Source organism: Bubalus bubalis, chromosome 13 (genome assembly GCF_019923935.1).
Source record: "Bubalus bubalis isolate 160015118507 breed Murrah chromosome 13, NDDB_SH_1, whole genome shotgun sequence".
NCBI classification, from domain to species: domain Eukaryota; kingdom Metazoa; phylum Chordata; class Mammalia; order Artiodactyla; family Bovidae; genus Bubalus; species Bubalus bubalis.
In genome coordinates, this window is record NC_059169.1 from 34,389,271 (window position 1) to 34,461,359 (window position 72,089).

The 72,089-nt window shown below is 41.2% G+C and overlaps 1 protein-coding gene and 1 long non-coding RNA gene across 2 annotated transcripts; one reads left to right on the forward strand and one right to left on the reverse strand.

Moving 5' to 3' along the window:
* Positions 1-18,196: 18,196 nt before the first annotated feature.
* On the reverse strand, positions 18,197-46,246 carry LOC102409495. Its single transcript, XR_006544033.2, has 3 exons — positions 44,970-46,246; positions 28,844-28,927; positions 18,197-18,462 (listed from the first exon to the last, which is right to left on the reverse strand). It is a non-coding gene; the product is annotated as an uncharacterized LOC102409495 (long non-coding RNA).
* Positions 46,247-47,375: 1,129 nt separating this feature from the next.
* On the forward strand, positions 47,376-52,208 carry SPRY2 (sprouty RTK signaling antagonist 2). Its single transcript, XM_006079228.3, has 2 exons — positions 47,376-47,514; positions 50,397-52,208. Exon 2 carries the CDS (start codon positions 50,448-50,450, stop codon positions 51,393-51,395), a length of 948 nt encoding a protein of 315 aa, XP_006079290.3. The 5' UTR covers positions 47,376-47,514; positions 50,397-50,447; the 3' UTR covers positions 51,396-52,208.
* The last annotated feature ends 19,881 nt before the right edge of the window (positions 52,209-72,089 follow it).

Sequence of the window (72,089 nt, forward strand, 5' to 3'; positions counted from 1 at the left end):
TGAAAATAATACTGAAAAGTTGCGTTATGTTGTGTGAACAACCACAGAGATCTGGGGATTGTTACTGCAGCATAGTGCATTAGTGCACAATGAGTGCATTCTCATGTGTATATTGCTTTCTTGCAGAGATTAGGAATTTGCATTACCTGGTCTTATTCAGGACACCTTTTTATCCTTTCAAGTAATACTCAAAATCTCTTGATTTTTATTCATGCCTGTGTTGAACTTAGTATCAATTTTATCTGGTGAGAGAGCACCCACAAATTCGTGTGAACAGGCATTTTCAGCCTTGTATCTCAGTGGGTATTGTTTTTTGTTATGAAATGGCTTGGGCATTTTTTAAAGCCTCCTAATTAAGTTTTCATCTTGTCTCCACATTTAGCTGGAAGAATCATCCTTACCAGATTCCTAATCTGAAGCAACTATTTATATTTCTTAAGACTGAGCCCTCAGGGTCCTAATAAAGAACAGTGCCATGAAATGTTCCAGACCTCGAGAATGTGTTTCTTTCTCCAATGTCTTTTTGTCAATTATGTTTTTATCCCCCTCTATTCCTCTCAGGAAGATTAAGCTGAATTTGTAAAGGTCTATCTAGCACTGACTACTTGGGTCTGAAACTTATAAACCCCAAATCTCAGCTGTCTTGCAATTCAAGAGAAGCAATTCCGAGGGCAAAGGTATGGCCAAAAGTATATTTCAGTTCAGTTCAGTTCAGTCACTCAGTCATGTCCGACTCTGCGACCCCATGAATCATAGCACGCCAGGCCTCCCTGTCCAGCACCAACTCCCGGAGTTCACTCAGACTCACGTCCATCGAGTCAGCGATGCCATCCAGCCATCTCATCCTCTGTCGTCCCCTTCTCCTCCTGCCCTCAATCCCTCCCAGCATCAGAGTCTTTTCCAATGAGTCAACTCTTCACATGAGGTGGCCAAAGTACTGGAGTTTCAGCTTTAGCATCATTCCTTCCAAAGAAATCCCAGGGATGATCTCCTTCAGAAGGGACTGGTTGGATCTCCTTGAAGTCCAAGGGACTCTCAAGAGTCTTCTCCAACACCACAGTTCAAAAGCATCAATTCTTCAGCGCTCAGCCTTCTTCACAGTCCAACTCTCACATCCATACATGACCACAGGAAAAACCATGGCCTTGACTAGACGGACCTTTGTTGGCAAAGTAATGTCTCTGCTTTTGAATATGCTATCTAGGTTGGTCATAACTTTCCTTCCAAGAAGTAAGTGTCTTTTAATTTCATGGCTGCAGTCACCATCTGCAGTGATTTTGGAGCCCCCAAAAATAAAGTCTGACACTGTTTCCACTGTTTCTCCATCTATTTCCCATGAAGTGATGGGACCAGATGCCATGATCTTCATTTTCTGAATGTTGAGCTTTAAGATGGGCTCAATAAAGGACAGAAATGGTATGGACCTAACAGAAGCAGAAGATATTAAGAAGAGGTGGCAAGAATACACAGAAGAACTGTACAAAAAAGATCTTCACAACCCAGATAATCACGATGGTGTGATCACTCATCTAGAGCCAGACATCCTGGAATGTGAAGTCAAGTGTGCCTTAGAAAGCATCTCTACTAAAAAAGCTAGTGGAGGTGATGGAATTTCAGTTGAGCTATTTCAAATCCTGAAAGATGATGCTGTGAAAGTGCTGCACTCAATATGCCAGCAAATGTGGAAAACTCAGCAGTGGCCACAGGACTGGAAAAGGTCAGTGTTCATTCCAATCCCAAAGAAAGGCAATGCCAAAGAATGCTCAAACTACTGCACAATTGCACTCATCTCACATGCTAGTAAAGTAATGCTCAAAATTCTCCAAGCCAGGCTTCAGCAATACCTGAACGTTGAACTTCCTGATGTTCAAGCTGGTTTTAGAAAAGGCAGAGGAACCAGAGATCAAATTGCCAACATCAGGCCTCTAAAGAACCTGTTTTCTTAATCTTTGAAACTTTGTTTCTTCTATCAGTCACTTATCACTGTGTAACAAATCATCCTAAAATATAGAGGCTTAAGGAACTATTATTTATTATGAAACTATGTATCACCTTAACTGTTTTGTTGCCCGCGGTATAGATGTTCTCATTTGGATTCTCCATATGTTTGTGGTTAGCTGAGAGACCAGGGGCTAGGTGGTCTAAGCTAGCATTTCTGGGCTGTCTCATTTCTGCCTCATGTGGTGTCTTATCCTTTAGCAAACCTGTTCACAGACTTGTTTTCACAACAATGGCAGAATTTCAAGAGAAGAAGTAGGATAGCTCCAATACGTTTCCAAACCTCTGCCTCTATTATATTTGCTACTATCCCATTGGCGGAAGAAAGTCATGTGAACAAGAGCAGAATCAGATAGGGAAAGCACTATCAAAGGACATAGATAGAGACAGCATGAAAAATAGGGACCATTAGCACACCTCGGTTAATATGCTTAGGAAAGGCTGCTGCTGCTGCTAAGCTGCTTCAGTTGTGTCCGACTCTGTGCAACCCCATAGACAGAAGCCCACCAGGCTCCCCCACCCCTGGGATTCTCCAGGCAAGAACACTGGAGTGGGTTGCCATTTCCTTCTCCAATGCATGAACGTGAAAAGTGAAAAGAAAGTCGCTCAGTCGTGTCCAACTCTTAACGACCCCACGGACTACAGCCTACCAGGCTCCTCCGTCCATGGGATTTTCCAGGCAAGAGTACTGGAGTGGGGTGCCATTGCCTTCTCCGTAGGAAAGGCTAAGTTTACATAAAAATCTGTACCAGTCAGCACTCTAAGACCATTCCTGAAACCAGCTCACAGATGTGGTTCTGTGATTGTTCTGTGTGGTTCTAAGTGGCTAACGACAACTCACTTACTAGGATCTATTCCCCTTTGTCCAGGCCCACTTGGCTTCTGTGTGCTCTTGCCAAGAAACTGTCTCCCATAAGTCAATGGTCTCATAACCCTGCACACACCTGACACCTAAGGTGTCTCTGTACACTCTTGATAAGAAAGCAAAATGGCCCATGGGCAGTTTTTATCTTTGTTTCTAATCTTGAAATCTTCCATGACTCTTAGAAACTGTTACTTATATATGCATCAAATCTCCATGAGTTAACAGCTGAAGACTGTCAGAGATTGAATGCTTACATCCCTCCAATATTCATCTGTTGAATCCCTACCACTCAGTGTGATCATATTAGAAGGAGGGGTCTTTGGGTATAATTAGGTTTAGATGTGGTCATGAGGGTAGAGGATGGCATCATCGACTCAATGGACATGAGTTTGAGCAAACTCAGGGAGATAGTGAAGGACAGGGAAGCCTGGCATGGGGTCACAAAGAGTTGGACATGACTTAGGACCTGAACAACAATGAAGGGGGAGCGCTCGTGATGGGATTACTGTCCTTATAAGGAAGAGACACCAGACACCTCTCTGCATGTGAAGATACAGCGAGAAGGCAGACATCTACAGGCCAAGAATAAGGTCTTCATCAAACACTGAATCTGCTAGCACCTTGATCTTGGCCTTCCCACCCTCCAGAACCATGAGAAATAAATGTCTGTTGTTTAAGTCCATCAGTCTATGGTATTCTGTTATAGCAACCTGAGCTGACTGATACACAGACCAAAGTCAAATACCACAAGCCTAAAAACAGTAGAAATAGAAAGTTTGTACAATATAAACTTCTACCAAGTGCCAAGATCAAAACAATCTACATACACATTAAAATCAAATGTCCAAAGCTATACCAAAAGCTTCTTTGGGTGCAATTTTTATTGGCAAGTTTTATTCTCTGTTATATCTAGCAATATTTTTGACCTCTATACCAAATGCTAAGAATTTCAGAAGGTCTTAAGAAATAGCACCCCTCTCTCCTGCTGAAGTTATTACACAATTTAAAAAGAAGACATATCAGCGCTTCAGCAACCAAAATATTGCCTTTATGATTGATAGAGGCAAAGCTAGAGGACAAAAGTTAGTGTGACAGCCAAATGTGCCTGCTAACTGAACCCTAGAATTAGGCAGACTCCTTTATTTAGACATACACAGTACTGATGAGAACTCCATTCCTTCTGATGGAGGCTGGGTGGTCTGATCCAGGGAGAATTACTGCATGTAAAGCAGAAGTTATCCTGCTTCCTGATTCTTGCTTCCCTCAGGCTTTTATTCCCCACAAGAAAAAGAGTGGAAACCAAGCCAAGCAGGTTTAATTTATTTCATCCAAACTGTAGAGCTCAGATGCATCACCGATTGCTCTCTGGGACAGATTAAGTTAGGGGCTGAAATTACACTAATCAAGTTACCTCTACACTGAAAGATATATCAGAAATGGGAAGTACATATTTCTCCCTCAGGTCAACAAATTGAATTTAAAAAATACAAAGATGTAATAGGAAAAATTTCCTACATTAAAGGAAAAGGAAAATATGTATATTAAATTAAGCACTATGAATCCCACTTCCACCATGAAGAAATTGAATGAAGGACATACATAGATATGTCTGTGAGTGTACATATATATTCTTAACACTGGAGCAATTGGATATCAATGGATTAAAAAAATAAAACCTGACCTTAACTTCACTCTTTACACAAAAATTTACTCAAAATGGATAGTGTACTTAAATTATAAAAGCTAAAGTGTTATTATCACAAGACAGGACAATGATTGTTGAGGAACCTTAAAGAAAATGTCCTTAGCTAGTACTGATTTGGAAGTATTATTCCCAGTCACAAGTATCAATACTGTCTGGCATTTATTGTTATTTATTCATTCAACTATGTCACTTTTCTTGGGGGAGTTCAAAACACCAGAAAATAAAGTATTTGTTCTTCTTCAGCCATCACATCTGCTGATCTGTCCTGAAGTTAATCCTGTAGAAGAGGTAACACAGAACCTCAGATGTGGTACCCTCGGGGTGCCCTGAGACATATTGCATTGGCTGAATTGTGGCAAGAAAGTGGGGATATTGCTATGACTGGCTCCCCAGACACCTCATCTGCATTTAACTCTTCTGCCCAGATAGAATTCCTCTGAATTAAAATTTTTTTCATCAAGATATAGTGGATGTACAAGGTGGTTCAATCTGTGAAGAATCCACCTGCAATGCAGGAGACCCGGTTTTGATACCTGGGTTGGGAAGTTCCCCTGGAGAAGGAAATGGCAACCCACTCCAGTGTTCTTGCCTGCAAAATCCCATGAACAGAGAAGCCTGGCAAGCTATAGCTCATGGGGTCGCAAGGAGGCAAGGAGTCAGACAGGACTGAGCAACTGAACCACCACAATATTATATAAGTTTCAAGTGTACAACGTAGTGATTCACAATTTTTGAAGGTTATATTCCATTTATAGTTATTACAAAATATCAGATCTCTTCCCTGTGCTGTACCATATATCACTGTAGCTTATTTCTTTTATACATAGTAGTTTGTGCCCCTTAAGCCCCTACCCTTATCTTGCCCCTTCCTTTTCTCCACTGGTAATCACTAGTTTGTTCTCTACAGAACTCTGAATCCTTTAGGTTCTTGGTAATTCTGCTCTTACTTTAGTTATTCTTATCAGAAACAGCACAGAAAATGGGAAAAAAAGGCAATAGCAGTGTTATTTTCACAACCATAAAAGGCTATCTAATTGAGGATCTTCTGACTTTTTGCCTGCTTTCTGTTGCCAAACAGCACAACGTTTATTAAAACATACTAAAAGCCAAGTAGGCTGGTTGCTGGCCACAAAATTCATTTAAAGAATTGAAGTAGGAAGATAACAGAACTTGAGAGCTATGAGAATTACTTTCTGAGGAAAGCTAAACAGTCAGGAAAGCACTGAAGCTTTTGTAACCCTGTCTGAAATCAGTGCAAGTGTGGGGAGCTGCTCCAGCATGTCTGGCCTGTATTCCCTTCACATGTTACCATATCAAAAGCAATATTAGCAATGATTTACCAATATCAAACATCGATAAGAGATGTGTGCAATGATACACTAATAATTAGATTTAGAAACCACTGTGTGGACTTTTATCATCAACAACTGCATATTCTATTTCCTATAAGTCACTTTCATTCATGTTTTTAAAGTCTGTTTTAGCCTGCTTTTAAAAAATGTTAAGGATTTTCACTTATCTACTTATTGTTTTCTATATCATCTCTTGATGAGCCAGATTTGTCTCTTTCATGCAGAGAAATCCTAGACCCTTCTGCCTGGCTTTCAACAGAGGTTCTATTAGCAGCAGCAAAGGCAGTTGGTGACCTCCCGATCAGGAAGTCTCTCCCTCCAGCCCCTAGATAAGGACTATGGGCATTTGCTCACTATCAGGCCAAGCCCTACGCTGATGACATTTCAAGACCAACCTCACTGCTGTCTGATTTTATAGAGAAATTCAGCCATTGTCAGCAAGTGGGTTTAACATATTCGAAAAGATCTGGCGTTTCACAAAGTTATTTTTTTCTTTTTTCGCTGTTGTTACAGCTTAAAAAACACTGTAACAATTTGTATATTACTTCTTACACAAATTGTTTCTTGCTATATCTAACTGCATTCATGAGGATGCTTGTAACAATCTTCCATACATGAAGATGACAATTTTGAGGAATGGATAAAGATGTGCATATATACAATGGAATATTACTCGACCATAAAAAGGAATGAAATCGGTAGAGATGTGGATGGACCTAGAGGCTGTCATACAGAGTGAAATCAGTCAGAAACAGAAAAACAAATATGGTACATTAACACATATATATGAAGTCTAGAAAAATAATATAGATGATCTTATTTGCAAAGCATAAATAGAAACACAGATGTAGAGAACAAACCTATGCATACCAAGGGGAAAAAGGGGGAAGTAAGATGGATTGGCAGATCGGGGTAGATGTATATACAGTATCCATACTATGTATAAAATAGATGACTATGACAACCTACTGTATAGCACAGGGAACTCTACTCAGTGCTCTGTGGTGACCTAAATGAGAAGGAAATCCAAAAGGGAAGGGACATGTATATACATGCAGCTGATTTGCTTTGCTGTACAGCAGAAACTGGAATAACACTATAAAGCAACTCTACTCCAATAAAAATTTATTTAAAAATAAATGAATAAAAAGATAACTGACTACTTTGGATTTGAAAGCAACTTTATATATTGTATACATAATATATGTGAAGTAAATATTTTTACCCCTTTTTTAGAGATTAAGAAAAAAGGTCCATTTATATGTGCAAAGAACTCCTAGCTAGTAATTGGAAGAAGAAAAACTTGGACTTGGGTTTTCTGAGCAAGTCCACCAAGCTTTGCACCTCTACTCAAAAAATAACATAACCACTTACATTTTCATAACACTTGAAAATACTGAAAACAGTTCGCAGGCATGGTGTCATTTGATCCTAGAAAGATGCTATGAAGTATATAGAACAAAACATTATATCCACTTTATAGATGTAAAAACCTAGGCCCTAAAGGTAGATGTAGGGGGGTAAAATGACTTCTCTAGGATCAGACAACTTACTTTTTTTATGAGATCATATTTATTCAGAGCTTACTATAGAAAGGGAGTCAGCCACCGTAATTTATGGGTTTTTGGGTTGTTTTTTTTTTTTTTTTGGAGTGTCTATTATGGGTTTTTTCTTTTTTTTAATTTTTATTTTGTACTGGGGTACAGCCAATTAACAAACATATTGTGATAGTTTCAGGTGAACAGTGAAAGAATTCACCCCTACATATACATGTATCCATTCTCCCCCCAGACTCCTCTCCAATCCAGGTTGCCACACAACATTGAACAGAGTTCTGTGTGCTGTACAGAAGCTTCTTGTTGGTTATCCATTTTAAATACAGCAGTGTGTGCATACGCATCCCAAACTCCCTTAACAATACCTTCCCTCCATCCTTCTCCCACCCAACCCAAGCACCCAGCAACCGTAAGTTCGTTGTCTAAGTCTGTGAGTCTCTTTCTGTTGATGCAAGTCAGTTCATTTGTATAAGAGCTCAACTTTCAAGTGGAAACTCAGAGATAGAAGCCAGGCATTGAAACTCCTTAGTCAGTCATAGTCGGGTCCCCCTGGATTAGCTTGTGCATTGTCTCTTATTCAAACTCTTCTCAGTCAATCTAATTAAATTAGTGGCAAACAGTTTTGCCTCTGTACATGAAGAAAACTGGATTGGGGATATTTTTATAAGGAGAAAACTTACTTGGAAGAGTTCTGTTCAATAGGACTTTTTAAAAAATGATGAATAATGATGATGGTGATGAGGATGACTGAGATAAAAATAACTGTCACTTACTTCCAATGTGTTGTGTGCTTCTGTTTAGCTTTTCAATTATGGAAATGTATATGCGATCTGTTTAAAATACGGTTAGTGTGAAGTTTTGCTTTGTTTCACAAAATTGATGATTGCATCATGAGCATTATAGATTAATATTAAAGAGATATCTTTAAATAATTCAAACTTTTATTTTAAAACTTCATTACTTGACATAATTGTCATAAAACACTTTACAGACATAGAAAATTCTGTCAACTGGTTTAAATGATCTAGGATTGGGAATTCCTTGGTGGTCCAGTGGTTAGGGCTCTACAATTTCATTGCTGGAGCCTGGGTTCAATCTCTGATTGGGGAACTAAAGTCCTGCAAGCCTCACAACATGGCCAAGAAAAGAAAATGAGCTAGGATCATTCAATATATAACTCATGTCTTTTTGACATAGAGAGGTGATATAACAGTTATTTTATTTGGTGGCTCAGACAGTAAAGTGTCTGCCTACAATGCGGGAGACCCGGGTTCAATCCTGGGTTGGGAAGATCCCCTGGAGAAGGAAACGGCAACCCACTCCAGTACTCTTGCCTGGAAAATCCTATGGATGGAGAATCCTGGTAGGCTACAGTCCCTGGGGTCACAAAGAGTCAAGACACGACTGAGCTACTTCACTTCACTTCATAGTTGATTTATAATATGTTAGTTTCTAGTATATAGCAAAGTGATTCAGTTTATACATATATATATTATTTATATATATTATTCTTCAAATTCTTTTCCATTACAGTTGATTACAGGATATCGAATATAGTTTCCTGTGCTATACAATAGAACCTTGTTGTCTGTTTTGCATAAAGTAGTTTGTATCTGCTAATCCCAAGCTCCTAATTTACACGCTGCCCTCCCCCAATACTTTCTTTTCTGTTTGGTAACCATAAGTCTGTTTTCTATGCCTGAGTCTGTTTCCGTTTTGAAAATAATTTCATTTGTATTATATTTTAGATTCCATATATAAGTGACATCATATGATATTTGTCTGTCTTACTTACTTCACTTAGTATGATAATCTCTGGGTCTATCCATGTTGCTGCAAATGGCATTATATGGCTTTTTATGGCTGACTGATATTCCATTACAAACACAAACACACACACATACCACATCTTCTTTATTCATTTGTATGTTGGTGGACACCTGGGTTGCTTCTTTATCTTGGCTGTTGTAAATAGTGCTGTGATGAACTTTGGGATTTTCTTTTCAATTTAGCATTTTCATATTTTCTGGTTTTCATATTTTCTGAAGGACTCTCCATCCTATTTTCATTGTAGTGGCTGCACCAGCTTACATTCCCACCAAGGGTGTAGGAGGGTTCCCTTTTCTCCATGCCTTCTCCAAGCATTTAGTATTCAAAGGTTTTTCAATTCTGACTAGTGTGGAGACTTCCCTGATGACTCAGCAGGTAAAGAATCTGCCTGCAGTAGACACAGGAGACACAGGTTCAGTCCCAGGGTGGGAAAGATCTCCTGGAGGATGAAATAGCAACCCATTCCAATATTCTTGCTTGAAAAATCCCCTGGACAGAGGAGCCTTTTGGGCTACAGTCCAAAGAGTCAAAGAGAGTCAGACACGACTGAGCATGCACACGCCACCAACTAGTGTGAAATGATACCTCGGTGTAGTTTTGATTTGCATTTCTCTAATAATTAGTAATGTTGAGCATCTTTCCATGTGCCTATTGGTCATCTGTATGTCTTCTCTGGAGAAATGTCTATTTAAGTCTTCTGCTCATTTTTTTTTATTGGGTTGTCTTTTTTTGCTGCTATTGAGTTGTATAAGCCATTTGTATATTTTGGAAATTAAGCCCTTGTTGGTCCCATTGTTTGCAATTGTTTCCCAGTCCATAGGTTGTCTTTTCATTCTGTTCATGGTTTCCTTTGCTGTTCAAAATTTCTACTTTTGATTATGTCCCATTTGCTTATTTTTGCACATAACAGTTATTTTCAAATAAAACTGTAAAGGATGAGATCAAAACACTTCCTCCCATTTAATTTTCCACTAAAACAAAAAAACTGTGTATTTCAGCTCCATAGAAATATAAACATCTTTGAAATTTGCTTGACTTAGTAACAAGTGTGCAGATTTGTTGAATAAAAATATGACTATGACTCTGAGGGTTTTAAAAATGTGCTAAAATTCTCTCCAAACATTAATATCAGTGAATATGAGGACATTTACATAAAGATAATGAGGGTATAACATTTCCCTCTTTTGTTAAAAGGTAAGCTTCATTCCTGCCAAAATGAATTCCTATTTCTCCCCAAAATGGTGTGTGTATGTGTGTGTGAAAATACTTCACCAACTACTGGACGCTAGTGACATATACATTTTTTATATCATTGCCCCATTAAGGAGTTAAAAGAATATCGTTTGTTTGCTTCCCTTTAGCCTTTAGTGTCTGATTACTAGGCCATAGAGCTTCATGGATAATAAAGGTGAAATCGCCAATGAAATTTAAGAGGAAAAAAAAAAAAAATCCAGCTGATGCCAAGGTTCTGCGAGTTCCATGTTGTGCAACAAAGCCACTGGCTTTGAAAGAGTGCCACAATTCCAGCACCTTGTGCCAGATGCTACATTTACTCAGGGTCATTTGGGCAAAAGTAATGAAAAATATTAAAGCAATGTTTATGTAGCAGATATGCAATATCAATCACATTATGTACATTGGCGATAAGAGTAAGGATTGGGTTGTTTGGGAGAATAGTGACATTTTCTCTTAAGTAGTGGAAAATTACCAGCAGACAGTGTGTTTGACTTCTCTACTTTTTTGTGTTGTTTCATTTTGTTTTTCTCTTTTAATTCTACTTCTTTATTCTTTATTCAAGCAGCCCCACTGTTGAGTATTATGATAGAAAAAAAAAAAAAAGTATCACCAGAAATCTTTTTGAGAAGTGATCTGAATTAAAAAAAAAAAAATGGTGATGAACTATAACTTATAAACTGTCTAGTCTATTATTTCTATGATGAGATAAATGAGCAAAATTTGTGAGCAATAATTATGCTCAGAAAATGCCTTACTAGTTGCCCTGAAGTAGAAGATCCCTATTCAGCTCCTACCTCTCCCAGCCTTACTCTGATGACAAATTCTGTGCATGTATGCTAAGTTGCTTCAGTCATATCCAGTACTTTGCAACTCCATGGACTGTAGCCCACCAGGCTCCTCTGTCCATGGGATTCTGCAGGCAAGAATACTGGAGTGGGTTGCTACTCCAGTGATCTACTCTAGGGGATCTCCTCTAGAAGGTCTCCTCTAGGGGATCTTCCCAACTCAGGGATCAAATTCTCATCTTTTATGTCTCCTGCATTGGCAGGCAGGTTCTTTACCACTAGTGCCACCTGGGAGAAGCCTGATAACAAAGTCTAAAGGCTTATAGTTACAAGTGAAAATCTTGCAGTTCTACTTAGCAATATGGCCTAAGTCCTAGATCCACCAATAGGTTCAAGTTGAGAGTTGTCTTGTGGCCGCAAATATAGTTTTATTTGAAACCCAGTGAGCTGTTGCTGTTCCTCAAACCCCAGCAATGCTTGCTCCAGCCTAGTGACTAGCTTTGCTATTTATTCAATAATCATTTAATTGGGTCCTAATTCCATACCAAACTCTTGTGTCCACTGTCAGCAAACACTAGCCCTTGATGCCTTATTTTCTATTCCCAAACTGAATACTATTCCCTAAAATAAAGGGCTCTCAATGCTTACCAATCCCCAGCCCAACCCACAGAAGCCTCAGTGGGTTCACATGGCACATATGAAAATAGTATTCTGAAGGTACTGAATCCCAACAGAGGAGCCAGAAAAGAATGTCTTCCACTGAAAATAAAAGAAACCTTTACCTATTTTTAAAGGGGAAGAAATAGAACTAAGCTTACTGCCTACATCGTTGCCCTGGGCACTTCACACAGGTTATCCCATTTAATCCCCAAGCAGATATAACACAGATCTTACAAATGGGAAAACTGAACTTGACTCAGAGTCCAAACTGAAAAAGGAGTAAGTGATTAAATCAGGAGTCACACTGTTAACAGCCTAACTTCACAGCCCATGCTCCTTCCATGAGCACTATTCTGCCTTTCAAAAGAGAAGCCCAGGTCCAGGTCAACTATTACTTGGGCTTCTAAAGGAAGAACAAAGAGAAATTATTCCTGCTATGGGCTAAACTGTGTTTCCTCAAATTCACATGAAGTCCTGGACCCAGTACCTCAGAACATGACTGTATTTGGAGACAAGGCCTTTAGAGAGGCAATTAAGTTGAAATGAGTTAATTTCCCATGGCAGGGTGTGTGTGTGTGGGGGGGGGGGCAGGAGGGGAGGGGTGGGGGCTATAATCCAGTATGATTTGAGTCCTTATCAGAAGAGATTAGGACACACTGAGAGACACCAGGGACATGTACGTGTAAGAGTGTATTACACAGGGAAGAAACATCACTTGAAACCACAGCAAGAAGGTGGCTGTCCTCAAAGCAAAGAGAGAGGCCTCAGGGGAGATTAACCTTGTTAACACTTTGATCTTGGACTTCCAGCCTCTGGAAATGTGAGAAAAAACTGTGTAAGCTGCCTCGTGGTTGTTCAGTCGCTAATAGTGTCTGACTCTTCACAACCCCATGGACTTGCAGCATGCCAGGCTTCCCTGCCCTTCACCGTCTCCCGTAAGCCACCTATTCCATGGTATTTTGCAATAGCAGAACTAGCAAACTAATTCATTTCCCACGTTAGGGGAGTGTTGGACCTCCTAGCCACTCATGTAGGATGGGTTTTTTTTTTGAGGTCGTGGTTGAACAATGCAATTCACCTTTTCTAGGCTTGAGATGTGATTTCTACAGAGCTTTCTAAATGACCAAATCAGTCTCCTTTCTATTAGGTCTTCAAATACTTTATTTAGGTACAGAAAAACACTTCAATGTGTGGGACTGAAGATAGGGATATAAAGTACACACGACAGAGATGTGGACAATAAGCTGATATGATCGGCACCCTCCCAGTCTGGGAAAACTCAGCTTTCTACCCCAAAGCTGGGGGTGTGGCAGGCTGGAGACTAAGCTCTATAAAACCTCAGGAACAGCAAGATTTAATAGCTTCTAGATGAGTGAGTAGATGAAGGTGCTGGAAAGGTGGCACACCCTAAGTGGGCATGGAAGCTCCACACCCCTTTGCCTCACACCTAGTCCTATGCACTTCTCCCATACAGTTGCTTTCTGAGTTGCATCCTTTTAAAGTAAACCATCAAATGTAAGGGAAAACTTCCCTGGGCTCTGTGAACTATTCTAGCAAATCATCAGAAGTATAGGTGGCATTTGGTCAGAAGTATAGGTGGTAATCTGGGCTTGGCGGTTGACATCTGGGGTGGAGGTAGTTCTGTGGAATTGAGCCCTTGACCTGCATGATCTGACAGGTAGATAGTGTCAGAATCAAAAGTTAAATTTATAAGACATTCAGTCAGTGTCCACTGAGATTACAGGCCACTAAGTCAGTGTGCACTGAGAATTGGAGAATTACTTGGGGTGGGAAAAATCCATATCACTGGTGGTGTCAGAAGTATTGAGAGTAGAGCAGAAAAATTAAGTTTTATCTTACACTACCCTAAAAAAACCCACATACCAGAGGGTCTGCTACCAACTGCATCTTCCACAACACTGAGACTCAGAAACTCATTCTTCTGCTTCATCTGTGTGCTTTATTTAACAGTTAAGATGTAGGATGAAATATTTAATAAGTACCCCAAGACTCACTGACTTCTTCTACATTGCATGTGTGTTTGCTAAGTTGCTTCAGTCATGGCAAACTCTTTGCTATTCTATGGACTGTAGCCCTCCAGCCTCCTCTGTCCACAGCATTCTCCAGGCAGGAATATTGGAGTGGATTGTCATTTCCTTCTCCAGGAGATCTTCCCCACCAAGGGACTGAATCCACATTTCCTGTGGCTCCTGCACTGCTAGCAGACTATCGCTGAGCCACTGGGGAAGCCCTCTTCTTCTATATTACCTATCTTGATATGACTGATGCCTTTAAATTAGCACATTGGCTTTTGATGTTCTCTAAAGCACATAGAAGGAGAAGGCAATGGCAACCCACTCCAGTACTCTTGCCTGGAAAATCCCATGGGCAGAGGAGCCTAGTAGGCTACAGTCCGTGGGGTCACTAAGAGTTGGACACGACTGAGTGACTTCACTTTCACTTTTCCCTTTCATGAATTGGAGAAGGAAATGGCAACGCACTCCAGTGTTCTTGACTGGAGAATCCCAGGGACAGGGGAGCCTGGTGGCCTGCCGTCTATGGGGTCGCACAGAATCAGACACAACTGAAGCGACTTAGCAGCAGCAGCAGCAGCAGCAGCAAAGAACACAGAAGTTGAACTGGAAAGTCATTTCCCCCTCATCCTTCTGTTCCAATTCTCTGGGGTGGTGTAAGAATGATCTAGAGTCGTTACTACATGCTTAAAGTCTGTTTCCAAAAGATAGATAGGGCAAATTACTTAGATAATGAAGAAGGTAGAAATCTCAGTCTCCTCCCCAGCCAACTGTTACAGGGACGAGAGTTGACTTGTAAGCACACTTGCTGGAATTTGTAGGCCTTCACTTTGCCAAGCACAAGTGTGTTGCTCTCTGCCTGCCCCTGACCTGGGGCACTTCTACTAAGTGTAAGCTTGTACTGGAGCCTGTGGGAGAGGCAGAGAGGGCAGGAGGGAGATGAGGAACAGAGGTCAGAGAGGAAAATCAGCCCTCAATGCCATCAGCAGCTTGCTCTCCTTAGTCAAGGGAAGAGTTCCATCGTACACCATGTTCCTGGTCCCCTGGACAAGCTCAGTGGATATTGCCAGGGTAGCCAAGAAATGCTTCCATTCATAATCAAGCCTGGAAAGAGAGCTCAACCCAAGAGAAATGCTTTTTCCCAGACTCAAAGGGAAACTGCCGGCCTGGGTCTACTTTCCTGATACCACAAATGCATGGGCATCAACTTTGTTGCACTAGGACTGAAACCTTTATTAATTATCAGTATCATAGTTTTAAGAAAAGCATGATGGTGGTTAGTTGCTAAGTCGTGTCCGGTTCTCGCAACCTCCTGGACTGCCAGGCTCCTCTGTCCATGGAATTCTCCAGGCAAGAATACTAGAATGGGTAGCCATTCCTTTCTCTGGGGGATCTTCTGGACCCAGGGATCAAACCTGGGTCTTCTGTACTACAGGCAGATTCTTCACCAAGTGAGCTACCGTAAGATATGACTTTATTAAAAAAGCATATTCCTTTATTAAAAAATCAGCCCCACCCATCATTCTTGTTTTTCCTCCACCTTACTAGGGAATGAACTAAATTCTCTTCAGGCCCACAGTACATGAAGGTATCTCTAGCTGGTGAATGAGACTCTCCCCACCCTCCTCTCTCCCCTTTGGCCCCTGGCCAGGACTGCTGGCAGGATCTGCTCAGTTACATCACTTGAGAAGTCATAGGAGAGCTATGTGGTGACCAGTGCTAGAGAGCAGAGCAGCTACCCCTGACAGCAGCCCCCAGACCCCCACCAGCAGCCCCAGACATTCCATCTCTCTGGGAAGTGCAGCCAAGATGTTTGGGTGAGCCAGGTAAGGTGATGCAAGAGAGCAAAGTTAGTCTTAAGTACATGGTTCTTCTCCAGGGAAGTCAGAAGAGGAATTGGAGGGAGAGAGAGAGAGAGAGCACCTCAGCAGATGTGTGTTGTGCTTAGTCACTCAGTCAAGTCCGACTCTTCAAGATCCCATGGACTGAACTCACAAGGCTCCTCTGTCCATGTGGATTTTCCAGGCAAGAATACTGGAGTGGGTTGACATGCCCTCTCCAAGGGATCTTCCCAATCCAGGGATCAAACCCAGGTCTCCCACATTGCAGGTAAATACTTTACCATCTGAGCCACTAGGAAAGCCCAAGAATCCTGGAGTGGGTAGCCTATCCCTTCTTCAGGGAATCTTCCCCACCCAGGAATTGAACCAGGGTTTCCTGCATTGCAGGTGGATTCTTTACCAGCTGAGCTACCAGGAAAGCTCAGCTCACTAGGTATTTATCCAATAATAGGAGAAAATATGCTCCTACTGCAATTCTAAAAAAAAAAAAAGAGTTCTTTAGAAAAATCTCATCCTCAAATGTGTATGCTTATTTCCTTCCACACAACAGAAAACAGAAAAAAAAAAAAAATGTGAATGGACAAAATGACATCTCCCAAATCATGGAACATCTGAAAGTAGGGATTAAAAGGGGTAGGGGATGGTCTTCTACTGTAACTGAGCAGGACCCTATGGGGCCTTCCCAGAACCAACTCCCCACTCCCCACCATGTACTCCACCTGCCCATTGTCCGTAGAGAAACTTTAGCCTCCTAGGACTTCCCTGAGTCCTGTATATTAAATTTAATCAGAGAAGGGGGGGAAACATGCAGAAAGAAAAGAAAACAAATAAGACAAAAATAATAATACTTTAGCCATTAAACAAAGTCAAAGATCTTTAATTGCTTGTCAAGGGCTCTGCAATACAGGAGACTTGAGTTCAATCCCTAGGTCGGGAAGATACCCTGGAGAAGGAAATGGCAACCCATTCCAGTATCTTCGCCTGGAAAATTCCATTGACAGAGGATCCTGGCAGGCTATAACCTAAGTAAATAGCATTTAGTTAAGTTAAATAACCTAAGTAATAGCATTTCATTGCACAAATTTAAAGGTATTTTGTGTCCATGGGGTCACAGAGTCAGACACAACTGAGCGACTAACACACAAATACACGTAAGGGTAAAGAATCTGCCTGCAGTGCAGGAGACCTAGGTTTGATCCCTGGGTCAGGAAGATCCCCTGGAGAAGGGAATGGCAACCCTCTCCAGTATTCTTGTCTGGGGAAGTCCCATGGGCAGAGGAGCCTGGTGGCACGTGGGATGTGAGTTCCCTTGACCAGGGATCAAACCCATGTCCCTGCAGTCCAAGACCACTAAGGAAGTCCCTATTTTCCTTTCTAAAATGTGTCATTTCTAATCCACTAACAAGAACCAAGTATCTGAAAAGACAATAGAGAAAACAGATCGTATTCTCATCAAAAGCAGAGAGAATAAAATCTGGTGGTACCCATTGTTACTTACAGAAAAAAAAATTTCATTTAAAAATAGATTTAGCTTAAATATAAAATGCCTTACTATACCCTTCTTATAAATTAGAATCTAGAGCAAAAATAAGCAAATGGAAAATAATTTTAATGAATGTGCAGCTTAGGCTTTTACAATAATATGTTGCTTTCTGTATAGCATACTATCCCTGCATCATCACACAAGAAAATTTAACTGAACCTGCGAAAAATGATTAATTCTACCTATTTCTGAAAAATAATGAATGACATTTGTTAACATTTAAAGCCAAATGTTAAATATGCCTTGGATAAAACTGAACAGCAATTTAAAATTGATTCTATCACCCATCGTTACTATGATTTACAGTTGGCAATCCTATATACATCCAGTAGCAATGGAAACTCCCCAAGGAGCCTATACATGAATGGAAAACCCCCGGCACATGTGTATCAAGTAACATTTTCAAGTCATGCTACCCAAATATATGTATTATAGTATGTTGGATGTGAATTTTAAACTTGATTTCAGTTTTTAAAATTGTTTTTATTTCTTTTTTCTATGCTTCCTTTTTTAAACCCATATATGTGTATTTTCCTTCCATTTTAAAAATAATCTAAGTAATAGCATTTCATTACACAAATTTAAACAGTACCAGAGTCCCTCAGACAGTAAGGAGATCAAACCAGACAATCCTAAAGGAAATCAACCCCAAACATCATTGGAAGAATTGATGCTTAAGTTGAGCTCCCATACTTTGACCACCTGATGCAAAGAGCTGACTCTTTGGAAAAGACCCTGATGCTGGAAAGAGGAAGGGGGCAACAGAGAATGAACTGGTTGGATGGCATCACTGACCGAATGAACATGAGTTTGAGCAAACTCTGGAGATAGTGAAGGACGAGGAGACCTGGTATACCGCAGTTCATGGGGTCGCAGAGTCAGACACAACTTAGCAACTGAACAACAAGAATATACAACAGTAGAAAAGGAAAGTCCCCAGCAAGATCACTAATAAAACCAGAGTCTTCCATGCAAACACTGGGTTTAGACTGCCTGCCTTCAAGCTCCTCCAACTCAGCTACTTGCTACCAGTGTGATGTTGGCATAATTACTTCTATCTGTAAAAAGAGAGAGATAAGAAAGTTAAAAATCCTTTCTCAAAATGTTATGAGTAATTCATCAATTCATTGATGTTTGGCAGAAACAAACAAAATTCTGTAAAGCAATTATACTTCAATTAAAAAATAAATTTTTAAAAAAGATTTTTTTAAATATGAGCAGTAAATAAAATCATCCACATGAAACATATAGTAGGTCCCCAGCTACACTTAAAGCCCAATGAATACTAGCTTATTGTCATCATCATCACCATCATCAGTATTATCATGTTTAATGGGCAACTACTTCAATGGTTTGATTTAATTTTCAAAGTTACTTCACTACTCCTAGTGACTTGAAGATCTCAGTTCACTTTCCCTTGACAGATTCTTAGACCTGTTTCTGTAAAGTCACAGGAACCAAGTTCTGTGGATTGTAACTAAAGCCCAGGATAAATAGAAGCAGACTATTAAGACAATATCTGCTCTCTTTTCCTACTAACTCTTAGAATTTTCCTCTCACCAAGCATTCATTTCTTGTCCCTGAGAGTTCTATTTGCAAATAGATTTTCCTGGACAATTCTGTCATAGATTAGAAAGGCTGTGTAAATACATCATTCTCAGTTGGTATCCAATGGGAATCTACCTTCTCTGCTCCTCAAATTCAACGTCTTCTACCCTCAGGAATCCAACCCCATAAATGCATTCACTCTCTACATTCCACTGGGGTCTCCACAAATTGCTCAATACTCTCCCCTTCTTATAATCCCTTATAACTATGTAAGGTACTATAACACCTTGAAAAAACCTATTGCGGGCATTTCACCTTTGCTTCCTCATGCCTGACATGCCCTGACACTCCTCCAGTCTGCAGGTTGCAAACATGAGCTGTGTGTCACAATCTATCCTGGTGTATGTTTCTACAATCAGTTCTGCTAGGACGCTTATTTTGAAAACGTGAATTTGTTCCGACGTGACTGACAAATTAGCGAAGGCTGTAGCACAACGCTAATTTTGTATTTGTGCCAATTTCATCTCCAGGCCAACACAGAAAACTGCACCTAGCTGAACTGAGCTTTGCACAAGTCAACAAAATGCACATATGCGCACACCTCTTAAGAACAATGAGCTCTACCTTTGCTGTTTAACTTACTGTTCCAACTCTCTCCCGGCTTCCCTGATATATCAGCTGGTAAAGAATTCGCCTGCAATGCGGGAGACCTGGGTTCCACCCCTGGGTTGAGAAGATCCCCTGGAGAAGGGAACGGCTACCCACTCCAATATTCTGGCCTGGAGAATTCCATGGACTGTATGGGGTCGTAAAGAGTCCGACACGACTGAGCAACTTTCACTTTCACTTCCCAACTTTCTCCTTGTGCTCTTCCAACATTCCATCTGAGTTCAGGTAACCTCCCAATCACAAGCCGCAACCCCGCTGACTGGCAATCAGCCTCATGCCCTCCCTTCTCTTTCATTTTTCCCCCTTCTTTCCTCTCAGCCTATTTTGTGTTTTTCCTGTCCTCTGTTATTTTTCTCTTTCTCTTTCTCTCGGTCTTTTTCTACTTTTCTAACAAGTTCTCTTCCTCTGACACACAGAGTGGCGGCCAGGGGAACAAGGCAAGCATTGGAGGTGGGCAGTTGTAGAGCTCCACCCCCACAGACAACTGAGACATTTTCAGGGTCAAGCACCATATTTATCGTAATACTGGCGTATTTCTTATCCATTTGCCATGGACAGAACCAGGCTACCATGTTTATTGTGTTTCTTCACATGTCACTCAGGAAATTGTTGAAAGTCTACTCCAGTGCCAGCCCTATAGCTTCTTTTGCATGATTTTGCACAGTAAGGCGGGTCTTAGGAACACATCTGTTGGCTGTAACAGAATTGACAGTATCTATCTCTCTATGATCTATTGAGCTTTTATCAGAGTGTCAAAGAAATGCATCATTATTCAAAAAAGTTTAAGAACTATTGGTCTACAGGAGTTTCCTTCAACAGAATGTGAGCCATATATGTAAATTAACATTTTTCAGTGGTTAAAAAGAAACAGAAATTAATGAAATTAATTTCAATAATGTTTATTTAACCACTGTTGTCATTTCAATGTATAATACAAAAATATGCAAATGAGCTAGTTCACCATCTTTTTTTTTTTTTCCATACTAAGTCATTGAAATCTAGCAAGTATTCAGGACATTTCAGCCACATGTGACTAATGGCTACTGTTAACAGAGAAGGTAGGTCTAAAGAAGTCTACCTCTCTGATCAGAAGAGAATGAAAGGCAAAGAAGATTCTGATAAGATAAATAAAGCAACAAAGTAGCTTTGGCTAAAAAGGACCTGAAATAAATCTACCAGCTCTTATATGCATCCTAGCTTCGTTTAGATCAATGCCTTGGCTGTGCCAAATTTTATGTGGTCAGTCCAAGGGTGGAAAAAATGCACTTCCATTTAAGTACATATCTATTTGCTGGGGAACTCCTGGGGTATAAAGCAAGTTTTCTCTTTCCAGACTGCTTTTCCTGGACTATAAGGTTTATGAACACGTGAGTACTCTTGGACTAAAAGTTCTTCTAACAGTAAAAACCATGGCTTTTAAAACCACTATCGTGAACAAAACAAAAAGAAACACATATAATTTTAAGTTGATTCATATAGGAATTCATATAGGACTAGTAATACATAAAGTATATATTCATAAAGAAATCAATTCATAAATAATCTAATTTAGACTTTCAATGTGGAGAAGGAAATGGCAACCCACTCCAGTGTCCTTGCCTGGAGAATCCCATGGACGGAGGAGCCTGGCGGGCTGCCGTCTATGGGGTCACACAGAGTCAGACACGACTGAAGCAACTTAGCAGCAGCAGCAGCAGCAGACTTTCAATGAAAAGTTTTCTACATTCAGTTGCTTCTAAATACTGAGTTTATTATCATCAGCAAAACACACTCATAGTTTTTGAAATTTTTCAGGGCAATTCATTCTTCAAGGGAAATACCATACAAAACCCAAGTATGTAAAATCAAAGCACCTTTCCCTCCCACACTCTCATGTAGAAATTCAGGGGATTTGCTCTATAGAGCATATTGGAAAAAACAAACAAACAAAGCCCTAACATCTCTGTCATTTAGAATAATCTGGGTAAAATCAAGTTAAAGTTCTTAGGGTAATGCAAAAGATCTGAAAAAACAGTCCTGCATATAAGAAATTTAAAATATATCACCTGAAGAGACAGAACTAAAAATAAATACATAAAAAATTAGAGAACAATTATGTGGGACTAATGATAAATATATTTGATGGAGAAATCAAAAGCTTTTCAGACAAGCAAAAGTAAAAAGAATTCAAAACCACCAAAACAGCTTTACAACAAATGCTAAAGGAACTTCTCTAGACAGGAAACACAAGAGAAGGAAAAGACCTACACAAAATAAAGCCAAAATAATTAGAAACTGGCAATAGGATCATGCGTGCATACATGCTAAGTCACTTCAGTCATGTCCAACCCTGTGCGACCTTATAGACTGTAGTCCACCAAACTCCTCTGTCCATGGGATTCTCCTGACAAGAATACTGGAATGGGTTGCCATGCCCTCCTCCAGGGGATCTGCCCTACCCAGAGATCGAACCTGCATCTCTTAAGTCTCCTGCATTGGCAGCCAGGCTCTTTACCACTAGTGCCTTCTAGGAAGTCCCAATGGGGGTGGCAGGGGGAGAGAGAGAGACAGAGTGTTAGTTGTTTAATGGTGTTTGACTCTTCGTGACCCCATGCACTGTAGCCAGCCAGGATCCTCTGTCCATGGAATTCTCTAGGCAAGAATACTGGAATGTGTTGACATTCCCTTCTCCACAACAGGATCATACATATGGATAATTATCTTAAATGTAAATAGATTAAATGCATCAACCATAAGACATAGACTGGCTGAGTGGATGAAAACATATGCATGTATGCACTTCCACTTACCACATCATTCTACTTAATCCCCCAAATTGTGTGTAATTATTTTATATTGTTAGGTTAATCATGTTTCCATTATAGCTTGCAACTGTAATTATCTTTTCTTTTTTGTCTATTTACTGTGAAAACTGATAAACATCTTTTACTATTGTGATAAGAAATGGTGAAAATCACAAATTTTATATTGTATGTATTATTCCACAATTCAAAGAAGTTATGTAATATACTCAAACTCATTTAACTGTACACTTTAAAAGGGTGGATTGTATAGTATCTGAATTTATACCTCAATACATAAATGCATGTTAAATCGCTTCAGTTGTGTCCAACTCTTTGTGACCCCATGGACTATAGCCTGCCAAGCTCCTCTGTCCATGGAATTCTCCAGGCTAGAACACTGCAGTGGATTGCCATGCTCTCTTCCAGGGGATCTTCCCTACCCAGGGATCAAACCCAGGTCTGGAACAAACCTGAGTCTCCTATGTTTCCTGCATTGCAGGTGGATTCTTTCCCACTGAGCCACCAGGGAAGCCCCTTATACCTCAATAAAGCTGTTTAAAAAATTCAAAGCAGGGGTGTTCTTTCTTTAATCTCTAACCTCTAATGCACAGTGACTTTTTAAGTAGGCTAAGTGTGCATTAGCCCACATATCATGGTTTGAGATGCAAGGGACATAACCTCCCATCCAATAACATCTCCTAAAATTCCAGATTTGGGCCATCATCTGTGTGGCTTGTAGGTCTTAACTGAACATGCACTCATATACAAACCCTCTCCAGACTCAGGATGTAGGAAGTTGCTAGTACACTGGGGTCAGTATCAAATCAGCCTTGACCCTAACTGCTCACAGCCCATGATCCAGAACAGGGATCCTGCCAAGAATCCTCCTGAACTGAGTCCAGCAGCAGGAACTGAGTCTCGTCTTTGCTATGATGCACTGCCCGGTACTCCAGGTTCTCCAGCACTGGGGTCCTACAGTATGTATGCGGATGCCATCAGTATGACCAGACCCCCAATACTCATCAACCTCCCCACTCTTTCCAGAGCCCAGAATTCCCAGGCCTAAACTCCAGTAGCTGTGGCTGATCTCAGCTACATGAAACTTCCTGTTGCCAACATTGTCACTTGCCTAAATCTCTACCTTGTGTTCTCCATGCTGTTGGACTGATCTGACTGTGGTATATGGCTCATCCAGTGATGGGTAAAGTTGATTTATGAGACCTGGTTTTCTACCCTATTATTTCCTTTCTCCTTTACCATTCCCTGAGCACCCTTCACAAAGGGAATGACTTTTTTAAAAGGAGAGCAATACACACTGCTATATTTAAAATGGATAACCAACAAAGTCCTACTGTATAGCACAGGGAACTCTTTTCAAAGCTATGTGGCAGCAAGGATGGGAGGGGAGTTTGGGGGAGAATGGGTACATATATATGTACGGCAGGTCCCCTTTGCTGTCCACCTAAAACTATCACAGCATTGTTAAATGGCTACACTCCAATATAATATAAAAAGTTTTTGTTTTTTTTTTTTTAAGGAAAACAGTTCTCTTATAAGGAAATGCAACTCCTGTTCTTCCCCGATAAATAGCACCTCCCACATTCTTTATTGCCTATTGCTTGAAAAAGTGAAAGTCACTCAGTAGTGTCCAAATCTTTGGGACTCCATGAACTACAGACTGCCAGGCTCTTCTGTCTATTGCTTGGAGTTCTCTAAATTCTCCATTTCTTTCCCATGGGCCTGTCCAGAGGTGACCCTTCTCCAGTCTACTTTATTCTCCTACAAAAGCCCTCTCCCTGAAACCTTCCATTAAAAATGTTTCCTTTGAAAGTTCATAGATTCACCAGAGCTCCCTATTAAATGCCTATGTCCCTAAGGGAAACAGTTTCATATATTCTATCAGTTAATACTATGCCAACATCTACCTAAAGGCAAAAGCTAGTAAAAAGAGTTGAATATGTACCGACAGAATCTTCACATTAAACCCCTTTAAGACACAGAATACCATATTATATATATAATACAGAATACAATAAAAGATTTAGGAATGATTTAATACTGCTGCTGCTGCTGCTAAGTTGCTTCAGTCATGTCCAGCTCTATGCGACCCCATAGACGGCAGCCCACCAGGCCCCGCCGTCCCTGGGATTCTCCAGGCAAGAACACTGGCGTGGGTTGCCATTTCCTCCTCCAATGCATGAAAGTGAAAAGTGAAAGTGAAGTCGCTCAGTCATGTCCGACTCTTAGCGACTTCATGGACTGCAGCCTACCAGGCTTCTCCATCCATGGGATTTTCCAGGCAAGAGTACTGGAGTGGGTTGCCATTGCCTTATATTTGATAAATGAATAGTATATATAATTCAACATATTCTGATTCATGAAAGTCAGGATCCCCCCCGCCCCGGAAAAAAAACTGATGAATTCAATGAATTCTAAGAATCTTATAGTTTAGATATCGATATTAACTAAACTAAGAAAATTTCAAATATCTTTTATATAAGAATTTATAATTACAGTAATGATGTAACAAGGTATTTAATTTTTAAAATGGCTCATGGACTTCCCTGGTGGTACAGCGGATAAGAATCTACCTGCTAATGCAGGAGAGTTGGGTTCGATCCCTGGTCCAGGAAGATCTCACATGCCACGGGTAAGCTGGCGTGCCACAGCTACTGAGCCCACTCTCTAGAGCCAGTGAGCCGCAACCACTGAAGCCCATGCATCTAGGTTGAGCCTGTGCTCCACAACAAGAGAAACTGCCACAGTGAAAGGCCTACACACCCCAGCTTGAGAGGAAACCCCGCTTGCCACAAATAGAGTAAGCCTGCACACAGCAACGGAGAAGGCAATGGCATCCCACTCCAGTACTCTCGCCTGGAAAATCCCATGGATGGAGGAGCCTGGAAGGCTGCCATCCATGGGGTCACTGAGGGACTAAGCAACTTCACTTTCACTTTTCACTTTCATGCATTGGAGAAGGAAATGGCAACCCACTCCAGTGTTCTTGCCTGGAGAATCCCAGGGACGGCGATTCTCCCATCACTTTTGCTTACTAATGTAAAGATGTTCCATCAACTGACTACTAGAGTTAGTTGTATAAAATTAATCCCCACTCAAAAAGTCCCAATAAATTAGGAATAATTGTGTTTTAGATCTTACTATATGATATGAAAAAGGAGAAATTGAATTATCTAGCCCAACTTCAGTATCACTGTTAAATATCAGGAAAGAACCCATTTTCACAAACTGCTTTAACACTTGCTGCCAATCTAGGATAAAGCTCATATGTGGAAAGGGTGCTTAAAGATCAAAGAATCAACATAGTTTTCATTGTTATCTTTTTAACTCTCCCAAGTTGGCTCGCTAATTCTTACAGGGAAACCAGCAGAGGGAGCACCAACCATTGCCTTGTGTATGTGTGTGCTCTAAAAACAAAAGAGACTCTGGCAGATTTTTAGACATTTTAACAAGATTGGCAAAAACCTTGTAAAACATAAATATTATCAGTGACTACTAAATTTTGTCTTTAAGTGTTTATATTAAATCAGTAGTGAAACTTTTTTCATTAATGTTTTAAGAAAGTAATACAATAATTTTTTAAAAGCAACACATATTTGTTGTACAAAGTGAAACAGCAGAAAAAAAGTTTAGCAAGTTAATAAGTTCCTTATTGAAACATAATCATTACCCTGTGTAAAAGAGATAACCAGTGGGGTTTTGATATATGATTCAGGGACCTCAAATCTGGTGCTGTGTGACAAAGTAGAGAGCTGAGATGGGGTGGGAGGTGAGAGGGAAGTTCAAGAGGGAGGGGACATATGTATACCTATGGCTGATTTGTGTTGATAAATGGCAGAAACCAACACAATATTGTAAAGCAATCATCCTCCAATTAAAAATAAATAAATGTATTTTTTTAAAGTTAATAAGATCCTGCACTCCCTTCAGATCCTGTGTATTATAGACAGATTGATACATATCTTTTCATATCCTTCTTATTAAAATAAGTAAAATATATATTTTTATATTTTAAATATATATTTATGTACATATACTACATTATATATATATATATTTATGTCCCCCATGTAGTAGTCTTTGTTTTTTTTAATGAGGGGAGTCACCCTAAAAAAGCCTAGCTATAGGTAGCAAAATAGAATAATATATTTTAGAATATACAATAGATGCAATAAGAAGTAACAAACACAATGTCAGGCCATATAAAATCCATGTATGTACATAGATCAAAAACATACACCACCAAAATGATATTGCTGCCCTTTGAGTGAAAAAAATCAAAATACATATGAATCGATGTGTAGATGTGGAAAATCCAATAAGCAAGCCAGATTATACAGTACCCTTCTTAAAAGGCCATGAGGAATGCCAAGTGAATTAATGTCTGGCTTGTAATTTATATAACCAAGCTCTTCGCAGAATAAAATGAAAACAATAGCAATAAAACTCAACCACTAAAGGTTTTTAAAAAGTGCATGCTTAGTCACACTGTCATGTCCGATCCTTTGCAACCTATTTGACTGGACCCATTGGACTGGACCCATAGCCCTCTAGACTCCTCTGTCCATGGAATTTCCCAGGCAAGAAACCTGAAGTGAGTTGCCATTTCCTTCTCCAGGAGATCTTCCTGGCCCAGGGATCAAACCCGTGTCTCCTGTGTCTCTTACACTGCAGGCGAATTCTTTACCCGCTGAACCAAGTAAAATGTATTAAAATGCATGCTTTAAAATTCATAATACTTCACACACTCTAATTTGAAGTAGGAGATGAAATCACTTCTGTCTTAAAGCTACACTTTACGCAGTTGTACAATTTACTGAAAAGGGAAAAGGATGAAGCCATGGCTGTGGTCAGAACAGGCCCTCCATCTTATCCCATTGAGAGAATCCTTGAATTTCACTATAGGTTCCAACCCTTTCCAATCCCATCTCTTTGAGACAACCTCTAAATAAGTGGTCCCAGGGCCCAGAGACCCATTTTGCCAGCTGGTGCTGCTGCTGCTAAGTCGCTTCAGTCGTGTCCGACTCTGTGAGACCCCATAGATAGCAGCCCACCAGGCTTCCCATCCCTGGTATTCTCCAGGCAAGAACACTGGAGTGGGTTGCCATTTCCTTCTCCAATGCATGAAAGTGAAAAGTGAAAGTGAAGTCGCTCAGTCATGTCCAACTCTTAGCAACCCCATGGACTGCAGCCCACCAGGCTCCTCTGTCCATGGAATTTTCCAGGCAAGAGTACTGGAGTGGGGTGCCATTGACATCTGGTAACTGTCTCTAAAGGCTTACCTTTCTAAGTCCAATATATTTGCAAAAGCATCCCCTTACTGACCCTCCCCATCCAGTCAGCTCAGGATGCCCTCCTATTTTCTCGGTGTCTCTGCTCACCCACATTGAACAGAGCCTTTTAGAGATGATTTTCACCTTTGCTGATTTCTACACACCTTGATCTCATAGCACATTGCTATGAAAGAAACATTGCAGGGGTAGAGGAAAAGGGAGAAACAGAGAGGAAGAGAGAGACAGAAAGATGAAAAGAGCAAAAGATAAGGATGAGGTAAAAATTGACAAGGATAGGAGGAAAATCCCCTATCTACCAGATTATAGAATGAATTACTTCTGGGAGTAGGGAGTAATTAACCAGACTCAGCTTCCTTTCCATCCCCCCCCCCCCCCCCAAAAAAAAAAGCAGAAGAAAAGGTCATTTTATCTGATTTCGTTTTCCTTTTGCTAGGGGCTTCAAGCGTTTAGAAATTCCTTCAACAACCACACCTTCCTGATAAATAAGAGAACATCCCACCCTGATTCTCATTGGATAGAAGAGGAAAAGTGAGGAATGGGGAGGTCCAAAGCCTGGCTCAATGTCACAAGGCAAGGCAGTTGCAAAGTGAGGAGGCTAAGACCCTGGGTTCTTGACTCCAGCCCTTGACTTTATCTACAAAGTCAACAGGAGTGGTCTAGATGCGTTATCTCGCCCCCTTCTGTCTCAAAGGCTGAGTGACAAAGAGCGCTTAGTGTGATAGTGAGTGTAAATGACAGCACAGGAAGTCCATTCTCAGGGCAAGCTGTGAGACTGGCAGCTGAACAGGAGGCCAGAAAGCAAGTCTGCACAGAGCACTTTCAGTCTACACTCGCTATCTCGCCCGCCCCTACTGTGACCAGAGTCCACAGGGCCAAGGGGAGGAGCTGTGAGGCTGAAGGAGGACACCAGAAGGTTCAAAGGCTACTTAACTCAGCAATTCCTGAGCATCTCTGAACGAATCAAAAGGCTGTGACTTAAAAAGAAAAGATTCATCTACAGAACTGAGTGTTTTATATCATTTTAAATATCGTATCTATAATGTAATTCACTTGCAAATTATAAGACCATTTATGAACCATACTATAATTACTGTGCAAATTCTCAAATTTTCTGATGTGGTACTAACCTCAGGATTCAGCTCTTTGGAACATGTTAATACAGTTCTGCAGGAATTCCTTCCAGTCACGTATCACATGCTCGAAGCTAAATGCTGAAAGTAAAGAAATATTACATCAAAACAGGTTCAGTATGAATATCAGCCATATATGGAAGAATCATTTAGATGGAAACCACACCCACTGCTAAACTCACACTTGTATCAGCCAAGATATCTGTATATTTACAAAGTGTACAAGTTTACTTATACAGCACAAAGATGGATTTATTTGTGCTATTACAGCATTGTCATTAATAAAGGAAATACAAAGGAAAAGAAATTTAAAAAGAAATGAATAGAAATACAAAAGAAGCCTACCATGACCTAATTCTACTGCAAATTGAATTTCATTATTATCTTCCTGTAAACATAACTTTCATTACAAGTGTTTTATTACAAATAAATAATCTCTTCAACAAAATTAAGAAATATAAATTTATTATACATAAAGGTCAAAATCCCTAAGTATAATTTATAATTTCTCACTTAATGCTATATTATAATGTTTTTTCATTTATTGTAGAGTGGTCAAAATATCCTATAAAAGAGATGTTTTACATAATCTTAATATCTAATCCTGACTGTTAAGTTAAATAGATTGAAATAGACCTAGTGCACTAAAATCTGACAGTTTCTCAAATACACTTCTTTTTTAATTCTCAAAGTCCACAAGTCGTGAAAAGCTGACCTCTAAGGTACACACTCATAAGATCATTAAAATATTTTCACTTAAAATGGATTTCTATTGGAAATACCAAGGATCTGTAAAAGAAAGGTAAACAGGAATCATCACAGAAGGCCATTGCTTCATGTTACTTATATTTTTAATTACTGCTAAGGTCAATCAGAGATTAGCCAATTTTTCTAGAATCTGAAGGGCAAACATAGTCAAGGAGAAAAAGACACACACAGAGGAAACACAAAAATAGGCACAAAGAGAGACGCAAAAAGACCAAAGAGCTCAAAATGTACTTTCTTAGACACCAGACTACTTCAGTTGTGACATATGTACTAGCTCAGGGTTCCTAAATCAGCAGACTGGAGAAAAACTGCCTTGTCATCAGAACTCCAAAATAAATGGATCTCTGGAGAAAAAGAGACGTGGAACCATAGGTCTAAAGCCAAACTTTTCCTGCAGAACAAAACAAATTTTAGCTGTGTAAGAAGTGGAGCATCTTCACCACTATGTTAGAAATTACACCAAAGATCTCCTAAGGACAAAACACTAAACTCGTTTTCCTTTCACGAAGGAGGAAAGCAGAGATAAGGGACCCACGACAGCACACAGAATGCAAAAAGGGAAAGCCGAAATAAAAAAAGGCCGATGAAAGCATAACATTAAAAAGAGAAGTGTTTAGCTGTTAAATCATCCAAATTGCTTTGCCAAATTTTGACATGCTTGATTTCCTGTAGTAAAAAATCTCTTTTTTTTTTTTTCGTCTTTGAGAAAAAAAAAAAAAAGTGAGGAAAAATAACCAGCTGTTCCTTGTATAGTTCAGGAAACAAGTTTGATTTATTACTTGAAGGTTATTTTTGAATGAGTCGCTTGTGGCAGCCAGAGTGCAAGAAAAGTCACTGAGGCCTGTCCACTTGAAGGGCTCAAACTGCTTCCTGAACAGTCCTTCACTCCGCACCTCCGACGGCTGTTATTGACAACGTGTGACTGGGGCCTTCCAGGATTTTAAAACAGCAGGGGGCCCGGCCAAACAATCAGGCTGTCAATTACCTTTTCCCCTGTTGTGGAAAAGGGGGCCCCTGGACAATGCAACTTCTCAGCGGGGAGTCATACAGCTCCCAGTCTGTAACCCACTACTGCCCCGTTCGGCTTTCAAAACCCAGTAAATGGTCAGGGCCTTCAGTTTTGTCTGTTTCAACCAGCATTACTGCAAGGTAGAGATGTCTCCAGGGAAGGATTTTTCAGTTCTTGCTAGGGCAAAATTGACTCTCTACATTGCTTTCTCTGGTCTTCCTGGACTTTCTTTTTTTTCCTTTAAGATCCAAAAGGATTCAAAGAGCACCCCTCCCCTCCCAGCTCCCCCCCCTCAACCCTTGTCCTCTGGGAACACCCAATCCTCTCCACCTAGATTGTGCCTTTGCAAACTTCCTGTGGGCATTGATGACTCGCTGTGAGGACTGTCCATCATCCCGCCCCTTTGTCCGGCAGTCACTTCCATTTGAATTTGACTGACTGAGGAAGCCTGAGTTATTTGTAAAGAACAACAAGGCTTTTCATTCATAATTTTAGTAGGGGGACAGGGTGCTAATGACTGAGCTTGAATAACTCAGGAATGTGGTATTCAAGGCAGGAAGAAGCCCAACTGACTGCCAAATGAGGGAAAAAGAGGATGTAGGTGAAAAGTGCCTGGGTAAAAAACCAGACAATGGGAGGAGGGATCACACTTGTATACAAATACAAATCTAGGTTTTCAAAGGTGAGACAGAAAGATGGAAGCAGGAAGGAGGGAAGGGAAAGTCTAACAGGATTTCACTAACTTTGGGGTCAAGTTACATGGCAGAGTTTACGGAATCCGAAACCCATAAAGTGTCTACAGAGGAAGTGATCTTTTCTTCCACTGGTGGTTCTCCTACAAAAACAAACAAAAAAAAATTTTAAAAGAAAAAAAAACAAAACTGGTTTTCACTCTCTTTTGGTATGTTTCATATGTTCAAACAAAGAGAATTTGTTTTGCAGGGGTACTCGGCTTGGCAATCCAGTCTGGGTTCCAAGGAGCTTGCTTATTGTCAGGGTCTCTCATTAATTTTATGTACGTGCAGCATACATACAATATATATAATAATTTTGTCTACCTGCAGCTTCCAAGGAGGAGCGATTGTACAAATATCAAATTCCAATTTAGTTGAATTGTATACCTGAGTATTATAAGTCTTCTTTTTCTTGCTAAGATAATACAATTATAGTTGGGCTTTTTTAAGTTAAGAAATTTAAAGTCTCATATTGGCTTTTTAATGCATTATTATATACTTAGGATTATAGAAAATAATCCAAAATAACAATGTTGCACATTTGAATGCAGAATGATACAAGCTGCTTTTTTCCAAAACAATATAATTCCCTAAGTGAAGAATGTTTCAATCATTATGAGAAAAGATTTACTATGTCTCTTTTGTTAAACCAAGTCAAATAAAGGTTAAAATGAACAATAACAAATGCTGGTTTACTTAGAGATCAACAAAAACAAACTGTCAGGCAGTAGGACTCTAGCTCTACCTCCACTGAGTCTATTAGGACTAGTGGTCCTAGAGAGCTCTTGGGGCTACTGAGGTCCAAGGTCAAAGTTCAGAATCTAGGCAGGGTGCTTACTTAGCTCTAAGTAATCAAAATATTAGTTGCCCACAAGTCCCACTCAGGGACTGTAGTTCTAAGGCTCCTCTGTCCATGGAATTCTCCAGGCAAGAACACTGGAGTGGGTAGCCATTTCCTTCTCCAGGGGAACATCCTGACCCAGGATCGAAGCCAGATCTCCTGCATCTCCAGGCAGATTCTTGACCATCTGAGCCACCAGGGAAGTCCTCCTAAGTTCTTAAGTTATAACCTAACCCAACAAATGTTCTTGAAAATTGAGGAACTAACTGTAATCACTATGCAGTTAAAATCCATTACCCATATCACTCTGACAACCATTCTGTTCTGATTAATGAGGAAACTAAGGCATGAAGACCCTCTAATACTCTCCATCTGTTTCTACCTGCTGCTGCTGCTGCTAAGTGGCTTCAGTCGTGTCCAACTCTGTGTGACCCCATAGACGGCAGCCCACCAGGCTTCCCAGTCCCTGGGATTCTCCAGGCAAGAACACTGGAGTGGGTTGCCATTTCCTTCTCCAATGCATGAAACTGAAAAGTGAAAGTGAAGTCGCTCAGTCGTGTCCGACTCCTAGCGACCCCATGGACCGCAGCCTACCAGTCTCCTCCGTCCATGGGATTTTCCAGGCAGAGTACTGGAGTGGGGTGCCATTGCCTTCTCCGGTTTCTACCTGAGTACCCAATAAAGGCAAAGGACAATGAACAGAGCATCTCGGAGCATTCCAAAACTAACCTAAAGTAGACCTCAAGGGAATTTCATCATTATCATCACCATCATCACCATCATCATTTTGCACTTGGGTTTTGAGAATGTACGTCCATCTAAATATAAGTTAGATGGACCATGTTCATCTTGTGGCTTCCTATGCCCCCTGCTCCTTTTTTTTTTTTTTTTCCCAGCTTTATTGAGGTATAATTGACAATTAAAATTTTATATATTTAAAGTACACAACACAATAATTTGATACACATATATATCACGAAGGACTTGATACTGGTGACTCAGCAATAAAGAATCTGCCTGGAATGCAGGAGCCACAGGAAAGGTGGGTTCAATCCCCAGGTCCAAAAGATCTCCTGGAGGAGAAAATGGCAACCCACTCCAGTATTCTTATCTGGAGAATCTCATGGATAGAGGACCCTGATGGGCTACAGTCAATGAGATTGCAAAGAGTCAGGAACAACTGAAGCAACTTAGCATGCGTGCATATATCATGAAATGATTCCAATACCAAGTTAATTGACACATCTTTCACCTCATATAGTTACTTTGTGTTTGTGCATGTGAGAATGCTTTATATCTACTCAGCAAATTTCAAGTACATGATGAAGTATTATTAACTTTATCCACCATTCTAGACATTAAATCCTCAGACTCTGTATTCACTCTATAACTGAAGGTGCGTACCCACCTCTCCCCATTTCCACCAGCCTCTGGCAACCACCATTCTACTCTTTGTTTCTGCAGATCATTAAGTTTTTGAGGGCAGGATTAAATAATTTGCCCCTAGACTTGGAACAATTGTTTGAGTGATAGCTCAATCATACTCTGATGATTCTAGATTCAAAACCAGGTGAGGACCACACTACTCATAAATCTACCACCTCCAGGGACTCAAAACTTAAGCCCTGGGTGCATGAATGACAGATGCCATGACTGTTGTTCAGTTGCTAAGTGTGTCCAAATCTTTGCAACCCTATGAACTGTATCATACCAGGCTTGCCTGTCTTTCACTATCTCCCGGAGTTTGCTCAAATTCATGTCCATTGACTCAATGATGCTATCTAACCATCTCATCCTCTGCCACCCTCTTCTCCTTTTGCCTTTCAATCTTTCCCAGCATCAGGGTATTTTCCAATGAGATAGCTCTTCACACCCAAAGAAGGAAATGGCAACCCACTCCAGTGTTCTTGCCTGGAGAATCCCAGGGAGGGGGGAGCCTAGTGGGCTGCCCTCTATGGGAGTCAGACACGACTGAAATGACTTAGCAGCAGCAGCAACAGCTCTTTACATCACATGGCCAAAGTATTGGAACTTCAGCATCAGTCCTTCCAATGAATATTCAGGGTTGATTCCCTTCAGAATTGACTCAGAATTCCTTCGGAATTGCAAGGTTTGATCTTGCACTCTCAGGAGACTTCTGCAGCATCACAATTGTAAAGCATAAGTTCTTTGGTGCTCAGCCTTCTCCATGGTCCAACTCTCATATGCCATAACTGGCTAGGTCCAAATTCAGGCCAAACCACAAGGTAAATGTATGATGGTTTTCACCCCAGACCTCTCTGTCACTTGCCTTCATCCTCTCACATGGTGATATTGTCAATAACTGGATCTCTGGGGTACCAAAAAACAAAAGTGAACTAAAAATCCTTGATTTCAGCCTTTAATGATTTCTATGCTGTCAATAAATTCACCATGGCTGATTTTTAGACCTAATGTCACTAAACGTAGGGATGAGCAGAGATATCCATAATCAGCTCTTGCATGTAGATGTGAGCCTTTCTAGCATTTTCATCTACCCATGCTTTACTTGGTATCTACTGCATTTTCTAGTTCTCAATGAGCTAGGAAACTCTATTATGGTTTCATTACAATAATACAATGACTTTCATTTATTTAAGAGTGATTACAAGTCAGACTTCTTCTAAAACTCCACCTACTTTACATATTTAACTCTCATGATGAAGCTTGGACATAGGAAATAATTTTACCCCCACTTTATGGGTGAGGAAACTAAGGCAGTGGATGACTAAGCACTAAGGCCCCTCTGAGACCAAGCTAAAATGGACTCTACATGAAGGATCTTGTCATATAACCTTTGTAAATCTCTGCAAGTAATGCTAATGTGTAGGGTCAAAAATCACTGATCTAGAAAATAAAACAAGGAATCCTTGCTACTGGAAAAAAAGTACAGTTTTCCAACTGAATGTGGCTAACTGGCTTCCCTGGTAGCTCAGCTGGTAAAGAATCTGCCTACAGTGCAGGAGACCTGGGTTTGATCCCTGGGTCGGGAAGATTCCCTGGAGAAAGAAATGGCAACCCACTCCAGTATTCTTGCCTGGAGAATCCCATGGACAGAGGAGCCTGGTGGGCTTCAGTCCATGGGGTCACAAGAATCAGACATGACTTAGCAACTAAACCACTACCAACTGTATGTTAGGTCTCAGATAAAGCTCAATTCATACTTCTACTGGCTCTGTAGACATGCAACATACATTAAAAAAGAGAAAAAGAAAAAAAAAAAAACCTTTGTTAGGATGTGGATCATCTTTAGGATGTGATAGTTTTTTCAAAAAAATATATTCTGAATAACCTAACTATCTCAATACATAAAGGTAGCAGTACATTTTGAGATGACTAGCTTTTACTTTGAATACTGTCATATTGTTATTTACTTACTTTGCTTAATTTGGGGTCACCAGATAAAATACAATACTGAACACACTTATTAAAAAAAAAAACTATTTGTTGTTTATCTGAAATGCAAACATGACTGAGTGTTCTGTGTTTTTATTTGTTAATCTGGCCTTCCTTAGTGTGCTCAGTCATGTCCTACTCATTTCGACCCCATGGATAGGAGCCTGGCAGAGCCTTCCCAGGCAAGAATATTGGAGCATGTTGCCATTTCCTCCTCCAGTGAATCTTCCTGGCCCAGGGATCGAACCTACATCTCTTGGGTCTTGCTTTGGCAGGTGGATTCTTAATCTGGTAACCCCAACTTAATTCAAGGCCAGAAATTTCATGCTTTGAATGAAATTTTTACATAGAACCATCTTCCATCCTTACCTCTCCCCATCCAAATATTATTATTATTCTTCCTTCAAATTTAGCCTAATGAGCATGCCAATAAGATACATGGCTTAACTATTTGTACCACATTATCCCCAATGATTTTGAGCTTTAATGTTAATTTATAATTTACTACTATGAAAGTCAAGAAGCTGTCTTAAGCAACTGAACACAGCCAGAAACCATAAATGAAAATAGGCATGAGCTCATGAACAAATTGAAAATGTCTGTATATGGCAAAAACAAAACACCACCACCACCACCAAAGTTTGAAAGACAAATGGAAAATGGGGGAAATAACTGCATTTTAAAATGAGGAAACCAAAAATAAACAAAGGAACAACACTCCAATTAAAACATGAACAAAGGATGTGAAATTGAAATCACAGAGAAAAAAATGCTACTGTCCAAGAAATATTAAAATGTAGGTTTAAATTCAGAACTAAACAAAGAAATACAAAATGGAACACTGAGATATCAAAATTTACCTATGAGATAAGCACAGGTAAAAAATTGTGGCAAAACTTACTATTGGTAAGACTTATGGCAAAACAGTCTTTCTTAACTAGAATTAGAAATTTAAACCGGGGTTTCCCTTACCACTTGGTACAGTGGTTAAGAATCTGCCTTGCAATGTAGGGGACACTAGTTTGATCCCTGGTTCGGAAAGATCCCACATGTCACATAACAACTCAGCCCGAGGGCTGCAACTACAAAAACCCATGCACTCTAGAGCCCTGTGCTCTGCAACCAGAGAAACCACTGCAATGGGAAGCCAGTGCAACTCAACTAGAGAGGAACCCCCGACCCCCCACCCACCCCCTGGAATGAGAGAAAACCTGTGCATGCAACAACGAAGACCCCACACAGCCAAAAATCATTTTAAAATATCTAAATGAATAATAATTATTATTTTTTAAAGAAATGAAAACCGGAGAAATCTTTTGGGGGGCTGTTAGCAATAGTATCAGAAAAATTAATATGCATAAATTTGACTAAAATTCTACTTCTATGAATCTACCCTAGCAGGGTAAGATAAATGCATGAATATATAGGAACAAGAATGCTTACCACAGCACTATTTATTCAAGCAAAACAACTGAACTCCAAGCCCTCAAAAAGAGAAAATCAAATGACTAGCAGTAAAGTATCTTAAAATAAATATTCATCAAATATTTTCTGTGAGTGGGACTTCTACTTCTTCATAGTTTTCTGAATTGCTTGATTTTTATTTTCTTCTTACAGTGAACATGTAATTCAGAAAAAAATAAAATTAACCCATTTGTCATTTGGGAGACAGTGATACAGAAAAAAGAAGAGCAAGGTCAGTTATCTTTGGATAATTCTGGAACATAATGCATTCAGTATAAATTGATAGAAAGTGATCATCAAAAGATAACAGATTTTTGGTAAAATCTCTACCGTTTCACTGCAAGCATGCTAAACCCCTCCCAATCCTGATAATGTGATTTATAACACCTGCTGAGCTGCAGTGCTAATGACTGCCACATGGATGGTGCCCTTTGCCTCTGAGGCACCTGGGGCCTAGGACATTGGGTATTATTTTAGATTTCAGAAGTTTCAACCCACCAATAACTTAAGAAGTAGTCAAAAAGTACAAAAAAGAAGTAAGGCAAAAGTGGAAGGGTGGTGACACATATATTCTTATGGCTGATTCACATCGTTGTATGGCAGAAACCAACACAGCATTGCAAAGCAATCATCCGCCAATTAAAAAAAAATTTTTTTTTAAAGTAAGGCATAAAAGCAACTTATTTTGGATTTCTGTGGTGGTTCAGTGTTTAAGACTTTGCCTTCCAATGCAGAGTCCAAATTCAATCCCTGATTGGACAGCTAAAATCCCACATGCCACACAGTGCAGCCAAAATATAAAAATTTTAGAAGTATTTTTTAAAAAGAAAAAAAAAAAAGGTAAAATAGATAGACAACAGGAATTTGCTATATCGCTCCAGAAACTCGAACAGGGGCTCTGCATCAACCTAGAGAGGTGGGATGGGGAGGGAGATGGGAGGGAGGTTCAAAAGGGAGGGGATATATGTATACCTATGGCTCATTCATGTTGAGGTTGGATAGAAAACAACAAAATTCTGTAAAGCAATTATCCTTCAATCAAACAATAAATTTTTAAAAAAGAAACTTATTTTAACAGTTGTACAAAGTTCATGAGAAAAGGGTGACAAATAATGGGAAGATAATCATCTGTCTGTTGCCACAAACCCTGGCCCTGCCTGAGGTTGAAATGTTCCTAGGATGACTTGTATATATTAACAGAATATTTTGGGGAAATTTAAATATTTCAGCTTCTGTCTAAAACTGTCTTATCTGAACTCCATTCTAAAGTTAGAGTACTGGAGACATTAAGGGTCTTTTTCACCCACACCCTAGGCATACATTCAGAGAGTCTTAGCTTTTTAATAAACCACTCAATATGTACTGCCAAAATGAGAGAATAACAGACACTGAGGCTCAGAGGGAGCTAACACCTGGGCCACTGCCCTGCTCAGAGGTATCTCCTTTGGAAGCCTTCTTCTTAGCCCTGCTGAACCAACAAACACTCAAGCATCAACAGTACCCAGCTGAAAATGACTTAGTGCGTGCCTGCTAAGTAGCTTCAGTTGTGTCCAACTCTTTACAACCCTATGGATTGTAGCCCGCCAGGCTCCTCTGTCCTTGGAGATTCTCCAGGCAAGAATACTGCAGCGGGTTGCCACGCCCTCCTCCAGAGGATCTTCCCTGACCCAGGGATCAAACTGCATCTCTTACGTCTCCTGCATTGGCAGGCAGGTTCCCTACCACTAACACCACCTGGGAAGCCCAGTTGACTTAGTAGATGCCCTTAAATGGCTTTCCTGTGTTTTCATGGCTATTTGCCTCATCTCCCATTTAGATTGTCAGCTCCTTGGACCTAGACACTGGCAAGTTCTCATTTCAAACCCACTGAGCAAAGTGATCAAGCCAGCAACTCCCAGGCCATGAAAACAGGAACCCTGCCCCCAGAAGGCCACTCCATGTTATTGAATAAGAAAGGGTAGTTGATAAGTGTTTCCTCAAAATGCTAGAGAATAGGACTTGTAGTTCAAGACTCTAAATATTATTCTGAGTTGTACTTTCACCTTCACAGGATCATCATGACCTGAAGAAGTGAAAACCATGAAACATCATTGCCTTCTGAAATACAACAAACACCTCTGTCACACATTAACTGTAACCAAATGTGGGTCTTCTTCCTAACAGAGGATGGAACTTCCAGCACCATTGCAGACACAAGGCTCCATCCCCAAGATATACACTTAAAAATTCACTGTTGGTAAGAGCCTAAATATCACTCTTACACAAGAAGGAATTCACATTTCTCAAGCATCTATATTTTCTGAACAAGTAATTAAATCAAGAGAACTTCCAGCCAGAAACAACCACATCAGCTAAATAGGTCCCACCTTCTCTCAAGTGCTCTAGTTTTTTGAGAAGGGGCTTTCCTTGTGGCTCAGCTGGTAAAGAATCTGCCTGCAGTGCAGGAGACCTGGGTTCAATCCCTGGGTTGGGAAGATCCCCTGGAGAACAGAAAGGCTACCCACTCCAGTATTCTGGCCTAGAGAATTCCAAGGGGTCACTTTTATTCATAATGCATAAAAACAAAAATCAAATGTTTCTGTAGAAATACCATTAACAGCTGAATACAGCTAATAACAGTCACTGAAACATGCTTTAAATCTCTTTTTTATTCCTGCTGCTGTTGCTAAGCCGCATCAGTTGTGTCCTACTCTGTGTGACCCCATAGATGGCAGCCCACCAGGCTCCGCAGTCCCTGGGATTCTCCAGGCAAGAACACTGGAGTGGGTTGCTATTTCCTTCTCCCATTTTTATTCCTACATAAACACAAATAAGTAAAATACATAAATTAAATTGGGGGCTTCCCAGGAGGCACATGTGGTAAAGAATCCACCTGTCAATGCAGGAGACACAAAGAGACACATGTTTGATCCCTGGGTCAGGAAGATCCCCTTGAGAAGGACATAGCAACAAACACCAATATTCTTGCCTTGGAAAATTCTATGGACAGAGGAGCCTGGCAGGCTACAGTCCATGGGGTTGCACAGAGTCAGACTGAGCACTTACATAATTTTTTAAACTTTTTGAAAATATTGAGGCAAAACAATTATTTTTACCAAATAAACTACCAAGCCCAACTGAACTGAAATTATCACTGCTACTTATTGAGAATTTCCCATACACTAGCTTTTGTAGGTACTGTATATCATCCAATCCCAACAGCAAGTCTTTTACAGGTGGGAACTAAGGTTAATTACCTGACTCACTCATTCACTCATCTTATTTAAAAATATTTGAGGCACTGAAGGGCCTGGCACATATAAGTATCTCAAATATTTTAAATTAATTTTAAATTAATGGATTAAATGGCAGGCAGCACCCACTCGGATTTCTCATGGAGCTTAAAATACAGCAAAGGAGACAGTTAATAAACGATCACTCAATTGTTACATGAATGTTTGCAGCAGAGACGGTCAGAAGAACAAGGGAGATCTGACTGAGTCAAAAGGTCAGAAAAAAGGTTTTCTAAAAAGACAAGAGAGATGTGAAAGATAAGTAGGAGTTAACACAGCAAAAGGCCAGAAAGTGAAAGGGGAAATTGCATATACAAAAGTAGTAGTCATAGCAGCAGAAAGCAGGGGGTGCGGTGGGTGTGACAAAGGTTGGGAAGGAAAAGTGGACAGACTGTAGGACCAGGAAGTTGGGTTAAGGACTTGGATCTTTATCCCAGGAAAAATGAAAAGCCAAGTTTGAGCATCAAGGCATCCTGATGAGATTTGCCCCAAGTGGCTGAAATTTTAACAAAGAACCTGAAAGGCAAAAATAGTCCACTATTTGGGGGCTTTCTGGAAGCTATTTTAAAAATACATTCTTGAAAGTTAGCAAAGTGCTAACTTCCAAATTTGAAGCTACAGATGATTTAATTTTAATTATTAATATATTTTGGAAAAGGCAATGGCACCCCGCTCCAGTACTCTTGCCTGGAAAATCCCATGGACGGAGGAGCCTGGTAGACTGCAGTCCATGAGGTCGCTAAGAGTGGGACACAACTGAGCGACTTCACTTTCACTTTTCACTTTCATGCATTAGAGAAGGAAATAGCAACCCACTCCAGTGTTCTTGCCTGGAGAATCCCAGGGACAGACGAGCCTGGTAGGAGGCCGTCTATGGGGTCGCACAGAGTTGGACACGACTGACGCGATTTAGCAGCAGCAGCAGCAGCATTAATATATTTAGACTTTTGCCAAATGCATTTTTGAAGGAAAAGACTCATGAGTTTTCTTTTAGCTATACTCGAGCTCCCCCATGATCAGTCTTTTTGTTAATTTCTTTATTATACAGTTAGAGAATAGATGTTCCCTACAGATTTTCTTTCAAGCACATAAAATTTCCATAAAGATTTATTTTTAAACTTTATAATATTTACTATTCCAGGGGTTAAAAATTTAAACTTTATAATATATACTATTCCAGGGGTTAAAAATCATGGCCTTAAAAGACTTACTTCAGTCACTTGCTAATAATTACACAAAACACAATAGTAATTTCTAGGTTAACAGAATGACTCAAGTTTAGTCATTTAAAAAAATCTCAAAACTCTGTATTTAAGAAAATTCAGGTTAATAAAAAATTTACTTAATTTCATTCATTCATTGGAAAGCACTTACTGAGTGTGAACGTTTAGGAATTTCAAAGTGAGTGTTTTTGGTTTTTTGAAATAATATGGTAAAGAATCTATTTTCAGTTCCAGCCCACTAAGTCCAAGGCAGTCCCAATATATACTCCCTCAGATTCTTGGGGCAGATTAGCCTTTTGAATAGTCACAACCAACACAGTTTGTATAGAAACGCTGTTTTATACAATCCCACAATATCCTCAAATGATCCACAATTCACCATAACTTCATAATACTTCCTGTCCAAAGGATCAGGACAGGAAGAAGAAATTGAGTCAGCATGCACCCATCTTCCATTTACCAAATTGAACATTTTTAGACCTGACCTATTAACTGAGATTAATTCAGGGCTGGCTGGCAGCCTGGATGTGATGGCATCTGAATTATAAGAAGGACCATCATGGAATGTGTTTGACATCTTCCTTAGAGAACAAGCTGAACTTCCTATGCCCTTTTGATCACAGGTCCACAAAATGGAAAGTATGAAGCCCCAAACTCCTCTTTTCAGAGGCTAAAATCTTAGTAATATCCAAATACTCATTTCAATTTGTGGTTTTTACTTTAGCATCTAGGTTAAAAAGATTCCAAAATAAAGGGCATGTGTGTGTGCTAAGTCACTTCAGTCGTGTCCAACTCTTTGTGACCCCATGGACTGTAGCCCCCATGCTCTGTCAATGGGGATTCTCCAGTGGGTTGCCATGCCCTCCTTCAGGGTACCTTCCCGACCCAGGGATTGAACCCGTCTCCTGCAGCTCCTGCGCTGCAGGCAGATTCTTTACCGCTGAGCTACCAGGGAAACCCCAAAATAAAGGGACCAAATGTTAAAAACAGAATAAAACATATAAACCTGGGACTATCTGGGGAAAGGCAAAGCAACAATACGATGGTCTCACCAATTAGACTTTCTCTCCAGACATCAGTCTTACAAGGGAAGAAGCCTGACTGTAAGGTCATGGCATAAATATAATGGTAATATAATGAGAAAAATCATGTTGACCAGTAGAGAAATTTTGCATTGTTACAGAAATTCAGTCCATAACTGACTTTTCATAAATTGTAGTAATACAGTTCCTAGGGCTGGCAGGAAGACTGATTAACCTGTAGAAATCGCCAAGTAGATAGATTCAGGTTGACTGTAAAATTTCTGGAAAAACCCAGACCAACCAGAGCCTCCAGTTCAAGATGAACCCATCATTTCTCTTACCCAAGGATGACTCCAGATCTTTCCCCCAGTCTAGCTAAGGATAAAAGGACATCACCAAAGAAGGTCAGATACAGAGATAAGCTCTTCCCAGTCTTCCTAGGGATGTAGATAAGAACTGAGTGTTCTATTTTGAATTTCTATTGTAGCAACTCCCAATTCTCTCCAAGAGGTAACAGATACAGAATTTGAAGATTCAAAGCAATTCAAAAAGTAAAATGACTACAGTCCTGGCTGTCAAATCAAAAGGTCATTATTGCAAAGCCTTTAACTTAGGAAGGTCCCACCCAAAAGAGTCCATGCATAAATTTATTAAGGCAATTGAGATACTCAATTTTTACTCTTGGAAGCAGTATACACAACTGGGCCATCTTTAAATAGGAATACATAGATAATTCACCTTGGTTATAAAACTAAAAACTAAATAAATCAATGTTCTTCTTTGTCTCAAAAAACACAGCATATCACTGCAAGATACAGTTGGTTATCAAAACTGGATCTAAACCAGTAAAGCCAAGTGGTTCAGTCAATCTCATAAAAAAACTGGAACTAGAGTTGTTTAAAACTACATTCTTCTGTTACTACGATATAAACCAGAAACTTAAGATGAGTGAGTGCAACCTTGGAAATATCTGACTTAACTTGTCCAACAGACCTCCTGGTAAATAAGCAGTCTACACTGTCTATGGAAGACTGGGGGAGGCAAAATTCACACCTGTTTATACACTGCCTCATTTAAAAAAAAATAAACTGAAGGTACTTAGAGTTAATAAAGGACTTTCCAGGTGGCTCAGGGGTAAAGAATCCACCTGCAATGCAGGAGATGCAGGAGACTGGGGTTTGATCCCTGTGGCAGGAAGATCCCCTGGAGAAGGAAATGGCAACCCACTCCAGTATTCTTGTCTGGAGAACCCCATGGACATAGGAGCCTGTCAGGCTACAGGCCATAGGGTTGAAAAGAGTTGGACACTACAGAAGCGATTGAGTCAGCAAGTGATAGTTAAAAAAAGGAAGTCCAAAGAAATGAACACAGAAAATTAAAAGGCAGAAATAAGATCCCACTGTTCAATGACTGCGATTAAGAGCACCTGTTACTTTGTGCCTCCAGAGAACTTAGAGGTAAGTGTTGGTGTAGCAGGTGTTTCCAAGGATTGGGCATTTTTCAACATCAGTCAAGCAGGAACACCTGTTCACATATTAGGGTTACCTCTCGAACTCTCCACAACACATTTGAAAATGGACTCCATTGTGAAGTTTTACATAACATTCTTTCAAAACTCTAAAGTATCTCCCCAAATTAACCCGTTATAATTTTGGCATATAACATGAAATCAATTTTAGGACACATAATACCTACACCAAACACTTCACTAGGCGTGCATGCACCCACATGCACGCACACACACACAGAAACATACTTCCTCTTGGAGATCACAACTAAGTAATCTTGGAGGCACAAGATAGTGCTTTATACACCACGTGCGGAAAGTAGCAACAATGAATAATAATTTAAAAAATAGTAAGGAGTAAATTAGAAAGAACCCAACAGATTCTCATTTTTAGATTGCGCTTAAGGTATAGGTTAAATGTTTTCCCAGCTTGCAAACCGGATGTTGGGTGAGCTAGATTACACAGAATTCCTTCCAGTTCATTAAAGATAAATTCCTAGATTCTTCCCTATTGGCTCTGTAAACACAGAAGGTGTTCTAAACAGCCAGAAGCTTCTAACTTAAATTCCACTTTATGCTTTGAGCCCGAACAGCGTGTTTTCGCAGAGCTCCTGCAGTGCTGGAAACACAGCCTGACACAAGTATCCCCTAAGAAGCAGCCGTCGGGTTTCTTTCACCTGTTCGGCCTGAGACTTGTTGGCCAGACTGAGGCAGCGAGTTCCCGCCAGCCTCGCACACCCTGGCTTTGGCCGCCAACTCCGTCCCCCTCGGGAAAAGCTGGGGTTCTTCGGCACCTGGGCCCCTCATTCTCATTCAAACGGAATGTGTCCGCTGACAGGGTAGGGAAAGGCACCTGCTGTTGCACTTACATGAAAAACGTCTTTTTATTCTTTGTGAACCGGCCGGACCAAGGTACATTTTGGAAGGCAACCCCGGCTGCCCTCGTGGAGTCGCGTTGAAGAAAGCAACCCCAACCCCACGCCGGGCGCCCCCTGGTGGCCTGACGGGCCTGGAGCGCAGCGGCGCCTGCGTCCGCTCGGAGGCTCGGAGGACCTGAGGACCCGGGCGTCGGGGGAGCGGCCGGGGCTAGGGGAGGCCCCGTTGTCCCGGGGACGCCGCGGAGCAGGCGGACTTAGCCCGGTCCACCCGCACCCGAGGGGTGGGGGGGACAGGAGGCCAGCGTCCGGAAATAACGCAGGCCACTTCCCCTGCCACCTCTGGTTCCAAACCCGGGGCGAGGAGCCCTAGAGAAACATGAAGAAGGCAGGGGAGAAAGCGTGGCCGGGAACACGCCCGGGACATCCGCAGACGAGGGCTCGGGACAGGGCGGCGAGCGCCAGGGCGGTTGTGAACCGAGGTGGGCTGGAACCAGACCCGGGAAATCGAGCATCACGTTTTCCTAGCAGTTTCAAGAACTCTAACCCCAGGACCGCGAGGTCGCAGGTGCTATTCGGGAGTTCTGACCGTACTTCCCTGTAAAGTAAAATCATTCTGTAAATCATTCAGAATCCAATATTAAGAGTGTGTTGGGGGGGGGGGTGTTAATTTCCATTGGAGCTCCCACGTCCCTGCACGTTTCTTCGTAAACGATCGGCAGTTAGAGCAGTGCATATGTATGCATTTTCTATCTATACATTTCTTTTTGTAAGTGGGAAAATAGATCACCTTCAAAATGGACAATAGAATCTTACTGGGGAATGTTCTACGTGACAAGGAGAGTAGGAAATGAAAGATGATTCTTCTAGGTGAGGAGGAAATCTGCAGTGGAACAGCGAGCCCCCTCCCATTTCAGAAGCCTGTGATGTGGCCCTTAGTAATCGTTTACGTGTGTAGGATTGAGTTAACTAAAATTTTTAAAGGCCTAGACTGTAGCATTTCCATCAGCAATTGCGTGAAACAAAACGGTAAGAAAGATCTTCACAAATCTTCCATCTGTACCTCACTCCCTCTGTTAGAACAGCATCTAATATTAAACCGAAAAGCTACAATTGACACCATCAAAAGCAAATCCCGGCCAGAGCAGAAGGTACTTGAAACCCGAATCTGCATTCCGCCCCTCTTGTACCCCGCTCGGAGGTGGGGGTGGCGGTTTGTCCCGGTGCCTGGTGTATAATCGGGTTAATCCAGTAGACAAAGGATAAACCAATAGCCCTCCCACCTCACTTCCCGCTCCCCTACCCCTCCCCCTGCTTCTCTCCCCGTCGCCCCCTCGAGGGGGAATAGAAAAGGGGAGAGCCTGTCTTGTAATGGATTCCGAAGAAAGTCTCAAAACCCGCAACTGGTTTTTAGTGCTAACATAGCCTGGCCGGGATTAGTCTGAAACGTTCATTCCCTTCTCCTAGTGGCGGGGAGAAAGTTCCCTAAATCCACCGAGCTCAAGGTTCGTCCTCCTGGCCTCTGAGGAAAACTTTAAGGTCAGTGTTTCCTTGAAACTAGATCAACTGACCCCGCCGTGCCCAGCCCGGCCCCGCGGGCACCGCGCGTGACGGCGGCCCGGGCGGCAGGACCGGCCCGGGTACGCGCGGGGCGGCGCGGTTGCCCTTTTGAATGCCTCCTGCGGCTCGGAGCGCTGGCGGGCGCTGGAGTGTGAGTGAATGTAGCCCCGCGGAGCCAATGAGCTGGGACCGGATGCGATATATCCTCTGGGACAACAACTGCTCTGTTCCGCCTCGGATCCACATGACGCCATTTACTGCTGCCGCGGCCGCCGCAGAGCTCCCTGCCTCCTCCGGAAAGGCGAGGGCGCAGGCCAACGGCGAGCCCCCCCCGGCCGGGCCCCAGACCCTCCTCCTCCTCCTCCTCCTCCTCCTCCTCCTCTTTCGCACCCACCGCCCCCGCCTCGGCCTCGCCGCCGCGCCTCCACAACGCCCAGTCTGCACCGCCGAGAGCTGCGCGCCGCAGCGCGAGCGAAGAGGGGCCGGCGGAGCGCGCAGCGCCCAGGCCCCCGCGCCCGCCCGGCCCGGCTCGGCCCGTCCCGCCGCCCCGCGCGCCCCCGCGCTGCCTCCACTCGGACGCGGCCGCGGCCGCACGACTTGGCCATCTGGCTTTTAGGTCCTCGCGAAGGCCGTTTTCTTTTCTCATTCGCTCATCTGCCGGGAGAGGAGACTCGCCGTTGGCGCTTCGGCCTCCAGTTCATTGAGAAAAAAGGGGGAAAAAAAAAAAAAAAGGAAATACTCCGCGTGCGCTTCTAGAAGGGGGGTCGCCTCCAGCCCCGAACTCCTGTTCTTCGGCTAGGACTTGGCTCCGGATTTTTTTCCTTTCCTTTTCTCGTCCAGCCAATCGCTCAGAAGTTAGACTGAAGCAGAGTTTGGAAGGAAGGAGAGGCAAAAAGTTTGCATCAGGGCTGGATTTATTTGCACATCTCGGAAAGAAGAGAATCCAACGGAGAGGGGTTGGTGCAAAGCCGCGATCACGGTGAGGCGCGTTTGGCCGGCTCTTCCCCTCCTGGCGCCGCGGCCGGCGCGTTGTGGGCAACATGGAGTAGGTGCAGCTGGACCGGCAGTGGGGTCCGGCTCTCCTCGGGCCTCCCTTTCTCTCACCCCGCAGGTTTTCCGTGGGGAGCCCGGGAACTGCCCGCGGATCGGCCTCGGCCTGCCTCGGCGGCGCGGTGGGGGGGGGGGGGGGGGGGGGGGAGGCGGTTGAAGCGCGCGCGGGGTGCCGTGTCCCCGGCCCCACGACCCAGCGCACCCGCGCTGGGGGTCTCGGGGTGGCGGCCGGCTTACGGCGGCGCACTGACCGCGAACTGGGCGCTGAGAGCGGGAGAGGCAGGGAAGCACTTTGTGTTTTCCAGGGCGCCGCTGAAGGCGCCCGCACTTCGAACCTGTTCTCTCCGGGGAAGGCAGGTCCCGGGAGAGGCAGTCCCGAGGCAGGGGCGCCGGGGTACCGAGGGAGTGCGGGTCGCTGCCTCGCGGGTGGAAAAAAAGAGGACAGGGTGGCGAGTGGAGGGCGCCCCCGCCTCAGCTCGGCGTGGACTGCGGCGAGCACGCAGAGGGTGGGAGCGTCGCCCTGCCTGGCGCCGCGTCTCCGCGGTTCAGAAGTGCAGCTTTCTCTTTTTTCCGTTCGCTGCGGTCGGCCTGGGTCACGCTTTTTTTTTTTTGGACGATTGGGCTGACCCAGCACAGGAAGAAAGTCATCAAGCGGTCACGATCGTTTTCCATTACCTGAAAATAGGTGGCAAAAGAGACTAGGTTTGGGTTTTGTTTTTTTTTTTTTTCCTTTACTTTGATGGACTGATCCACTTTTTGTGTGTGGTTGCTGCTGTTTTTTTAATTCGGAACCTTGTGCGTTTTTACAATGCGGTTTCTGTGTCGGATTGCCCCACCCTTGTGCTGAAGTCCTTTCTCCCTCATCCTTAGTCTGATCACACACAGTTCTTAATGGGGGGTTTAAAAGCGGTGGCGGGGGTGGGGGGTGCTGCGAAGGGGAAGAGGGATCAGCGGAAATAACTTTAGCAAACCTCCTTACCCCCCAAAAGATGCTACTTTGCACTGCAAGCATAGCGGCAAGTGTCCAGCTTAGGGACCTGGGTCTTGCATGCTCGGCGTAAGGCGCTGGAAAATGTTCTTAATTTTTAAAGCAATTTTTCTGAGACTTGAATACATGTCTGCGTACAGATGTATATTTTTAATATACAGGCGCGTGCACATTGCACGCTCAGGTCAGCGCAGGGTGGCGTCGCCGAGTGTGCCAGGGTTAGATGACCCGGCTCTGTGTCTCAGGCAGGACTTTTTTCCTCGCGGAGTCGGGGCTGGAAACCAGTGCCCTGCGTTCGAGGGCCTTGGCCGGAACGTCCTGCGATGGGCTGTGTGACCTCCGCCTGAGGGTGAAGCGGCTCCCTCTTGGACCTGGGAGCCAGTTCTTCGGGGTGGGAGAGATTTCTATCTGGGAAGGCAGGGAGGGGTTCCTCCAGCGTTCCAGGGCATGTTCCTTTGCTAGGCGCCCCCGCCCCTTCCCCCCCACCCCCGCCCCCGCCTGTCTGTCCGTCCCGGGATTGTGCGCAGGGGGCCAGCTTGGCCGCTGGGCTGCGTCTGTCCTCCCGGAGAAAAGTCCCTCGGGGCTCCGACAGAGTCCCACCTGCTGGGGACGGCGTTGGGGCGCAGATAGAGCCGATAAACTAAGAACAGCGCTGTCTTGTCTGCCTTTCTGTTGGAGCTGAGATCCGGTTTCCAACTCTGCCTTTTTCCGAATTGGAAGGCGTGTGTCACCTGCCTGTGTCTGTTTTCTAAAAAGTCAGACTGGATGAAGGTCCACTTTTGCGCGTTTTTGGTCATTGTAGACTGGGTTGACAAAGAGGATGGTCGTTTTGAAATTTAACAGAGGGATGGCAATTTAAGCGGTTACTTGTCAGGATTGATAGATTTGCGATGTGACACTTGAATTTTTAAATCACTTCCTGTTATCACCAATCAGTGTATGTTTTCAATTATTAGGTTTTGGGAAATGGGCAAAAGCAGTTAAGATTTTGACATGATTCATTTCTAAAACAAGGAAAACGAGTCTTTTAGCTGCAGAATTTAAGATTTTCTCCGAGGCTTTCAGATTGTAAAATATGTGATTCTCAAGTTGTTGGGAAGTTGAAAATAAGTTCCTGTCTTTTGTTGCTAGAGGTGTAAGTTTGCTCTATTGTATTCCTGGCACCTAACAGGATTTAAATTGATGTGTTTTCAATTCTATAACTTCGTGCTATTATATAGTTAATGATAATGCATGATTGTTGTATAAACTATATATTCCTGGGGAAGAGAAGTATTTACCCTTTTTTTTGCATGTCATTTCATCCTATGGGATTTTGTAAAGTCACAGAATAGTTCAAGCTGTTTAATGTAAAAGCAGATGTAAAGTAGGAACCAAGAATTTCTAGGCTGTATCTATTGAAGTTCCAGGCAAAAATGACCATGATAAGTTGAAACCTATTTCACAATTGGAAAAGGTATTCAGCTTTTGAAAATGTCAGTATGAGTTATGTTCCAAGAGTACTTTCCTGCAGTTTTTACAGGGAACCTGAACCTTGCAGATTTTTTGCTTATACGAGGAAGGAATCCTTACTCATGTGATTGAAGCAAAGATCAGTTTGGTGTCACTACACTTCACAGGATTAAAGAACAGTAGATACCTAGCTGTAATTTTTACTTTTGGGTACAGGCGTGGATAAGACGGCTGTCCTAATATGTTCCACAGCCACTCCATTTTCAGTCTGTTTCTCCAGGGGATGTGGGGAGTGAAGAGTTAAGCCAGGTGGGTGGAGAGTGGGTAGTATTCTGGAGTGTAAACCGTCTCCTTCCTCTCGGTTTCCGCAGGAATTCAGATGTGTTCTCAGCCTGCTGGAGTGACTACACTTCCCAGACCTGATGGAGGCCAGAGCTCAGAGTGGCAGCGGGTCGCAGCCATTGCTGCAGGCACCCCGTGACAGTGGCCGGCAGCGTGGGGAGCCCGACCCCAGGGACGCCCTCCCCCAGCAGGTACACGTGCTGTCTCTGGATCAGATCAGAGCCATCCGGAACACGAATGAGTACACGGAGGGGCCCACTGTGCTCCCCAGAGCTGGGCTCAAGCCTGCTCCTCGCCCCACGGCCCAGCACAAACACGAAAGACTCCACGGGCTGCCCGAGCCCCGCCAGCCCTCCCGGCCCCAGCACCCGCCGGCCCACCCTTCGGCCAGGGCCTCTCTGGCCCGCTCCATCAGCACAGTCAGCTCGGGCTCTCGCAGCAGCACGAGGACAAGTACTAGCAGCAGTTCCTCCGAACAGAGGCTCCTAGGATCCTCCTTCTCCTCGGGGCCTCTGGCAGACAGGATCATCCGAGTGCAGCCCAAATCGGAGCTCAAGCCAGGTGAGCTGAAGCCACTGAGCAAGGAAGATGTAGGGCTGCACGCCTACAAGTGTGAGGACTGCGGCAAGTGCAAGTGCAAGGAGTGCACCTACCCGAGGCCTCTGCCGTCAGACTGGATCTGCGACAAGCAGTGCCTTTGCTCGGCCCAGAACGTGATCGACTACGGGACCTGCGTGTGCTGTGTGAAGGGTCTCTTCTATCACTGTTCCAATGACGACGAGGACAACTGTGCGGACAACCCGTGCTCTTGTAGCCAGTCTCACTGTTGTACACGTTGGTCAGCCATGGGCGTCATGTCCCTCTTTCTGCCTTGCTTATGGTGTTACCTGCCAGCCAAGGGTTGCCTTAAATTGTGCCAGGGGTGTTATGACCGGGTGAACAGGCCTGGGTGCCGCTGTAAAAATTCAAACACCGTTTGCTGCAAAGTTCCCACTGTCCCACCCAGGAACTTTGAAAAACCAACATAGCATCATGAATCAGGAAGATTGCAGTCTTAAGGATTATTTCCCTCTGCCCCTCCTTTTTTTTTTTTAAATACACACATATGCAACCAACTAAACAGCTAGAATCTTGGCACTGTTGATAGAGGGTTGGGATATCCTGTGCTGTTTGCAGTGAAATGCTTTTTTCATCCATGTGCCATTTTAATTGATATGCTTGTTAGAACTCAGCTAGTGGAGCTCAGAGTATGGGATACAGACGTTGGTGACCTACATGTTGCATAAGCTAAAGCAATAGACACTCTAGGTGAAGTTTTTGTTTGTGAATAGTACTTGCAAAATTTGTAAATTAGCAGATGACTGCCCCTCTCCCTTCCCCCACCCCTGTTGTTTTCTCCAGAGATAATGTGCTATATTTTTGTATATACAATAATATTTGCAACTGTGAAAAACAAGTTGTGCCGTACTATACGGCACATTCACAAAATATTATACTAATATGTTGTACATTCGGAAGAATGTGAATCAATCAGTATGTTTTTAGATTGTATTTTGCCTTACAGAAAGCCTTTATTGTAAGACTCTGATTTCCCTTTGGACTTCATGTATATTGTACAGTTACAGTAAAATTCAACCTTTATTTTCTAATTTTTTTCAACATATTGTTTAGTGTAAAGAATATTTATTTGAAGTTTTATTATTTTATAAAGAATATTTATTTTAAGAGGCATCTTACAGATTTTGCCCCTTTTATGAGGATGTGATAGTTGCTGCCAATGAGGGGTTACAGATGCATATGTTCAATATAAAATAGAAAATATATTAACGTTTGAAATTAAACTGAGCTGTATTGTCTTATTTTACATTTTCTTTGGTTTTTTTTTTTTTTGAAGTGAAAAAGAAACCATTTTAGAAATAGCATTTCAGTGACAGATATAGTTTCACTTATCTTATGCTTGCTGCTTTAAAGTGGAGATTTGGTGATTTTCAGGGATAATTCTAGCAATCAGGAGAAATAATTGAGCACTTGACTCACTTAACAGTATTAATCATAGGAGGGCTCATTTTGGCTCCTGTTGTTTTGCTGATTTGCAGACTTGCCTTTGCTTTGCAGGTTTAAAAAAAATCTTAAGTAATTCATTCAGGAGACTTACCTAAAAGATGAACCATTAGACTTTTTTTTTATATAAAGTTATTAAGAATGAATGTCAAGGCTGATTTAAGACCAGAGAAATGAATTTGGTTCAACATTTATTGACTGGTCTCTATGTGTCAGGCATGCAGTATACACAGATGAATGCTTATAATAGAGGCAAAATGTTTTCTTGACTTAACTGGCCGTGTTTTTCCTAGTCTCTGGTTTTAGACTATTGGGCTTATCGCCATGATACAAGAAAAAGACATGGAAAATATAACTTGTTTTGATTCAGGTACTGGGTATCAAGGAATTTCATCCTATATTGGCCTAATAATTCAGGCCCAAGCAGCCCCAACGTAGCTGTTTGAGAGGCCAACTTGAGAGGCCCTGTCTTAGTTGTTTAATCAGATTATCCAGGAAATTGTTAAATTTTACACTGGGAAAATTTTACACTGCAGTATGGCAAAAAAAAAAAAGCCAGTGTTTGTAGTTATCTTTTGGAAGCAAGCATACAACAAGCTCTTACAAGCCCATCTTGACAAATACTAGGTTTTCTTATTTGTAATAAGTCACTTGATTAGTCACTTCATGGCTGATTATTTTTTTTTTCCAAAAGCACAAGCTTTTGCTGCCAAGAATCACCGGAAGTCTAGGAAATGATTTACCTGTCATTATTGTTTAATCTCTCGTTTCCTGTTCTAAGGTCTTAGTTAAGAAGTCTTAGTACAGGCTGTCTTCTGTTTTGTTTTTTGAAATTGGCTTTCAAGGAACTATATAGCCTCCTAAACCAAGACATTGCTATAATGTTTTGCTGTAAAAGGACAGCTTTAGTGCCCTCTATGCTTTTCAAAAAACACAAAGCTAAATTAATTTGGAAATTATTTACTCTTTGGTTTCAACTTTGGAATACTGAATGTTGCAATTCTAATACTCTCGAGGTCTAATCCTGATGGTCTCAGAATTAGAATATTAGGGAAAAAATAAGGCAGAGTTTCTTATTCACTGTATAGTTTTTCAGGATTTATAAAGCACAAAAATTTTGATTAACCAGTTTCTGACTGTTCATCAGACAGATACTGCCATATGCACTGATAAAACTATTTTGGTAGAGAAATTCTGAGAGTTCCTTTTTTTTTCTTTTTAACACATGAGCAGCTTTCAAAGTCTAATCTAGATAAATTTATCAGATGCCATTGGGCATTTATTGAAGATGTAGATTAAGGACCTCTTTCCATGATTATTGAATCAGTTTCTTATCCTGTTGCTTAGGGATTTGCATTTTTAATCATTCTACCAGTGATTATGTATAGTTTGAGACCTACTGAATTAGAAATTGCTAATTTAACTTTTTTTGTTTTTTGAGTGAAGTCCATTGTAAACCATAATTCACTAGTTTGAATGTGGAACATGGTAATAAACCAGCTGAAGCTAGAAGAGAACTTGGCATGCTGCTGCTAAGTCACTTCAGTCGTGTCTGACTCTGCGACCCCAGAGACGGCAGCCCACCAGGCTCACCCATCCCTGGGATTCTCCAGGCAAGAACACTGGAGTGGGTTGCCATTTCCTTCTCCAATGCATGAAAGTGAAAAGTGAAAGTGAAGTCGCTCAGTCGTGTCTGACTCTGTGACCCCATGGACTGCAGCCTACCAGGCTCCTCTGTCCATGGGATTTTCCAGGCAACAGTACTGGAGTGGGTTGCCATTACCTTCTCCAAGAACTTGGCATAAGTATATATAAAGTCCTGATAAAAATTATTTAAAGATAAATAAGGAAAACTGGATTCCTCAAGAAGCTTCCAACTAATCTATTAAATGTTGAGTTTGTCTATAAACCAATAGAGAATTCATTTTCAGAATATAAAAACAAATATTAAATGAATATCTAAACAGGTTGAAAACAGCTGATGTTCACTTTTCAGTGTGTTAAAAGAGTTTTCCAGTGTTCCAGGTCATCTCACTAAGGTGGAGGAATCATCACCTCAAATTCATGAAAATTCTTATAAATACCAGTCAATAAGGTAGTGGTCATTATTTGGATAGTGTGATAGGTTAAAAGTACAATGATACAGTCAGCATTAGTTGACTGCTTAGCATTTAGGGATATCTTCGCTATATATTCTGGTTTCTTGCCTTTTATTTTCTTAGAAACTATTGAAATTCATTTAAGGATGACAAATTGATTGCTGTTACTGAAAACAGTCATTTATGTGTGTTGAGATTTTAAGTCCCTGCCAGGGCTCTCCTTGTCAGAACATGCTCTGGGCATTGTCTGTGAAAGAAGAAAGCCAAAACCAAGTGCAGGTACTCCCAACCAAACTTTCTCCAATACACCTTTGTCTCAGGGACTACTCGCCTCCAGGTTATGTAAGATACTGATGATGTCAGATAAATGAGTTCACTCTTTGCCCAGTGCGGCAAGATGCTGGATAGACGGTTGATGGGTCTGACGCTTTTGAACATGCATGTCAGAACTTTCAAAGGTTTATGGGTTTTGAGTTTCACTTGTAGTAACATCCCAAATTGGCCATTTACCCTCCTCTCTTAAATGTGCAGAACGACCAGGATGTATGTGTCAAAGTCTCAGCTTTGAAAATGGGCTAAACAGTGTAGATCAAAAACATTGTTAGTCATCTTGTGCACAATAGTTCACACTATTTTAGTAAAGGAAAATAAAAATAGGCATTAATTAGTTACATCAATAGTGTATCAGTATCCATTCTTTGGTTTTTAGTATTTATTAAGACACAAGTGATGTTAATTTCTACTTTAGGCCAATTGCTTCATTTCTCTGAAATACCAAGGGTGTGTCTCCATTGAGGGAAGACTAGAGCAGAATTTTAAGGCCTGTCCAATTTCTCTGAACTGATTGTCAGAATGAAGCTTTACATCTGGATTACTTAACCACTGGTTTGGCCACTCATGGGAGGATAAAGCTGCCAGACTATAGTTTGGGTTTCATTTGGATATCATTCATGCCTCTATCTGCCTTATTCAATGAGAGACAACTATGTGAATAATGAAAGACAATGTGCATTTTACTTATAATAGTATACCTCTGGTCAAAATTAAAGATACTCGTTTAACTTACAGTCAAAGGGAGAAATATATCTAGAATATAATACATGTTATGTAATATATATTCTATATAGAGAGAATATAAAAAAATATAGATGCTAGCAAATAAGAAAAAAAGATTAACACTTGACTATTCAAATGTTTCCATGTTTTTCTTTTTTTACTTTTTGGCTATATCAAGAGGCATGTGGGATCTTAGTTTCCCAACCAGGTATCAAACCCAAGTGCCCTGCATTGGAAGGCAGATTTCCTGGACCGTAAGGGAAGTACCTCACATTTTTATTTAAAAGTACCTTTTTATCAACCTAAAGAATTTTTTAAAACCAGCCTTAGTTGGTAACTAATGTTTTTTGAACTATTAAAGGAGATTAGAATGAAGCCTGTTGCCTTGGCCTCTGGCTTGGCTACATGAGCATATAAAGCTTCAACATACTTCAAAGGAGTTTATTTCTCAAAACAGTCCTAATGCACAGAGAAGAAATAAAATTTTAGCTTAATACAGGGACCACACACCCCTACCCCTGGAATGGAATTTGAGCCTGAAAATATCAATAATTACACATTTCAGCTTAACACTTTTTATTTTTGAATGCCTACGCCTTACCCATCACAGGGCTAGTTGTTGAAGTATAAAAGGAAAGGGTTAATGACCAACGCAAGACAGGACTTTTCACAGCAAAGGCACAAGCAAGGTGCCATGAGACACAGAAGACGGGTAAAACACTGATGTGTTCTCTGTGGTGGGTTTGGTCTCCAGGGCTTTGCAATGATTGTGTATATGTGCTCACTCAATCGTGTCCAACTCTTTGCCACCCCATGGACTATAACCTGCCAGGCTCCTCTGTCTGTGGGATTTCCCAGGCAAGAATACTGGGGCAGGTTGCTATTTCCTTCTCCAAGGGATATTCCTCACCCAGGGATCAAACCTGGATCTCCAGTGTCTCTTGCAGTGGCAGACGGATTCTTTACCATTGAGCCACCTGGGTAGCCCATTTAAATAGCCATGGAGTTTTTTGCTCAGGGAGATGCAATAGGACTACCTTCATTAAATAAAACTATATTCACCATGCTTGTATCTTAAATTCTAAGTGACATGTAGAGAGGTTCGATTAATACTTGGACACCTATAATTTGCTATGAATGGCACCCTACTCCAGTACTCTTGCCTGGAAAATCCCATGGACAGAGGAGCCTGGTAGGCTGCAGTCCATGGGGTCGCTAAGAGTCAGACATGACTGAGCGACTTCACTTTCACTTTTAACTTTCATGCATTGGAGAAGGAAATGGCAACCCACTCCAGTGTTCTTGCCTGGAGAATCCCAGGGACGGGGGAGCCTGGTGGGCTGCCGTCTATGGGGTTGCACAGAGTCGGACACGACTGAAGCGACTTAGCAGCAGCAGCAGCAGCAGCATTCTTAATTTCATGATTCATTAAAACTTTTCTCTAAAAAATACATTTTTAAGATATGTAACTAAGACATAAGTCGGAAAGATCTATTTATTCTTGCTTTTCCAGTTTTTGTTGGAATTTACCTCTTGTCATTAACCTATAATTTGAGCATGCTTCTGTACCTAGAAAAATGAATACTCATGAAGAACAAATTGGGGATAAACAAGCTGAGAAGAAAAAATGTGTTCATGATAGTGTGAAAGGAAGCAGTTGAGCTTTGGAGTAATTCCACCCTTGCCAAAACACAATGTCAGAGACCTGGCTTTGCAGATTCACAGAGCTTCCTAGGTGACTCAATGGTATGGGTTTGATCGGTAGGTCAGAAAGATCCCCTGAAGGAAGAAATGACAACCCACTCCAGTATTCTTGCCTGGAAAATCCCGTGGACAGAGGAAGCTGGCAGACCACAGTCCAGTGGGTCACAGAGAGTCAGGCACGACTGAGCACACACATGTGCACATGGCTCTCGAAGCCCAGGTGAACACCTTTGGCACCCAAGTCAGTGAAGTGAAAGTCACTCAGTTGTGTCTGACTCTGCGACCCCATGGACTGTAACCCACCAGTCTCCTCTGCCCATGGGGATTCTCCAGGCAAAAATATTGGAGTGGGTTGCCATGCCCTCCTCCAGGGGATCTTCCCAACTCAGGGATCGACCCTGGGCTCCCTCATGGCAGGCAGATTCTTTACCATCTGAGCCACCAGGAAAGCCCACCTAAGTCAGTAGAACTTCCATTTTTAAAAAAAGGTTCTGTGTTCCAATAACATCTGTTTTATTGACTCACATAGGGTTTACAGTCAAGCAGGGTTCTGGTAACTACCATATTTGTATCAACAAATATGGCTCTGGTAACTACCATATTTGTATCACCTCTCATTTCTGCAAGTTCTTAATAGGCCCAATGCATCCTTCCTAGACCTGGCTTTCCTGCTCCAAAGTGGGCACAAAGTAGCCCTCATACCCTCTGCTAGTCATACCAGAAACTGTTCCCGAGTTTCCTGCTCCAAGTCATAAGTTCCAAACTACGTTTTAGGGTCACTGCGAATGTTATAAAGTCTAGTGATGAAGCAGCCCAGCATGCATCAAGCAGCAGCACAGAGGCTTGGGATCAGCATTTAGCACCTGCTATGTTGGCACACTAGTGGCGAGGATGTCCTGAGAGAGATTTGTCTCTAACCCATCCCTCTGCCAACAAGGCATTGACTCCAGGAGCACCAACAACCACACAGTCAACATTCGTATTCAGGTCCCCGTGTCACCTGGATTCTGACCACACATTGAGGATACAGCCCAATTCGATTTTGTTCCAACCATTCATTAACACGACACCTTGAAGCTTAAACTTTGGAAATGGATTCTTTTACAAACTATTGATCTGATTCTCATCATCTATGAGAATTTATAAGAACCCAATAATGTGTCTTCAGAGCCTTTGACCTGACATGTGAATGATAAAAACTACAGGCTCAGAGTGCAACTTCTGGTCACTGACTTAATATTTAAGGTGTATCTTCAGTGTAAAAGATGTTACAGTAAGAGGGGGGGGAAAGCAGTCATTTAGATCTGTGATTGTGGACCAGCAAAATAAGAACAATGCCCACAGCTCCTTGGAAGCTAATAACAAGGACTTAGGTTCTAAACCATAGATAAATATTGGTAGCAGTATCTAATTTCTGTCCTGGGGAATTTGATTCCCCCAAGGGGACATTTGGCAAAGTCTGGAGACATTTCTGGGTTTCATCACTGGGGGTTGAAAGGGTGAGCTATTGGTTCAGTTCAGTTCAGTTCAGTAGCTCAGTCGTGTCCGACTCTGTGACCCCATGAATCGCAGCACACCAGGCCTCCCCGTCCATCACCAACTCCCGAAGTTCACCCAGACTCACATCCATCGAGTCAGTGATGCCATCCAGCCATCTCATCCTCTGTCGTCCCCTTCTCCTCCTGCCCCCAATCCCTCCCAGCATCAGACTCTTTTCCAATGAGCTATTGGTAGGTAGAGGCAAATTGCTAAGCAGCTTCCACTGGCCAGGATAATCCTGACAACGAAGAATTATTCAGTCCGGGATGCCAACAACTGAGTTTGAGAAACCCTGCTAAGAGGAAGCTAGGGGAGTAGTGGGGAGAATAAAACATGTCCTTCTGAGATGGCCATCAGTGTGTGAGGGGAGGAGGGGTCACCGTGACCATAATTTTGAAATTTTCAACCTGAGTGCTAAGCCTCTGAAATTCTAGTGGGAAAATGCCCTGTGTTTGTTAGTATCTATATATGTCCATACACCAATTTTCTGTAGCTTGAAGTTCATGTGGTCTGCAGAGAAGTCGCTGTGCAAATTCCAACCCCCCACCCCCAACCCCACCCCGTGACTGTAGCTGTGTAGCACAGGCAAGTTAGTTAAGGTCTTTAGGTCTGATATCTTCATCTGAGAGATAATAATTCTTGACCCAAAGGTTGTGAAGATTGAAGAGATGTGTGAAATATTAACTCTTGAGATGGGTTCAAAATAAGTACTAAAAAAGTTTACTATTATTGTGTATTTAGGTGATTTTTCTTCCTCTTCTCCTCCACTTCCTCCTCATTCTCCTTCTTCTTCACCTCAGGCACAGTGTTAAATGCTTATGATATAAGACAGGATCTCCTGCCCTCCTACAATGTGTTTGCAGGACAGCTAAATGTTTACCATGTGATTACAGACTTAAAACACATACAAAGATGAAATGATTACCTCTATCTTGGGTGTAGTAGCTGGGATCAGGAAAATTCCCCAGAGAGCATGATGTCTACAAAGCAACTTGAAGGATTCTCTTAAACTGAGGTGGTGGGTAGGAGCCCACGGCCAGCCAGGCGTGAAAAAGCAAGAGATCCATTCTTGAATGTGAAAGAAAAAAAACAGAATTGATGTGATGCCAAAGGATTGATCATTTCAAATAGTGTTTCTTTATAAGAGATTTGTGAGATTTTAATTTCTAAAAATTAACTTACAATAAATATGTGTGTGTGTGTGTATGTACATATGTATGTATGGGCTTCCCTGGTGGTTCAGATGGTAAAGAATCCACCTGCAGTGCAGGAGACCTGGGTTTGAACCCTGGGTCAGGAAGAACCTCTGGAGAAGAGAATGGCAGCCCACTCCAGTATCCCTGCCTGGAGAATTCCATGGACAGAGGAGCCTTGCAGGCTAGTCTGAGGGGTCGCAAATACATTTTAATTGTGTTTAAAATGCCATCCTGAAACAGCATGAAAATGAAAAGGTTATCATATGCCCCCAAAGCAAAGCTATAAAATGTTGTGTTATTGGGCTTAAATTTAATAGTAAGGAAAAATATGTTATTTAACAATTTTTTCCAATCTGATTTTTCTTACAAAAAATAAATAAGTGCCTTTAGGACCTAAGAAACAAAGACCCAAAAGCAGATGAATAGATGAGATAAATTTCAAAGCCCATGCTAAACTGGTATGACTAATTTATATACCTCAACAGGCTGACATTAAGACTTCATCACAAATTTATCAGCAGTACTTTCATTTTCTTCATTGTTCAAAAATATTATTGTCTCTTACAATCTATTTTTTTTTTTTTCCTGAAAAACTTTTCAGAAAAATGGTAATCATTTGGGACATTTTAAGAAACAGGCAACATTCAACCAGGGTACCAAGGACAGACAAAATTTTCCTAGCTCTTGAAAAATAGGTAATAAGGTGTTCTGGAAAGCCAAAAATCAGGATTAAGCAAAGGACAGAGTGAGTAGACTAGTCTGGCTGCAATGCATGTTTATGTAAAGGAGAAGTGAAAATGAAGACTGGAAAGATAGATTTGGCCTCAGCTCTGAGGAATCTGAATGTTAAACTAAAGAACCTGGATTTTATCCGAATGTGTCTCCTCAAATCCATTTTTGGCTATTCCATCACATTTTCCAATTAACAGTAAGCATAATCCTTCAAAAGTGTATTATAAACATTTTGATCCCCTTTTAAACAGATCTGATGACTTCCTTTTGCTCTTGGAACAGAATTCCAGTTCTGTCAGGATCCTGAGCGATCTGGTTCCTCCCTACTCTAACACCTGTCCTTCTGCCCCTTCCCACCTTAACCCCAAGGGTCTGCCTCCTCTCCTTTTCTCATCAGTTTCTTTCCTTCCCTCCACACATCCTTCACAAATAGGACTGCCTCTGTATGGAATCTTCTTCCTTAGCCCTCATCCCACATCCATTAACCTGAAAAATTCTTACTCTTCCTTTAATATTCAGTGAAAATGTCACCTCCCAGGAAATTAAGCTCCTTCTAACTCCTAGTCTAGATAAAATTTGTGATTCACTCTCATATTATTCAGTCTTCTTCCATAGCACATTATCAATGCAGCTATGGGATCATCTGTGGGATTACATCATTTTTATTTTCGTAAGACCTTATTTATTTGGTTTATGGCTGTATTTCCAGAGCTAAATCCAGCACCTAGTACATAGGAGGTGCTCAACATGTATCTGAGGAATAAATGAATGGATGAATTTAATAGTGTAAAGATATATTGATGGTGTCTAAGAAAGAATAGGTATGAAGAAGTACCCATTTTGGAAAATTCAGCTGATCATTTTACATGGAATGAATTAGAAGAGTAAGAATTTAAAGAAAAATTTGCCTCTTTTGCCTTTCATGGTCATTTGTTGAGGAGGCAGCTGTATTTTGTTATTGCTCTTACTTATACACCTATTCTTCTGAACTAACTATATGGTTTTTAAGGACAGGAAAGAAATCTTTCTCTCTGTAGCATTTATCACAATGCCTGACACAAAGTAGATACCCTCTAAATGTCATTCAAATGAATGGGCTTTTACTAACCACAATCCAACCATTACTGAGATGAGTCTATTATGGTTTTATGTATCTTATCCTAGATACTCATGACCCGTTAAGATTTTTTTTTTCTTAGCTGAGCAGTCTCTGCATCAACACCATCAATCCAAGCAGAAACATGGACTAGCTTTCCTAGTGGCAATGAATTCGATTACAAAATTGGAGTTTATCAAAATTTTTGAGCTTTCTCAGTAGCCGAATGAAACCAACAACAATTTCCCTCACTAACCCCTCACTGCCCCAGAGCATTCAACTAGCCTGAAATAAAAGGACCCTCAAATGCCCCCCAAACAGACCCCAACCTAGCAGCAATGCACTTAAAAAAATAAAAGGGAAAAGAGAAAAAAAAAATCTTGAATTTCTGATCATCCTGGGTAGCACTTCTTTAACTTAACTGTGTGCACAAAAGACCTCGGGATCCTGTTAAAATATGCAAATTCTGAACAATAGTTCAAGGGAAGGATTTGAGATTATGAATTTCTAAGAAGTTCCCTACAGGTCTGCTAGTCACTCTGGAGCAGTACATTAGTCAGGATTCTCCAGAGAAATAGAAACAATAGGATATGTGTGCACACCTGCACGATGCAAAAGAAGAGATTAGTTTTAAGAAATTTACTCATATGATTATGGAGTCTGACACGTCCAAAATTTGCAGGATGGACTACAGGTTGGAGACCTAGGTAAGAGGAGGTCAGTCTTCGTTCTATGAAAGCCTTCAACTGACTGGATGAAGCTTGCCCGCTTTACAGAGAGCCATCTCCTTTACTCAAAATCCACCAATTTAAATGTTAATCTCACCCCCAAAGACACCCTAACAGAAATGCCAAAAATAATGTTTGACCAAATATCAGGGTACCATGGCCCAGCCAAGTTGACACATAAAAGTATCACAAGCCACAAGGCTCTAGGCAAACACTTGGTTCTTAATCGGAATAGTCATGTCTGACTTGCTTTGTCTTTAGGCCTTCATCAGCCCATCAGAAATTCACTACCTGGTGACGAAAGAATGGGAATTTTAAAGATGGGACACTAAGCCTTCAGTATTAAATGATAGAAAATATATTTCTCTCCTGAAAACAGATACATTTAAAATATCACTGTGTATATAACTAACTTTATAAAAGAACAATGTAATGTCTAAACTACCTATTAGAGTTTCAGTGGGTCTCTAGGAAAGCACCAAAAATTTTATTTTGATGCCATACACACATAAAGGCTTCCCAGGTGGCGCAATTGGTAAAGAATCCACCTGCAATGCAGGAGATACAAGAGATGTGGGTTCGATCCCTGGGTCCGGAAGATCCCCTGGAGTAGGAAATGGCAACCCTCTCTAACATTCTCACTTGGAAAATTCCACAGACAGAGGAGCCTGGTGGGCTACAGTCCAACGGGCTGCAAAGAGCAGGACACAACTAAGCAACTGAGCACGCACACATACAAACATATACGGTCCAAACCACTTACTTTTGACATTGACAGAAGGCACCTCATGTTGGTGCCACCACTTGCAGGCTGAATGATCTTAGGGTGGTTACTTAGCATCTCTGAGCATTGGTTTACTCACATATGAAAGAATATAAACTGTTCTTTTTGTGAACTGTTTTATAATTAAAATTATAACCCTAGTGGTCCAGTGGTTAAGACTCTGTGCTTCCAAGGCAGGGGGCACGGTTTTGATGCCTGTTTGTGGAACTAAAATCCCACATGCCATGGGGTGTTACCAAAAAAAATTAAAAAATTAAAACAAATTATGACATATCTTTATAATCTTCAAGTTGGTTTATATACTTCTTGACAGGGCAAAGGATATTTTATTCCCAGGATCTGGCACATGCCTTAGATTTGCAATATTTGTGGCATAATTACAAGCAATAAACAAAGGACTTCATAAATGGCAGCTTTAGTTGTTAGGCAGCCACTTTACTTTATACAGAATAGAAATAAGGTCATTTTAAACTAAATATAGTTATGTACCAAAGTACCCTATCTCTATTTCCACCCCCAAGTTCTGGATCCAGATTTTAATATGCAAATTGGGGCCATGTCTGTGTAAATCATGGTAATTTATTACAGTACCCTACTGTTGACTTATTGCTTTCACGTATCGAAACTCATTTTGACCTTTGATCCTCACAGGTGGCCCTGAGATGTTTGTAAGGACAGAAATTAATATTTCTATTTTACATAACAGGAAATTGGAATTTCTGTAGATGAGAGGGTTGCTACAAATCATATAGGATGCAAGTGAAAATATCTTCAAGTCCAGACTTTTGAATCCAAGTCCCGTGTTTTGACCATATCATAGTTGAATCTTTCTATTAATGATCCCAGAGAAACACCTCTTAAATGCATTCCACATTGATGACATTTTCCATTATGGCATCTTCATACATGAGCAATGAATTATTAGTTAAAATGAGGCTATTCCAAACTATCTTCTTACAGGAGATCCAACACAATTTTTTTTTTTTTTACATATACATATTCATTAATTTGGCTGCACTGGATCTCAGTTGAGGCATGTGAGATTTTTAGTTGCAGCATGTGAGATCTAGTTTCCTGACCAGGAATCAGACCCGGTCCCCTGCATTGGGAGCACAGAGTCTTAGGCACTGGACTACCAGGGAAGTCCCTCTAACCTTATTTTTATTGCTATAATTGTTGCTACTACTCCTTCAAATCACAGATTAATAGTATATCTGATCCAATACTTCTCTGCAATTCTAATCCTATAAAATATTGAAAATATACAAACCTTCATATTTTTTGATATAAAAAGTACTTAAAACATGTCTAAACAGAAAGTCATGAAAATATATTTTCTATCCTCTACTGTGTTGTGTTTTAATGAATCAGAATTGAGAAAGTAGTTGAACAATATATGAGTTCTCTTAAATTGAAGAACAATTTATGTAATGGTTTACTCAAAATTTATCATTCACATTGCTGGTCAGTTAACCTTTGGAAACATACCATTTTATTTAATTGATTTTCCTAATCCTAATAACTATAAAATGCAATTATTTTTCAATTATTCTAATCATACTAACCTAAAAATGGAGAGTTATTAATTTAAAAATTGAAACATTAAATTACACATTCTTTTTGAATTTGATAAAACTGATAAATAAAGGTCACTGAAGGACTGTACTGAAGTTATAATTGTGAGCCTCCCTAATTTGAGGTTGGTTATTACTACTGTAGCTTTCTTTTCTCCCCTATAGACAATGAAAAAATGCTGACTTAATAAGTGTGGCAGATCCATTTTTATTGTTTTAATTTGTTGTCTATCTCATACATCATTAAACTCTAGGATTCACATCTGCAATTACATTTACCAAAGGGAGAAAAAATAACTTACTTAAAATTTTCCCAAGTTCACCAGATTTGCAGGTACATTCAGCTATATACATATGGGGCTTCCCTGGTGGCTCAGACAGTAAAGAATCTGCCTGCAATGCAGGACACCCAAGTTTGATCCCTGGGTTGGGACGATCCCCTAGAGAAGGGAATAGCAATTCACTCCAGTTTTCTTGCCTGGAGAATTCCATTGACAGAGGAGCCTGGTGGACTACAGTCCATGCGGTCTCAAAGAGTCTGACATGACTGAGCGACTAACACTTTCACTATCAGATATATGTAATTATCTGCTACTCCATCATCTGTGTTCTCTCTCTTCCCCACCAAAAAGAATCTCCTTTGCTAAGACTGAGTTTATTTATTTATTTTTTACACGAGTTCTTATACATCCACTGAAGGGAGAGATGAGGCAAGGATTTGACTTAAAAGGCCAAACCCTTTCTTAGTTACCTGCCCAAATCCTTGGAACCAAGCCTAAACTTTAGCAATTTAAACAGTGAATAAATTCCACTAATGGCTATTAGATTGCTAGCTGGGGAGATTCTTATAGGGAATAATTCTAATTAAATAGAGAACACTGCAGAGAATTGAAATGTTTCAAGAGCAGATTTTTGTCTCCCATGCCTCATTAGGAATATAAAATCAGCTTCCATTGTGAGAAAGACAATCTTTCAAATGACTGCTCTTTGGCTATAAAGAGGTCGTATAAACTTCATTTTCAAATTTCTTATTGCTTTTCCAGTAACAACAGGTATTTTTCTGTCCAAACCCAACAGAAATGATGCCACATTACCATGTTCTGTGAACAACAATTTATCTCCCATTTAGACACATAAAAAGGCTGACTTCAGCCATTGTAGCAGAAGGTAAGATTTGATACAACCTGGCTTCCCAGTGGTTGGTTCTCAGATAGGTTAGTAAAGGAGTGGGTGTTTTCTCCACTTGCCTTCTCCACCTCACCTGCCTTCTGGATCTGGATCTCGCACTTCTTGCAGCCCACTAGATATAATTCACAAGCAGAAGTGGAGAAGTTGAGGGTAGATCACTAAGTCATTGATGTGGTCTGCCTGAGAGTCTTATCAATTCAAAGTGTAATTGCATAATTGATTCACCTGAAAGGGTGACTGAGTTTTGTGGTAAGCGAAACGAAAAGAAAATCTTGTATTTGTTTCGCTGATTTCTCCACTAACACGAGACAGTTAGCACTAGTTCTACAAACTTTGCCTTGAATCTCTGACTCGTGTTTGTTTGGCAGGCATTAACAACATTATGAGAGCATTTCATATAGAAGAGACGACAGTTTCTTCTTTTTTTAATGTTGTATAATCATGATATAAATGTCTAAGCTTTTAAGCTTAGATATTGAGATAGAAAAGAATCACTTTCAAATCTTGAAAATAAACTTCTAGGGGATCTCTCCAAGAGTGGAAAATATAGAAAAACCCTCATGACATACACTGCTTTAAACATAAGGTAATGAACCTGCCACGTATCTTAGCCAGAAGAAATAGCCAGGTGCCTAGTTGCATCTCCTAGCTCCTTTACTCAGTTATTCCCCTCTCCTGTCTCTCCAAGTAGAACCAGAACAAATTATGCTGTGGTGTTGTCATAGATTATGTCAACATCATCAAGGTGGGTTTTGACCCTTTGCGTGGAATATACGTGCTGGTAGGGAGCACACCTATAACTAAGACTCTCATGAGTCATTTTATTCATTAATTTATTTGCTTATTTTATGAAGGGAGTCATTTCCTGCAAAAATAAATTGTCCAATTTATTTATTTGTTCTACTGATTCATTGTAGAGAATGAACATGAGAGTTGAAAGACTGAGACTTGAAGTCAGCAATATCCTCATTTGGTCCCTGCTCTGCCAGAAAGTTTCCCTTATGGCTCAGCTGGTAAAGAATCCACCCTCAATGTGGGAGACTTGGGTTCGATCCCTGGGTTGGGAAGATCCCCTGGAGAAGTGAAAGGCTTCCCACTCCAGTATTCTGGCCTGGAGAATTCCATGGACTGTACAGGGGTCGCAAAGATTCGGACACAACTGAGCCGCTTTCACTTCACTTCACTGCTGCCAGAAGAAACCGTGTGGCTTTAGGTGAGTGTCTTAACCCCTCTGAGTTTCTTCAGCCTTATTGAAAAGTACTACTTATCTCTCAAATTTTATAAGAATTCATGATAAGATAAGGTTTGTGCTTTCAAGCACAGCAGCTGGCTCATGGAGGGTGGTTCACAAGTATCAATATTAGTTCCTTCTTATCGCCAATTCTCTTTACATCTGTCAATCTCATATCAATCTCTCATGTGACGGTCTAATCTCTCCTGATGCCATGGTTTTGGTGTCTTATCTCTGCATGTGTGCATGCCAAGTGGCTTCAGTCCTGTCCAACTCTTTGTGACCCTATGAACTGGGGCCTGCCAGGCTTCTCTGTCCTTGGGATTCTCCAGGCAAGAATACTGAAGTGGGTTTCCATTTCCTTCTCCAGGGCATCTTCCCTACCCAGGGATCAAACCCCAGCCTCTTACATCTCCTGCATTGACAGGCAGGTTCTTTACCACTAGTGCCACCTTTAGCTTTATATTCATAATTAAGACACACTGGCTGAATAGGTATCTTTTCATTCTGTGTCTGCTATAGAGCCCCTCTCATCTGGCTCTTGAAGAAGGATTGCAATGAGAGTCAATATCCCTTTTAAGGAAATGTACTTTTTCTCTCAGGGTTAGCAGCAATTTCCCAGAACTGCTCAATACCTGGGAGTCAGCAGTGGTTTGAGATGCTAGGATACCAGCATTACCTGAGGCAAAATCAATCAGGTGGTAAATACTCGCCAAGTTCAAGCAACTCTAATGTTCCCCAATAGTCTCTGCAAAATCGAATAATGGAAGTCCTTCCCTTTCTGTGATGTAATTACACTGTTTAGTCATTAGAGAACACATTCTGCCTTCTGGTAGCATGTCCTCCTACACCAGGAGACAGGACCTTGCTTGGACTATCAAGATGATGCCAGAGATCTAGTACAATCAGACCTGCAATGCATGCAGAGCAATAGCATCACAGGGTTCTAACCACCGGTGGGCATGTATTCATGCCACAGCCAACCTAAAATGAAGCTACCATTCATACACCAGCTTTCACTGTTTCTCTACACCCTCCCACAGACTTTGTTCCTGCTATGATTAGAGCAGCCTATGGAAATAACATGGGCAAAGGGAGTAACTAGATAACTTTCTAGAATGTGCTCCATCCAAAGTCATTATATTGCTTTTATCATCCCAGATTTGCTTCTCTCTGTCTCTCTCACCTTTAAGAGTTTGATTTCTCTTCTTCTAATTCATTTCACATAATATGATTAACCGAATTTCCCAAAATGGCTACTTGTTCATACCTTTTCTTTCTTAGACACCAGCAGTATATCTTTGTTTTATAAATTCATTTAATCATTTATTCCTCAAATACTTATTGAACATCATCTATGTAAGAGGTGCTAGGCTTAGCCCTGGATATGTGTGTGTGTGTGTGTGTGTGTGTGTGTGTGTGTGTGTGTGTGTTAGTCATTCAGTCATGTCCAACTCTTTGCAGCCCCATGGACTATAATCCATAAGTCTCCCCTGACCATGGAATTCTCCAGGCAAGAATACTGGAGTGGTTAGCCATTCCCTTCTCCAGGGGATCTTCCCAACCCAGGGATCGAACCCAGGTCTCTCGAGTTGCAGGAGATTCTTTACTGTCTGAGCCACTGGGGGAACCTAGTGGCTTCCAGTTTCCTGCAGCTGCCTCCCTGAGAGCTCCAGACCAAGTTGAGTAAATGCTACTGCCCTGCTCACTCTACATTGCAACATGGCACTGGATCTGATGAGAAAAGTTACTAAATGGTAACTGAAATCTTTTACAGAAATAATGGGTTCTACTTTTTGCAAAAAGAAAAGCCTAATCCAGCAATAGCTAAGTTCCTGCAACTTTTTCCTATCTAGTCACCAAGATGCAACTTTCCTCTGATGTCTTTAACCTCTACCTCTAACTCTACCATCTCCAATCAGGGATTCCCTTGTGGCTCAGAGGGTAAAGAGTTTGCCCACAGTGTGGGAGACCTGAATTTGATCCCTGGATTGGGTAGATCCCCTGGAAAAAAAAATAGCAACCCATTTCGGTATTCTTGCCTGGAAAATCCCATGGATGGAGGAGCCTGGCAGGCTACAGTCCATAGCATTGCAAAGAGCCGGACACAACTGAGAGATTTCACCATTTGCAATCAGTCTATCCTAAGGGAAATCAACCCTGTAAGGACTGTTGCTGAAACTGAAGCCCCAATACTTTGGCCACCCGTTGCAAAGAGCTGACTCATTGGAAAAGAACCTGACGTTAGGAAAAGGCAAGAGAAGAAGAAGAGAAGAAGGGAGTGGCAGAGGATGAGATGGTTAGATAACACCACTGACTCAATGGACATGGATTTGAGCAAATTCTACGAGATAGTAGAAGACAGAGGAGCCTGATATGCTGCAGTCCATGGGGTCACAAAGAGTTGGACCTGACTTAGCAACTAAACAATAACAACAACCATCTCCAAAGTACACTCTCAACCTTCCATGTTATCCAGGAACACAGTAAACTAAATTTTCAACACAGAAGAAAAGGATATCCTATAGAGTCCTGGATTTATATATGCCACAAAAAAAAAAAAAAAAAAAAAAGAGAGAGAGATAAAGGTAGACTGATTGTCAATTTAAAAGACATTTACTCAAGGGAATAGCATCTGCTTAGAGAATAAATTTATTTTGAATAAAATACTACTTTACTACTAAAAAAAAGTGTTCATTTCCAAGAGGTAACAAAATTGTTACCTCTTGGAACTTCAGTAAGTTCAGTAAGAAGTTTTTTTGTTTTTGGCTTTCATTGAAACCAATATTTCTGACCAGATTAGTCTTTTAAGTTGAACAGTCTAGAGGAGTCGTCTCCAAAGTGGGCTGGGGGTTCCCCAGAGGTGAACACAATGAACTACTGGAAGTTAGAAAGAGTATACCTATTTTTTACTTTAAAAGTAACAAAAGTAGGACTTCCTGGCAGTCCAATGGCTAAGACTCCGCTAAGACTCAGGGGGCTCAGATTCAACCCCTGGTCGGGGAACTAGATCCTACAGGCTGCAGCTGAGAGTCTGCACGCCGTGCCTAAAGATCCCACATGACACCAGGAAGACCGAAGATCCTGTGTGCGGAAACGAAGACCAGGTGCAGCCTAACTAATCCATTAATATTAAAAGGAATAAGAATAATAAAAGTTAACCTTTCTTAATTTTTAATTTAGGGATACATACTATGACTTCAAAGTTCTCATCCAAGTGTCAGACGTTCATCCCAGGTGTGGGGAGCAGGAGGCTGAGGGGAGTAGAGGGGTCGACAAGGCTTTCACTAGCACCGTGCTTTCAGCACATACTGACATTTGACAGCCATGTGGCTAACTGCATTTGCCCATTATATTTTCTAGTTTACCTTAACCTAACACTCAAAGTCAAATGTTTAAAAATGTAATTCAAATAGTACAAGCACAAATAAGCAGTAAAAAAATGACTGCTTGATATTTCTACTTCAAGTCTTAGTTTCCCATTAGTTAAGATACAAGAAAAAAAGAGTGATAGTTTGAAAGGAAGTTAAAAAAAAATAAGAGTATGTAAAACACAGGCATATTCATTAGTATTAGCAATACGACACACCTCAAGTGTTTATTTTATATAATAACACTTTGTGACATGTCTTTCCCAACAACCAAACCAATTATCAATATTAACTGAACCTAATCTGGAATCAGATTTTCAAGTCAGTTTATCAGAAAACATTAATTTTAAAATTAAGTATATTCAATAATAGTGGTTTTATTATTTGTAGTAAGAGCAAATTAATTTTTGTATTCAGTAATAAAATAAAGGATTACTTTAAAGCATTTGTTATTCCATTTTTATCATATCCTTTTTAATTTTTATTTTGCTATATTTTATAATAGACTTAGTGGTGCTTATATAAGTTATGACATAGTAGTTCACTGTAAATTGTTACTGATGGGTTCATGAACAAATATGTTTGGTTACCACTGAGGGAAAAATTTAGAAAGTGACTTGAAGGAAGCCTTCTTTGTTATCTATGGGACTTTGGGAAAGTGTCTTAGGTTTCCCACCTATAAAATGGGGATAATAATAGCACCTAATATGTATAATTTTTGTGAGGATGAAATGTGTTTATGTGTGTGTGTGTGTGTATTTTTTAAAAGAGAATGATGTTGATGTGTTAGATATTCATTCACTCATTCATAATGTCACTACACCATTTCCCAAACTTTGTTTCAACATACTTTCTTGGTACAGTGTCTGTGTAACTGTGAGTAATGCCGCAAGTTCATCTTTTCTTGGAGCTCTGCAAAATACATTAGTTTTGAGACTTCCTAAAGTAACCTATAATTTTATTTAATTCTTCATTTCTCAGATATGGTTGAGCCCAGAAGTCATTTTTTTTTTCTTTTTTTTTAAGAAACACATGAATATATCTCAAAACACAGTCTAGGAAAACTGCCTTTCTGATTATTTATATCTTACTATTGTTCTGCTATGAAATGTCATGAATGTTAAAAGTCAAGTTGAGGACTTATTTGGTGGTGCAGTAGATAAGAATTCACGTGCCAATGCAGGAGGCAAGGGTTTGATCCGTGGTCCCAGAAAATCCCACATGCTTCCGAGCAACTAAGTCTGAGCACCACAACGACTAAAGCCCACAAGCCCTAGCCCAGGCGCCGAAATAAGACAAGCCGCCACAATGAGAAGACTGTGCGCTGCAGCTAGAGAAAGCCCTCAGAGAACCGACGACCCAG

What these genes read in the sequence shown, in the direction of transcription:
- SPRY2 (XM_006079228.3), top strand. Translation starts at nt 50,448, where the DNA reads ATGGAGGCCAGAGCTCAGAGTGGCAGCGGGTCGCAGCCATTGCTGCAG.